Source organism: Silene latifolia, chromosome 7 (assembly GCF_048544455.1).
Source record: "Silene latifolia isolate original U9 population chromosome 7, ASM4854445v1, whole genome shotgun sequence".
Classification (NCBI taxonomy): Eukaryota; Viridiplantae; Streptophyta; class Magnoliopsida; order Caryophyllales; family Caryophyllaceae; genus Silene; species Silene latifolia.
Genome location: NC_133532.1, coordinates 123,747,718 through 123,819,650, shown reverse-complemented (window position 1 = coordinate 123,819,650; position 71,933 = coordinate 123,747,718). Strand labels below are relative to the sequence as shown.

The 71,933-nt window shown below is 36.4% G+C and overlaps 5 protein-coding genes across 7 annotated transcripts; 2 read left to right on the top strand and 3 right to left on the bottom strand.

Moving 5' to 3' along the window:
* The first annotated feature begins 24,353 nt into the window (after positions 1-24,353).
* LOC141592933 (uncharacterized) lies at positions 24,354-25,567 on the top strand. The gene has a single exon (XM_074413826.1). It carries the CDS (start codon positions 24,504-24,506, stop codon positions 24,969-24,971), a length of 468 nt encoding a protein of 155 aa, XP_074269927.1. The 5' UTR covers positions 24,354-24,503; the 3' UTR covers positions 24,972-25,567.
* An 885-nt stretch (positions 25,568-26,452) lies between these two features.
* On the bottom strand, positions 26,453-32,582 carry LOC141592932 (secretory carrier-associated membrane protein 3-like). Its single transcript, XM_074413825.1, has 13 exons — positions 32,239-32,582; positions 30,674-30,733; positions 30,258-30,371; positions 30,067-30,129; positions 29,788-29,821; positions 29,342-29,464; positions 28,707-28,769; positions 28,514-28,607; positions 28,383-28,428; positions 28,220-28,287; positions 27,955-28,003; positions 27,764-27,829; positions 26,453-26,795 (listed from the first exon to the last, which is right to left on the bottom strand). Exons 1-13 carry the CDS (start codon positions 32,296-32,298, stop codon positions 26,709-26,711), a joined length of 927 nt encoding a protein of 308 aa, XP_074269926.1. The 5' UTR covers positions 32,299-32,582; the 3' UTR covers positions 26,453-26,708.
* A 1,649-nt stretch (positions 32,583-34,231) lies between these two features.
* LOC141592928 (katanin p80 WD40 repeat-containing subunit B1 homolog KTN80.1-like) lies at positions 34,232-44,108 on the bottom strand. Of its 2 annotated transcripts, none has more exons than XM_074413818.1 (18): positions 43,723-44,108; positions 42,776-42,906; positions 41,399-41,516; positions 40,841-41,067; positions 40,636-40,738; positions 40,387-40,457; positions 39,808-39,882; positions 39,582-39,725; positions 39,303-39,489; positions 37,865-38,329; positions 37,669-37,722; positions 37,454-37,587; positions 37,084-37,209; positions 36,663-36,737; positions 36,429-36,541; positions 35,579-35,695; positions 35,398-35,466; positions 34,232-34,662 (listed from the first exon to the last, which is right to left on the bottom strand). In XM_074413818.1, exons 1-18 carry the CDS (start codon positions 43,745-43,747, stop codon positions 34,596-34,598), a joined length of 2,301 nt encoding a protein of 766 aa, XP_074269919.1. In that variant the 5' UTR covers positions 43,748-44,108; the 3' UTR covers positions 34,232-34,595. The 2 variants fall into 2 exon arrangements, with proteins under 2 accessions (XP_074269919.1, XP_074269920.1); XM_074413819.1 differs by having other exon boundaries at positions 37,454-37,584; positions 43,723-44,050.
* A 2,968-nt stretch (positions 44,109-47,076) lies between these two features.
* On the bottom strand, positions 47,077-54,400 carry LOC141592927 (protein STRUBBELIG-RECEPTOR FAMILY 3-like). Of its 2 annotated transcripts, none has more exons than XM_074413816.1 (17): positions 53,883-54,400; positions 53,148-53,301; positions 51,968-52,097; positions 51,790-51,861; positions 51,623-51,688; positions 51,434-51,502; positions 51,105-51,176; positions 50,939-51,010; positions 50,786-50,851; positions 50,645-50,710; positions 49,967-50,346; positions 49,298-49,668; positions 48,945-49,216; positions 48,682-48,817; positions 48,009-48,127; positions 47,762-47,918; positions 47,077-47,558 (listed from the first exon to the last, which is right to left on the bottom strand). In XM_074413816.1, exons 2-17 carry the CDS (start codon positions 53,257-53,259, stop codon positions 47,484-47,486), a joined length of 2,235 nt encoding a protein of 744 aa, XP_074269917.1. In that variant the 5' UTR covers positions 53,260-53,301; positions 53,883-54,400; the 3' UTR covers positions 47,077-47,483. The 2 variants fall into 2 exon arrangements, with proteins under 2 accessions (XP_074269917.1, XP_074269918.1); XM_074413817.1 differs by having other exon boundaries at positions 53,844-53,885.
* An 11,220-nt stretch (positions 54,401-65,620) lies between these two features.
* Positions 65,621-70,870, top strand: LOC141592931 (lipoyl synthase 2, mitochondrial). Its single transcript, XM_074413824.1, has 4 exons — positions 65,621-66,191; positions 68,339-68,550; positions 69,352-69,731; positions 70,600-70,870. Exons 1-4 carry the CDS (start codon positions 65,716-65,718, stop codon positions 70,729-70,731), a joined length of 1,200 nt encoding a protein of 399 aa, XP_074269925.1. The 5' UTR covers positions 65,621-65,715; the 3' UTR covers positions 70,732-70,870.
* The last annotated feature ends 1,063 nt before the right edge of the window (positions 70,871-71,933 follow it).

Here is a 71,933-nt window from a genome sequence, read left to right as displayed (position 1 = left end):
ACTTAAAGCACAGAATGCATTGAAGTACTGGTTGGAGCACTGACTGGACGGCTAGGTTGATTGGATCATTGGGAACCTTGTTTTATTTGCATTAATGTGAGATAATCTTATGTTTTAAAGGACCTATGGGAAGAGAGGGATTGCCCCCTATACACGGTTTTTCGGAATTCCAGTGTCCCGGAACAATATTCTCCGGAAATCACATAGAAAGTTCCTCGGGTCAGATAAAGCGGCCACTTAAAATTTGAGTAGCAACGAAAGACATTTGGGGGTGCCGGTATGCCATAAACCAGCATTCGTCGAACCTCGGATAACCGTGAAAAATGGATTAATGCTCGTTATTTGAGGCTGAATCGAATAGGTTAAAACTTGAAATGAGCTCGGACGCGTGATTTAAAAACTGGGAGAAAAAGAAACAGGGTCTGGTACGACCTCCCGAACGGCTCAAATTAAAGTGTGTAATACACGGTTTTTCGGGATTCCAGGTTCCCGGAACCAAATTCTCTGGAAATCACATAGAAAGTTCTTCGGGTCAGATAAAGCGGCCATGCTAAATTTGAGTAGCAACGGAAGACATTTGTGAGTGCCGGTATGTCATAAACCAACATTCGTCGAACCTCGGATAATCGTGAAAAATGGATTAATGCTCGTTTAATGCTAGTAATTTGAGGCTGAATCGAATAGCTTAACTCCTGAAATGACCTAGGACACGTGATTGAAAAATCGGGAGAAAAATAAACAGGGTCAGGTACGTCCTCCCGAACGACTCAAATTGAAGTGTATAATACACGGTTTTTTGGGATTCCGGGGTCCTGGAACAAAATTCTCCGGAAATCACATAGAAAGTTTCTCGGGTCAGATAAAGCGGTCACGCAAAATTTGAGTAGCAACGGAAGACATTTGGGGTGCCGGTATGCCATAAACCCCCATTTGTCGAACCTCGGATAATCGTGAAAAATGGATTAATGCTCGTTATTTGAGGCTGAATCGATAAGGTTACCTCTTGAAATGACCTCAGACGCGTGATTGAAAACTGGGAGAAAATTAAACAGGGTCCGGTACGATCTCCCGAACGGCTCAAATTGAAGTGTATAATACACGGATTTTCGGGATTCCAGGGTCCCGGAACAAAATTCTTCGCAAATCACATAAAAGCTCCTCGTGTAAGATAAATCGGCCACGCAAAATTTCGGTAGCAACGGAAGACATTTGGGGTTGCCGATATGCCATAAACCAGCATTCATCGAACCTCGGATAATCGTGAAAAAAAGGATTAATGCTCGTTTAATGCTGGCTTATTTGAGGCTGAATCGAATAGGTTAACTCCTGAAATGACCTCGGACGCGAGATTGAAAAACGAGGAGAAAAAGAAACAGGGTCTGGTACGACATCTCGAACGGCTCAAATTGAAGTGTATAATACACGGATTTTCGGGGTTCCAGGGTCCCGAAACAAAATTCTACGGAAATCACATAGAAATTCTCAGGTCAGATAAAGCGGCCACGCAAAATTTGAGAAGCAACGGAAGACATTTGGGGGTGCCGGTATGCCATAAACCAGCATTCGTCGAACCTCGGATAATCAAGAAAAATGGATTAATGCTCGTTTAATGCTCGTTATTTGAGGTTGAATCGAATAGGTTAACTCCTGAAATGACCTCGGACGCGTGATTGGAAAATCGGGAGAAAAAGAAACAGCGTTCGGTACAACCTCCCGAACGGCTCATGTTGAGGTGTATAACACACGGTTTTTCGGGATTCCAGGTTCCCGGAACAAAATTCTCCGGAAATCACATAGAAAGTTCCTCAGGTCAGATAAAGCAGCCATGCAAAATTTGAGTAGCAACGGAAGACATTTTGGGGTGTCGGTATGCCATAAACCAGCAATCGTCGAACCTCGGATAATCGTGAAAAATGGATTAATGCTCGTTATTTGAAGCTGAATCGAATAGGTTAACTCCTGAAATGACCTCGGACGCGTGATTGAAAACCCGGCAGAAAAAGAATCAGGGTCCGGTATGACCTCCCGAACGGCTCAAATTGAAGTGTACACGGATTTTTGGGATTCCAGGGTCCCGGAACAAAATTCTCCGGAAATCACATAGAAAGTTCCTCGGGTCAGATAAAGCGGCCACGCAAAATTTGAGCAGCAATGAAAGACAATTGGGGGTGCTGGTATGCCATAAACCAGCATTCATCGAACCTCGGATAATTGCAAAAAATGGATTAATGCTCGTTTAATGCGCGTTATTTGAGGCTGGATTGAATAAGTGAACTCGTGAAATGACTTCGGACGCATGATTGAAAAACCGGGACAAAAAGAAACAGGGTCCAGTACGACCTCCCGAACGGCTTAAATTGAAGTGTATAATACACGGTTTTTCGGAATTCCAGGGTCCCAGAACAATATTCTCCGGAAATCACATAGAAAGTTCCTCGAGTCAGATAAAGCGGCCACTTAAAATTTGAGTAGCAACGGAAGACATTTGGGGGTGCCGGTATGCCATAAACCAGCATTCGTCGAACCTCGGATAACCGTGAAAAATGGATTAATGCTCATTATTTGAGGCTGAATCGAATAGGTTAACTCCTGAAATGAGCTCGGACGCGTTATTTAAAATCCGGGAGAAAAAAAAACAGGGTCCAGTACGACCTCCCGAACGGCTCAAATTAAAGTATATAATACACGGTTTTTCGGGATTCCAGGTTCCCGGTGGGCCGGTAGCCGGCCTACCCAACCGGGTCCGGTACGACCTCCCGAGCGGCTCAAATTCAAGTATTCATCATATTAGAGAAGTATAAGATGATTGAAATTAAGATGGTTGAATTTGGAAGACTTTAGATGGTTGTTTGATGGATTTTTTGTGTACAATGAGTCCCTGCCGGTGGGCCGATAGCCGGCCTACCCAACCGGCAGCGCGTCATTATAATGTATTTCTGAGTTGGAAAAATTGGAAATTTAAGCCTTGTATGTCCCTGCCGGTGGGCCGGCAGTCGGTCCACCAACCGGCAGAGAGTTCCTTGTGATTTTACTAAGTTCATAAAGTAAGGTGTATGTCCCTGCGGTGGACCGGCAGCCGGCCTACCACAACCGGCAGCGAGTACACAACTTTTGGTGTCATTTTATTATAAGGTGTATTCCCTGCCGGTGGGCCGGCAGCCGGTCAACCGGCAGAGAACACACATTGAACAATGTTGACCTTGTTTACCTTGACATGTATCCTGTGCCTTTGGGCCGGCAGCCGGTCAACCGGCAGAGAATATACTTTCATCTATTTTAACCTTGTTTTATCATTGACATGTATCCTGTGCCGGTGGGCCGGCAGCCGGTGCCCACACCGGCAGGGAGTACCTGATTCTTATTTCATTCTCATACTCACACATGCTTCAAATGAATTGTTTACATTACGTTTATATAATCACTTTCACTCGTATTTGTGACTCAAGTGTGACGTTTTACATTGTGGGACTACTTGACATTCCTTATTTACCCCTTCGGACCTTTGGTTACGGATATGTATGCCATGTTTCCGGATTGGGTTATCCTTCCGCCTTTCTTCGGACCTTTGGTTACGGCTATGTATGCCATGTTTCCGATTTGAGGTTACTAGACCTTTGGTTACGGATATGTGTGCCATGTTTCGAGTCTTGGATACGATTGGTATATTGTTTGTCGAATCGGGTGTTGTCTATCCCAAGAGTCTGGATCCAGGTTTAGACTAGGACCGTATTATTATCGTCGTCCTACCAAGAGGTTGGAGTGTAGGAGGTTGTCTTGTGAGTTCATACTAAGTATATGTCTTACACTTGTTGAGTCGTGTCAATATGAGTTGGTTGACTTAGTTGTTCCATTTTCTTATATGCATATTTATCCTAAGGTATCATGCATATTCCATTATGAATGTATTATGCCTATCCCATCATGATTTTCATTTATATCCTCTCATTCCTTATCGTTCAAAAATGTTGTATTATCAATGTGTTTACTTAAGTGCATGTTTACTTGTATTTTGACATATTGTGGCTGGAAGAACCCTGAGTTACTCCCCACTGACTGTGGCTTTCATATTTATATAATTGACAGGTTTGTGATGAAACTTAATTGGGGGAGACCGTGTGAGCTAGCGAGTTCTTACCCTGGACCTTATCTACTTATCTATTAGACTCACCCTTTTATTTGTGCGTATTCGTGGGATATATTTTCCCCAAGACATTTCTTTGGATTGTAAAACTTAAATTTACACTTATCACACTTTATTTTATTTATGGCAAGTGAATCCCGTACTTTGAACTTAAAAAGTTTTTGAAAACCCGTATTTTCCGCCGTTATTTATTAACGTTATGTGGTCTTATCGCGGGGGTTCACAGTTGGTATCAGAGCATTAGTGCTCCCGACGCACACACGTGTACCCCAAATTAAAAGTTGAACTTGACCTTGAATAACAAATGAGAGAGGGGTAGATTTAAGGATTTATAATTGGTAGTCTTCTTGTGAATGCTCTATGTTAGGTTCTAACATAATGGAATCTTGTCGTTTTGAGAAGATGGTGCGACCAAACAATGTGGAGAATACTATATTGCAAGCCCTTACTCAAATCCTTCAAAATCAACAAGGTGTCAATGCTCAAGCCAATCCCGTTCCACCAATTGGAGATCGTCAAGGAAGTTTTGCTTGGATTGCAAGTCAACTAGCAAGGAACAAGGCAAGGACCTATGGTGGTGAAGTGGACCCTATTGAGCTCTCCGAGTGGTTCCGTGACATGGAAAAGAATTTCTCTCTTTATGATGTTCAAGAGCAAGACAAGGTGAAGCTTGCTTCTCATTTCTTGGTGAAGGAAGCCGATCGGTGGTGGACCATGACCGGACCATCCGTTGTCCAAGATCCTACCTTTGATTGGAACCGTTTCAAGGTGCTTGTGGAGACCTGGTTTTACCCTAAGGAACTCAAACAACAAAAGCTCAAGGAATTCATCGACTTCAAGCAAGGAGGACTATCCGTGCAGGCTTATACCGATAAGTTTAATGACCAAGCTCATTATGCTTCAAAGTTTGTGAGAGATGAAGATGAACGTGTCTACTTTTACAAGAGCAAGTTGAACCCTAAGTTGGAAAGCATGGTAAGGAGAGACTACACATCCTTTGTGGCGGTGTATGATGATGCTCTTTGGGCGGAAAGTTCCTTGAAGGCCATTGAAGAAGATGCTAGATCCCGCTCTTCCTCTACTTCTTATCGTCCCAACTTTCATGGCAAGAGACCATTTGTGCCTTCTACTCCAAATTATTCCAACAAGAGGAGGTTTGTGCCGAGAGTGCAAGGGCAAGGAGTGCAAGAACAAGAGTACAAGACCATGGAGGACAAGAACCAAGAGTTCAAGAGCCAAGAGGACAAGTCCCTACTTCTACTAATAGGCTTGAGAAGGACCGCAAGTTCTTCCATTGTAGACAAGCTCTACACCCCGGAGTTGGATGCTACAATAGGCCAATGGTTTGTTTTAATTGCAAGAATCCCGGACATCGTGCCATTGAATGCCCCGAGAAGAAGAATGTTACTACTCCAAATGCCAAGCCAAGAGGAACCATCTTTGTCATGAGTTGTGCCGAAGCCGCCGCTCATATGTTCTCAATTTTTGATCAACCTTGCCTTATTTTATTCGATATCGGCGCATCTCTATCTTTTATATCTTCCAAGTTTTCGGAAAAGTTAGCTCTTGAGCCTATACCTAGTGAGGAAACTTCTATATCCTTACCTTCCGCAGAAATGTTCTCTTGTTCCCTTTATTTCTTCGACATTCCTATCTTAATTTCGGGAACTATTTTCCCCGCTAACCTACTTCGTTTTCCCCATGAGGAATTTGATGTAATTTTGGGTATGGATTGGTTGTCCAAGTATGATACAAGATTCGAGTGTAGAGATCAAAAGATTCGCCTCAAAAGCCTGTTAGGCACCCGAGTATCTTACAAGGGAATTTGTTCCCAAGTAAGCGTGAAGTTGATTTCCGCCTTGAAGACGGTGAACTTGTTGCGGAAGGTTGCCAAGCCTTTCTTTGTGTGGTGACTTCTACCGAAGTTTTGTTGCCAAAGCTTGAAGAAGTGCCCGTTGTTTGCGAGTTTGCCGATGTTTTTCCCGATGAGCTGCCCGGAATACCCCCCGAGCATGATGTAGAGTTTTCTATCGACCTTGTACCCGGAACCGGACCGATTACTAAAGCTCCCTACCGTATGGCGCCGACCGAGTTGAAAGAGTTGAGATCGCAACTTGATGAGATGATTGAGAAAGGATTCATTCGACCTAGTGCCTCACCTTGGGGTGCTCCCGTTCTCTTCGTGAAGAAGAAAGATGGATCCATGAGACTTTGTATCGACTATCGTGAGCTTAACCGTGTCACCGTGAAGAACAAGTATCCTCTACCAAGGATTGAAGATTTGTTCGATCAACTCAAAGGTGCTTCTACTTTCTCCAAGATTGATTTGAGATTCGGTTACCATCAAATTCCCGTTCGTGAGTCTGATATCCCTAAGACTGCCTTTAGCACGAGATATGGACATTTCGAGTTTAAGGTGATGCCCTTTGGTTTAACCAATGCCCCTTCTATCTTCATGGACCAAATGAACCGAACCTTTAGTGAGTTCTTGGACAAATGTGTTGTGGTCTTCATCGACGATATTCTCATCTATTACAAGTCCGAAGAGGAGCATGCCGATCATCTTCACATCGTTTTAGAGATTCTTCGTCGTCAAAAATGGTTTGCCAAATTCTCCAAGTGTGAATTTTGGTTGTCTAAGGTGTCTTTTCTCGGCCATGTAATATCTAAGGATGGTGTTATGGTAGATCCTTCGAAGATTGAAGTCGTGGTTGAGTGGAAGAGTCCAACCGATGTTGGTGAGATCCGTAGTTTCTTGGGTTTGGCGGGTTATTATCGTCGCTTTGTGAAGGATTTTTCCAAGCTTGCTAGACCGATGACTCAACTTTTGAAGAAAGAGACCAAGTTTGTGTGGACCGAAGCGTGTGAGGGTGCATTCCAAGAGTTAAAGAAGAGGTTGACTACCGCTCCCGTGTTGACCTTACCCGAGGATGGAGTTGATTTTGACGTGTTCTGTGATGCTTCTAAGATGGGTTTGGGTTGTGTTCTGATGCAAAATAGGAGAGTTGTTGCCTATGCTTCGCGACAATTGAGAGTTCATGAGGTGAACTATCCCACTCATGATTTGGAGTTAGCCGCCATTGTTCATGCCTTAAAGTTGTGGAGACATTACCTCTTTGGAGTTCATTTCCGTATCTACACCGATCATAAGAGTTTGAAGTATACCTTCACCCAAAAGGATTTAAATATTAGACAACGACGATGGTTGGAATTGGTGAATGATTACGATGTAGAGTTGTTGTATCATGAAGGAAAGGCAAATGTGGTTGCCAATGGCCTTAGTATAAAGTCTACTCATTCTTTGAGTGTCATTCGTGTGCTTCCCGATGACCTTTGTGCCGAGTTTCGTAAGTTGAGTTTGCAATTTGTGGAAAGTGGTTTTGATTACCTTGGTGCCATGGTTGCCGAGCCCGTTCTTCACCGCGAGATTCTTGATAGCTTAGTGGATGATTCTACTTTCAAAGGTTTCCAAGCCAAGCTTCTTGAAAGAAAAGCTAGAGATTGCGAGATTGATGCTAGAGGTTTTCTTCGTTACCGTGGACGCATGTATGTACCCGATGCCGTTGAGTTGAGAAAGAGAATTCTAGATGAAGCTCATCTATCCCCTTATTCGATTCACCCCGGAGGAGACAAGATGTATAAATATTTTAAGCTTCAGTTTTGGTGGCCTAACATGAAGAATGACATTGTGTCATATGTTGGAAGATGTCTTACTTGTCAACAAGTGAAGATTGAGCATAAGAGACCCGATGGTTTGCTACAGCCGTTGGATGTTCCTTTATGGAAGTGGGAGTCCATTTCCATGGATTTTGTGATGGCTTTGCCTAAGACCGTTGGTGGAAAGGATGTCGTATGGGTGGTTGTGGATAGGTTGACCAAGTGTGCTAGGTTCATCCCTATCAAAGGGACTTAGCTTGGAGTTTAGACCGACTTGCTAGTGCTTATGTTGAGGAGATTGTTCGTTACCATGGTGTTCCTAAGGAGATCGTGTCGGATCGTGACCCGCGTTTTTGTTCGAGATTTTGGAAAGCTTTGCAAGATGCTATGGGTAGTAAGTTGTTAATGAGTACCGCTTTTCATGCCGCTACCGATGGACAATCCGAGAGGACGATTCAAACTCTAGAAGACTTGTTGCGTGCTTGTGCCCTTGATTTTCATTCTAGTTGGGAGAAGAGCTTACCTTTGGTGCAATTTTCTTACAACAATAGTTATCATGCTTCTATCAAGATGGCCCCTTATGAAGCCCTTTATGGAAAGAAATGTCGTAGTCCGATTTGTTGGGATCAAGCAAGTGATGTTCACGATCTAGGACCCGGCAAGCTAGCCGAGATGATTGATCAAGTGAAGCTCATCCGTGAAAGAATGAAAGCAGCCCAGGATCGTCAGAAGTCGTATGCCGATGTTCGTCGTATACCCTTGGAGTTTGAAGTCGGAGATAAGGTGTTCTTAAAAGTATCCCCGATGAAAGGAGTTAAGAGGTTTGGAGTTAAAGGGAAGTTGAGTCCAAAGTACATTGGACCGTACGATGTTGTGAAAAGGATTGGTGCCGTGACTTACAAATTGGATTTGCCCCCGAGTTTGGGTAAAGTTCATGATGTTTTCCATGTGTCTCAACTTAGGAAATTCATTAGCGACCCTAGTCATGTATTGCAAAATGAGATTCCCGAGCTTGAGCCTAGTCTTTGTTTTGAGGAGAGACCGATTAGGATCTTGGATAAGAAGGAGAAGAAGCTAAGGAGCAAAGTGGTGCCTTTGGTGAAAGTTTTGTGGAAGTGTGGCGATGTAGAAGAAGAGACTTGGGAGCCGGAGGCTTCCATGCGTGTCACGTACCCTAGTTTGTTTTCGTAAGGTAATGCCTTTCGCTTCAAGTTTCAAGGGCGAAACTTTTTAAAGGAGGGGTGGTTGTAACACCCGCGCTTTTCGTTATATTTTAAATAAATTTTTAAGTAATTTTATCCAATAATTATAATTTAACTTATTTTTATAAAATATCGCCGTAGTCGTATAACGGTAGTAATAGTGTAGATTTTAATAATTTAAATCTCCGTCTTGAGTTATAGTAGGCTTGAGATGAAAATCCTAGTGGAAACCGACTCATTTTGAGTTATTGGGCTTATTTTGACTCATAGGCCTTTTTCCTTCTCTTTTCTCTTCACAAACCCCACCTAAACCCTCACAACTTCATCCCCTTCACTTCTAATTTCTGAAATTCCCATACAAACACATCACCATTATTAAACCATCTCCTCTCAAACCTAAAATCACCATATCTCACTCAATTCTTCACCAATCTCGTTCCTTTTCGCGCCATTCTCTTCCTTTTCTCGTTCCCCTTCTTTCTAAGTAATAAAGTCACCATCTTTCCTCCTATTTCGAAATTCTCATCTTACAAGGATGTGGATTCTTGACTTAACCCTTTCATTTTTGTGTTTAGGGGAAAGCTTAGACGACCCGGAGGAAGATAGCTACATCATTGACGACTCAATAGAAGATTGAAGTGGAAAAAGGTAACGGTGATGGGTTACTCGACTTTTATGTTAAAATTGTGTGAATTATGTAGTATTAGACTCATATGAATGATAAAGTTGGTGTCTTTCATGACTTATAGTGATTTGGTGTTGAGTAGAATATTTGTATGATGTTTTTCACATGTTTAATGAGTAATTTTCATGCCTTGTGATAAGATGATGAAATATGAAATTTGTCTTAAAGGAATTCCCTCATAATTACATAGTTAAGCCTTATTTTAATGATTTATGACCAACCCCATATGTTAATGACATCTCGAATGTGGTAATTTTTCATGTATTCATCATATTAGAGAAGTATAAGATGATTGAAATTAAGATGGTTGAATTTGGAAGACTTTAGATGGTTGTTTGATGGATTTTTCGTGTACAGTGAGTCCCTGTCGGTGGGCCGGTAGCCGGCCTACCCAACCGGCAGCGCGTCATTATAATGTATTTCTGAGTTGGAAAAATTGGAAATTTAAGCCTTGTATGTCCCTGCCGGTGGGCCGGCAGTCGGTCCGCCAACCGGCAGAGAGTTCCTTGTGATTTTTCTAAGTTCATAAAGTAAGGTGTGTGTCCTCATGGCGGTGGGCGTGCACCGGCCTACCCAACCGGCAATGAGTACACAAATTTTGGTGTCATTTTATTATAAGGTGTATTCCCTGCCGGTGGGGTGCGGCTGGTCAACCTACAGAGAACACACACATTGAACAATGTTGACCTTGTTTACCTTGACATGTATCCTGTGCCGTTGGGCCGGCAGCCGGTCAACCGGCAGAGAATACACTTTCATCTATTTTAACCTTGTTTTATCATTGACATGTATCCTGTGCCGGTGGGCCGGCAGCCGGTGCCCACACCGGCAGGAAGTACCTGATTCTTATTTCATTCTCATACTCACACATGCTTCAAATGAATTGTTTACATTACGTTTATATAATCACTTTCACTCGTATTTGTGACTCAAGTGTGATGTTTTACATTGTGGGACTACTTGACATTCTTTATTTATCCCTCCGGACCTTTGGTTACGGATATGTGTGCCATGTTTCCGGATTGGGTTATCCTTCCGCCTTTCTTCGGACCTTTGGTTACGGCTATGTGTGCCATGTTTCCGATTTGAGGTTACTCGACCTTTGGTTACGGATATGTGTGCCATGTTTCGAGTCTTGGATACGATTGGTATATCGTTTGTCGAATCGGGTGACGTCTATCCCGAGAGTCTGGATCCAGGTCTAGACTAGGATCGTATTATTATCGTCGTCCTACCAAGAGGTTGGAGTCTAGGAGGTTGTCTTGTGAGTTCATACTAAGTATATGTCTTACACTTGTTGAGTCGTGTCAATATGAGTTGGTTGACTTAGTTGTTCCATTTTCTTGTATGCATATTTATCCTAAGGTATCATGCATATTCCATTATGAATGTATTATGCCTATCCCATCATGATTTTTATTTATATCCTCTCATTCCTTATCGTTCAAAAATGTTGTATTATCAATGTGTTTACTTAAGTGCATGTTTACTTGTATTTTAACATATTGTGGCTGGGAGAACCCTGAGTTACTCCCCACTGACTGTGGCATTCATATTTATATGATTGACAGGTTTGTGATGAAGCTTAATTGGGGGAGACCGTGTGAGCTAGCGAGTTCTTACCCTGGACCTTAACTACTTATCTATTAGACTCACCCTTTTATTTGTGCGTATTCGTGGGATATCTTTTCCCCAAGACATTTATTTGGATTGTAAAACTTAAATTTACACTTATCGCACTTTATTTTATTTATGGCAAGTGAATCCCGTACTTTGAACTTAAAAAGTTTTTGAGAACCCATATTTTCCGCCGTTTATTTATTAACGTTATGTGGTCTTATCGCGGGGTTCACAATTCAACTTCACTTTGCAAGTTTCTTTTATCACGTTTGTCAACACAACTTTTACACGATAAATATCGTTAGCTGCGTGTTTGCAAAAATTATAAAAGTTAGATATTCTTAATGTCTTTCTTAAAGCATTTAATCAAATAAGATCCACATGAATATATTTTCACTTATGTATCAAGAGAAAATTAAAGTTAAATGTCTGCTTGTAAATAATGCGCTAAAGAGAAACTTGCATAATGGAGTGAGTAGTAATGAAGGCCGACCTAAGTCGTCCCTATTTTCAACGCACACTCAAGTCAAGAGTAGTGACTCAAGTCAACTGCCCACACCCGATTAGTGGCAATTACCTCTCTCTTTCTTTCCGTCTCTTAAATGCTCTCTATCTTCCCATGTTTCCCCTTTAAATATCCTTCATAACTCACAACAAATTAAAAAAACACATCATGATGAACTTCACAAAATCACCAAAAACAACCCTAACCCTCCTAATCCTCACCCTCATCCTCATCCTCGCTTCCACCGACGCAACCCGGGCCGACCCGAAGAACTCCAAGCCCAAGGGCCCGGCCCAAAAACACGAATCGAACCCCGTCGGAGACGAACCGAGACCTATATACGACCAGACCTGGGGCCCGGGTGTGTCAGGTGGCGGATACGGGTACGGGCATGGTAGCCCTAGTGGAGAGCACTCTAAGGGTGGCTTTAGTGGAGGACACTCTAAGGGTGGCGGATAAAGTTGAATGAGATTAATTCGCTGAAATGGACAGATATTATTATAAAGAAGACACTTTTAATATATAGTGTATGGTATGAATGAATGTATGATTATCGTGTGTTTGATGTGTTGTTGCTTTATCAATAGTATCATCAATGTATTACGTGAGTACTACTTTATAATGTTTGGATGAGTTTAGTATTAGTATTGTGTGTTTTGGCTAGCATAGGTTTGGGAATTGGGTTTCAGTATCACCCTCTAAAATATACATTGTAATCTCTACATGTTTCTCTTTTTTATCGGGTAAGGTTTACATAATGTGTATGAGAAAATGATACTGAAACTCAGGGAACGCTCTGGCATTGGCATTGTTATTTGTCACTTCGTGACCGTGTTTCCCTACTTCGCTCTTTTACCTTAGTTTTATCTTATCATGCAAGGCTATAAAGAATGAATAAAGTGAGTTTTTTTCGTATTACTATTGTCTTTTTATGCTTTGCTTTAGCACAAAATATTGTTCTATTTGTGTATAGAGTTGTCTTTGAAAACAATAGTTACTCCACCGTCTCATTTATTTATTCACATTTTATTAAAATATCATCGTAAAGTATAAAAATGACAAGTCTGGCTCTTATCAATGGAATCTTATGATTGTGATAGAAAGTAACAATAAACGATTAATTGCTTATGTGCAATTCCATTATTCAGATAAATTAAGGTAGTGTTTGGAAACACGGAATTAATTTCATTTTCAATTGTAGAAATTCAAATGTTTGAATTCAATTCCAAATCTAATTCCAAAATTGCGTTTGGGAAACCCATGGAAATGGAAATGGAAATGGAAATGGAATTGGAATTGGACTTGGGCGAGACAGATATGGGTCGATGTCATTGGATGTTTTATATTTGAAAAAAAAAAAAATTTGTCTCGAAAATCGGAAAAAATATCATAAATAAAAATATTTTGATGAAATTTGCATCACAAAATAAAATATAAGAAGTGATGGAATTGAAATGACTACCATAAGGTAGGTATTCGAGAACCCCAAATTTTAACTAGCTTGGAATTGATGAGGAATTTAGTCAGTTCCAATTCCAAATTTTACGGGTTCCCAAACACTTAAAATGTCTCAATTATGGAATTCAATTTCAATTCAAGGTTCTCAAACAGGATATTAGAATAATTAGATGGGTCATGAAATTTGGCAATTGGGATCCTCTCACTTTATTCTTATCTTGTGGATATTATCTTGTGGATATTCAACATAACCTTATCTTGTGGATATTCTTATCTTCATTTTCAGCCATAGATAAGAAGTATTCATCAATTTTTAAGGAGAAAATGATTTTCGTTCGTGATTCGTTTATCGCGTATCGGCACCCTCAAATGTCTTTTGTTGTTTCTCAATTTTTTTGTGGCTGCTTTATCTGACCCGGGGAACCGTCCGTATGATTTACAAATATTTTGTTCCGGACCCTGAAATCTCAAACCATGTATTATACCCTTATTTTTTAGCCATTTGGGAGGTAGTACGGGTCATTTTTCTTTTCCTACCAATTTTTCTACCACGTGTCTGAGGTCGCGGCATGAGTTATCGTATTCGATTTTCAGCCCTAAATAAGAAGTATTCATCTGTTTTTAAGGAGTGCCTGATTTTCGTCTGAAACTCGTTTATCGCTTATCGGCACCCTTAAATGGCCTCTGTTGCTTTCTTAAAATTTATGTGGCTGCTTTATCTGACCCGAGGAACTGTCTTTATGAATTACAAACATTTATTTCTCTTTACATTGCCTCTTTCCTTTATTTTTGGGATAGAACCTGAATTGTTAGATTATCGGTGGACGAAATCTTGAGCGCTGAGATAAATAAACCTCTATTTCTTCTAGGAAATCGAAATACGCTAATAATTCTCATTTCAGGCGACAAATTTCGTCTGAGCCTTTAGACGGATTTTTGTGACTATTTTTATGGTAAAATGTGACCTCCTAAATTGGATCACATTTTGTAACATAAAAATATTACTACTTAAACAGAACCACATTTGAATGTGAAATTGTGAATGGGTTATATATAATCGTCTAAAACCTTCAGACGAAATGACTCGTCTGAAGAAACACCTTTCAATCGAGTTAATCTTTATTGTTGATGGTGACCCCAAATATCAACTAGGAATTTAGTTTAAATTAAGTGTCAACAATGTGAATGCGTATGTTTACATTACTTGGTGATTACTCTTAGACTCTTGACTCTTAAGACACTAGACCTTTTATTTGGTTAGGCAATAGAACCGTCGAAGATCAAGTATTTGACCTTTCTATAGTCAGAAAAAAGGTTCCTAATCTTCAATTTACTTGCCATTTTAGGCATAAATCTACTTTTGTTGAAAATTTAACCAACTAAGCGTGATGGATTCCTCTTCTCCGTTTATTAGGAAGGAATAAGAGAATGGTATATTAGAATATACCATATATCTTACCATATAAGTTATACGAGTATTATTATTGTCTTAGAGAATAAGATAGATACTAGTTACTAAAACCTTAACCCTAAACTCATAGATCTAGAAGCTTCTATCTTATTCTCTAAGACAATAATAATACTCGTATAACTTATATGGTAAGATATATGGTATATTCTAATATACCATTCTCTTATTCCTTCCTAATACCGTTCTAACTAATTTTAAATTTATACTCCCTCCTATTCAACATTTTCTTCCCTATTTCCTTATTCGGATTATTCGGGTTTTCTTCCCTATTTCCTTTTTTGGGTTGATTTGTGTGGTCCAAATTAAATTATATGTGGGGTAGTGTGTTTTGTGTGGTCCAAAATCCCTTTCTTATTTCTTGTGCAAAAAGGAAAGGGGAAGAATAAAGTGAATAGGAGGGAGTATGTTTTTTTTATGACGCAAGAATCCACAACTGTAATCTTTGGTGTGTACTTGGTAAACCTCCGGGTTGTTAGGGATTGATTATTACGAACAATGATTTGACAAACAAATACAGACCGAATCGACTCTTGCTTTCCTAATAGAATAATTCGACCCTTATACTTGTGCCTGGGTTATACCGAATTTTTCTACTGAGATAAGACGGTCCCCTCTGTCTTTGGCACTCAAAGATCAGAGACGCAATATAGAAATATTGTGTGTAGTTTTTTAAACGTTTGTTGATGTCAGAAGAAATTTCTATTTCTTTGCTTCTTCTCTTCCTCTTTGTTTATATAGAGAGGAAAACAGGGAAGGGAGGGAAGTTATTCTGAAGAGTTGCAACTCTTCAGAATCAGGGATACATTGAATTAGTTTCCCCTGAAATTAATTAATTATTTTTTCAGTATAGACACGGAATTAAGTTCCGTTTCCCGCGATATTGCGAGACCCCCGTCATAGTCATTCGTCCGAATGCTAAACCGTAATTCCGTAAATAATTATGCAAGTATACTCTCCGTATTTTCCCGAACTTGCAATTTATTATTCAGAAATTACCCACTAACGAACCAACCTTAATTACGCAAAATGAAACCGGTAACTACTCTTAAATCACCAACACGGGTATACGTGATAGCATGTAAAATTGCAAACCATGTATATTGGGTAAGCTACATAAGAGTGACGGATTCAAAATGTATAAAGCATAGCCACTCGGCCTTCGGGCCATTAACACTCCACAAGATTGTTCTTGAGGAGACTTGATCTGAGACCTTTGGAAATTTCACTCAAGTTTTACCCTTGGAGCCTAATTAACCTGGTCCAAACCCGACTCGATTAAGTAGTCGGGTCTACTAAAACGTAGACAAACTTAGATGAGATATTATACGATCAACCTATAGATCGAGTCATGATATATAGTCAAATCGTTAATTCTTGGGCTGGATCAGTTTTCCATGCATTGTGTGTTAACAAAAAGCCCACAAATTTGCAATTGAAGTTGTACGTAACAATTGTAGCATGTGTTAGTCAAGTTTGTGCTTTGTAAGAATGGCATGAAGTATTCATGATTAATTTACCTACTCGAGAAGCAGGGGCAAAGGCAGGATCTGAAGTATGGGTATAAAAAAAAGTTCTAGCGGAGCAAAATTCCTAAGTTGCAATTATTACCACATTGTACAAAGGGTATTTGGATTAGCAAATGTTGTAATTTTTTACTAACTTTTTTTTTTCTTTTATGTTTTGGGTAACGAGTGCTTCTCATTTTTACTAGCTAGCTACTCCACTAATAACACACAACCGTAATAAGCTAAATAGGGGAAGATTTTCAAGATTATTACATTAATTATGATAAATATGACTTTCAACTCTAATTTATCATGAAATATTCATAACAATATTTCCCTAATTAGATTATTATCATATGCCCTTAGGGCACATGTTATAAAATCCGATTTAAATATAATTATCGTATACTTTTTTTTGGCAGCAATAATTATCGTATACAAAATAGTAAAAAAACGAAGTGTTTGATTGCTCCGTATTAATTAAGACGGTAGGAGTATATATTTCCAAATGGGTGTTTGATTGCTTTTCGTGAGGATAGATTTTGTAAAATACGAAGTGTCGTTTAGGATATACTAGTTTGAATGCCCGTGCGTGACAACGGGGTAATTAAATTATTTATAATGCAAAAAAAAACATAAGGGTTTAATGTTTACATTCTATGTCTAATGATTTGTTTACATATTATTAAAATATCTCTTTCAAAAAAAAATAAAAGATTAATATATACGTGGGTTAACTCTTATTTATAATCATATAATCACCCCCACCTTATACTAATCTTTCAATGTGGGACAATTCTACTATTTATAAGTAATATATTCACTAAACTTAGATTATTTTTCTGATGTGGGACAATTCTACCATTTATACGTAGTATGTATATCATCAAACTTGCATTGTTTTTCAATGTGGGACAAATAACATACTCAGAATTACACCATCTTCTTTGCATTTAGTTCGACATTCACCAGATCCCGAATACCGAATACGGTTAATTGTTACTCATTATATCTAATAGTTGTATTTAAATTTAATAATATGATCAAGTATTCTCCATTAATATTTGTCGTTGTTTTTTTTTTTTTTTTTTTATCATAATTGAGATACGGAAATTTCTTGTGGTACCCCTTAATTTTGTCAGATTTTCTACCTTACCCCTACTTTTAAGAATCTGCCTATAGTATCCTTGAGGTTCCATTTTTTTGCCCATAGTACCCCCATATAAAGGCTGTTAAATGGACGTTAAGTTTGATGGCGTGACAATAAAATAACAATTAAAAAATAATACCTATTGTTTTATTGGTACGGATATCTCTCTCTTTTAAATGAAAATTTAGTTAACTATATCATTATAATATTGGAAATTTCTCATGGTAACCTTGAACTTTGATAGATTACACATGGTACCCCTAATTTTAAGTTTCTACAAATGGTACCCCATGTGTTCACCTTTTTCTTTCCTAGAATACCATTTGACAACTTCCGTCATAATGTCACTACTCTGATGACTTTTGACGCCTTTTTCTTTTGTTATCGTCTATTACACAAACACTTCATCATCTAATTCTTAAATCCATATTTTATTTAATAAACTAACATTTAATACCTAAATAACAAAACACAAATAGCATGGCATGCTCAATTACTCATCTAGTTACTCATAGGAGTAACAGCGTTATGAAAAAAAGTAAACACAAGGGTATTATATGTACAAACTTAAAATTAGGGATATTATGTGTAATCTAACAAAATTCGAGGGTAACATGAAAAATTTCCCCTATAATATTAACCATTTTATCGATCTTTCTCCCACCTAAAAAAATATTGCAACTTTAAAAATTAAACATTTAATTCAAGATTATGTTTAAAGTCTCTTATATAATAAGTATACTTTAAGAGATTTAATATATTTGGGGTGATACCTAAGTTCCAAGGGTAAATCCTATTTATAATCATGGGATCACCGCACCTATGATAATCTTATGGTGTGGGGCAATTCAACTATTTATACGTAATATATATTTATCACACCTACATTATTTTTCAATGTGGGATGAATAACATATTTAAAAGTACACCATATGTTTTGAACCTAATTCGACATCTAACCCGATTTAATAATAAGCAAATACATCTATTAATATTCATACGTTTTTTTATCATAGTTAAAATATGTGCAAATGATATGAACCTATACCCTAATGATAGAATTTTTTTAACACAATTTTAATTATACTCCCTCCTATTCTACATAACCTTCCTTATTTCCTTTTTCATCTATTCACAATATCTTCCCTCTTTTCTTATTTAGTAAAGTTTTATACTTATTTTAATCAACTCACCCCACAACAATACCCCACAATACCCATACTTTATCTTATTTTAATCACCTTACCCCACAACAATACTTATTTTAATCATCTCACCCCCACAATACCTTCCCTCTTTCCAATTATCTCACCCCACCACAATACTTTAACTTATTTAATTCAAACACCCTTAATTTTTGTGCCATCCATGAATAGGGAAGATTATCGGGAATAGGAGGGAGTATTATTTAAAGGGAGTATATTTATCACATCTACATTATTTTTTTTAACACAATTCTAATTATATTATTTAAACGTAGTATATTTACCACACCTACATTATTTTTCTATGTGAGACATATAAAATCTATAGGTAGAAAATATAATGATATAAAATTTTAAGAACTCTCCAAGACAATACTTAAGAGACTCAAAAGATTTTGGATTGATGCATAAGTTCCAAGTATGCCTCCTATTTATAATTATAGAATCACCTACCTTATACTAATCTTTCAATGTGGGACTATTCTACTATTTATATGTAGTATGTTCACCACACCTACTTATTTTCCAATGTGGGAGAAAACATACTAAAAAGTACACAATTTTACATACTAAAAAGTACATCATCTTTAATATGTGCAAATAATATGAAATTTATACTCTAATGATAGCATTTTTTACCACAAAGCTAATTATATTATTTTCATAATTTTTTTAACGATATTTTTTTTTGACAAATGAAATGTAAAACTTTGATATAAAATTGGAAATATCACTTGAATATAATTTAGGAAATATACATATTATAATAATTAAAAGATTTTCAACTTTATTTTTTACATCAAAAATTATACTTTCCTAAATTTATTTTTGGTGATGTGGACGCTCTCAGATCGCTCGAAAAAACTCTCTTTTATATATATATATATATATAGAATATAGAATAGATTTTACATATATATTTTCTCTAGCTTATACGTATTTTCTACGATGTATTTGTACCTTCGAAATCAATGATCAGAAAAGTACGAAATAATTTTTTGCATTTTCTTTAGCTTATACACACAACATCAAAAATTCTTTTGTTTTTATGGAGGATCGTCCTAAAGACAATCCATTAAATAAAATATTACAAATACTTAGGTGGAAGAAGTATAATCCTTACGGAGGGAACAAGAATTTTTCACGACATTTAGCTAACATCACCTCATTATCTTAGCTCGATCGGTAATAACATAGCTAATTAAGAGGCTATTAAACATAGGTTGTCATGACATATACTTATAACACACAAAGGTGGAAAATTGGATCTATCATGCTATTATTCCATCGACAAGTAGTGATATGTGAGTCATTTTGCTTTCTCATGCTTAATGATAATTATTGGTTTAAGTATTTGTGGAGTCAGAATTTGTAGTTAAGGACGAAAGAATTTTAGCTTGGGTGAACGAGCAATGCTATAGTACAAAAACTCAAAAATTGTTTACAAAATTGTAACTAATATTTCAAAATTTACAAATTTATGAGGAAGAGCGGCCCTGTTAGCACTACAAGAAAAACTAAAACAGGCGATAGATTTCAGTCGCTAAATTGAGTTTAGCGACTGATTTCAGTCGCCAAAATCGGTCGCCTGTTTTATTTCTTTTTGTAGTGTAGCTCCCTCGTAGTTCCACCACTGAGTTCGAGGACGATATGATATACATCGAACATATATGGTCAATCTGTTTTATTCCATCATATTAAATTTCTCACAAATAATTGTTTAAGGCTGACATATCCGTCTTAAGCTTTTAATGAATCAAATAGAATAGATCATGAAACAAAAGCAGAATGTTTAGAAACTAGTATAAAAAGCCGATGAGATCTATTCAAGTGAGTTGCTATTTAATCCTTTTTATTTTAAAGATGCGTATGTCCATTTTAAACTTAAAATTCGAGTGTCAAGTGCCAACCCTAGTTACCCACTTACCCTACCTTTGTGAAGGAAGGAAGAAAACCCTAGCTAGCTAGCACAACATGTGAAAAAATTGAAAATGTGAGTGTCATTAATACAATACACCGGTTTACTACTTAACTACTCGAAGTTTGACCAAAATGACAACAAGTGTACCCCAAAAGTCATTGATTTAGCTTTCCACTAAATATAGTGACAGTGAGCTGTGACATAACATTAGTTTATTTGTAGTGACTTTGCCTTTATATCCAAAATAGTTTGGACCCCCTCCACCATTATTATTATTATTATTATTATTATTATTATTATTATTATCCACCAATTTAATTCATATATTTGCCTATATAATTGCCATAATTCTATAACGTGAAAAGTGTTCGTTTCTAACTGATATAAACTAGTTTAGACCTCGTGTAATATATATAAGGTATTTATAGTTTTTTTTTTAGTAAATTATTTATATAAAATTGGTACCTTATTAATTATCTACATTTCTTATCATTGTATTTTGCATTGAGAAAAAAAGTTGAAACTTAAAATTAATCAAGAAAATTGAGTAATGTCTTGAAATTTATTTTAATGAAAATATTTTTAAACCATAAAGCTATCAATTTCAATTTACAGAAATTCTCAAACTTTTTTTGCCACGAAACTAATAATATTAGTGTACAGTTTTGTTAGTATGAGTCAAGTTTACAATTTTGTTAGTAGTGAAAATAGTATAATTGGATGAAAATATTAATCCCCCTACTACTAAGAGAATAAAAATTCTCTTAGTTTTCCCTCCAAAAGGCATCTAGCTAAATAAGGTAACAAGTAAAAAAAATTCATTACATTATTATCTTTTTAATTAATATATTCTTATAATTAAACTCTAATCTTTTTAATTAAAATTCATATTTATGACCTTTTCATTAAAATCCATAATTTATTATGCAATCATTTCCGTTTCCAAAGATATTATTCTTCATCAGTTTCACTCTAAAATTACGCAAATCTGCTTCTTATGCAATCTTTAACCGAAAAGGCTACAGTTACACTCAGTGTATAGAATCTTCTATACACTACGAGTAATTTGGCGACATGTGGTGGCGGTGGGCCTGTAATAGAATCTCATTTTAATATTTAAGTATTAGACTATATTTGAAATTTATATATTTACCCTTATTAGTTTATTTTCCAAAATAATATTACTCCTTATTAATTTCATTTCAGCTATTTTATATTTTGATAATATGGTCATCATATATTTAGAACTAATTAAATTATTTCCTAATAATTTTCTTATATATTGCTTATTACGTTTTTTTTCTCTCATAATTTTTAAATTTCACTTTGCTGTAATTAGTGTGTAATATTTAGAGGTTTTGATTTTTTTTTTCAATTACAAAATTTATTTTTAATCGAAGTTCAATTGATTTTAGTATTAATTGAAATAGAAAGCGGATTAAATTTATCATGAAAAAAAGGTGCGAAATATTATTGAATGAAGAAAAATAAAAAAAATAAAAAAAAATCACGTGTAAAAAAACAAACAACTTTTCATTATTTTTTCTAATTGGTAATTAAATATTACCGTAACTTTTAATTATAGTAAATAAATTTCCAAAAAAATTCCCCAAATCCTTTCCAAACTTTTCTCCCATTGAAATAATTACCTTCATGTTTACATAATTAGATTCTGGCACATGTTCAAATTCTATTGGTGGTGTATGGAAGATTCATACACCATGTGTAACCGTATCATCTTCCATCTTTAACATAGTTATTGATATCACTTACATCCTAAAATCACGTAAATCTGTTTCTTATATTATCCTCATCAGTTACACTCTAAATATGATGTATATTTTAAAGGACGTAGCCATTTTATGTATTTTTATAATTAAAAATAAAGAAAAAATATTAGTCTAATTATTCATAAATCGTCTTTTTAAGTGCATGCTATACTGTATTTGCCTGTTTTTGTTATAAGGTTTATATGCGTTTTAATTAGATTTTACATTCTTACATCATTTAATTGCAATTTAATGTCATAAATTAGTTTCATGCAATGATATAGCATTATAGAGTTAATTTTTATAGTAAAGTAAAAATGATTTACGACAAATATAACTTAACTTAAAGTGTCTTTTGATAATAATAAACTTTCCTTTTTCTACCTCTTACTAAGATTATATTAGTACATTATAATATTAAATGTACAGTTAATTTATGCAATTAATTTAATGAGAATGTCTCTTTGTAAAACAAAACAAAAAAATTCCGTGTTGTAGCACGGGGATCTACACTAGTTATAATGAAAAGAAAATGATGTGATGAAATTAATTATAAGGCGAATTTAACAAAAATAACTCAACCTTTGACCAGTCTTCTAAAAATAACCCGACCTTTTAACTTAAACAATAATAATCCAACCTTTGTATTTTTGTCACAAAAATATCCCGAAATCTCACCTAAACAAATTTGTACCAAATATTAATAAATGATATTTTGTAAAATAATTTCATAAATCTTTAAAGTCTATTTCGTGATATCATATATAAAAAAAATTTCATAACCAAAAAACTGAAAAAATTATAATTTCCTTAGTTTGTCAATGGAAAACTAATTAATAAAACAAATATAGGAGTATAATTTTTTGAAAGAAATAAGATAGGTTTTAAATTAGTGGAAGAAGTGATGAGAGATATACTTTTGATTTTTTAAATCTAGAATTTAAGGAAACAAACAATTTCTTAAACCATATAATTTATGCCTTTTAGGATTTTGAACAGTACTAGAAATTTTTTTCAATTTTTTTCTATGTTTTTAAATTGTTCGTAAATTATTTTTTTATAATTTTATATAATCATTTTTGCAAATATATGGCCAATAAGTTAATAGATTGATTAAATTATCATTTATGAAATATAAGTAAGATGTCGGGACATTTCTGTAACATAAAAGCAAACGTTGGATTATTCTTGTTAAAATCAAAAGGTTGGGTTATTTTCGGAATACTTAACAAACGTTGGGTTATTTTTGTTAAATTTGCCTTATTATAATCATTAGTTTCATTATTTAGTGAATGGACTTAATTGTTATAAGTTTCCTTATTTATGAAAATGCTTTTGGAGGAAAATATTTTGAGATCACCTATTCTTTTAGTAGATAAGAGATGTCTACGGATTGGAGGATATATGTGTATTATTGTTTGTAGTGATAGTAGATGAGAAAATTAATTACTCCGTACAATTAATTGATTAAATATGTAACCATAGTATAAAGCTCATGGGTACAATCGAAGCTTGATATGTTGAAATCAGGCAAGTCGTTATTTGTCTAGTTAAAAGGTCTCGCCAAAATAAATATCTCGTGTCATAGATAAGGGATGATGATCGATCGTCCCCCTTGTTCTACCATGTTACGTATATAAGTTTGAGCTTTAATAGGACACGTGGTACACGTCGCTCGGCTCCAAAATCCTCACATTCATAGTTTATACCGTATGAAACAGTCTCATATACTATAAATCAACCTATGATAACCGAATAAGAATGCATAAATACTCGAGTTCATAATTCACATGAAATCGTCTCATATCAGATTCACCATATGTATTCTGCCCTAAAGTTTTATTAAATCACTTAAATTCGAGCCGCTCGCAAACTTTTTAATCCAAGCCAACGACAAAAGCCTGAACTTAAACCGAGTTTATCCAAACGGAACTTAAACAGCTTTCAAGTTATCTCGTCTCATTAAAAATTAACCCTGCTCTATACGAGTAGTAATGAAGGTCGACCCAAGTCATATTTTCAACGCACACTGAAAGTGAGAGTAGTGACTCAACTGCCCACACCCAATCACCTCTCTCTTTCTTTCCGTCTCTTTAATGCTCTCTATCTTCCCATGTTTCCCCCTTAAATATCCTTCATAACTCCCACACAACACCTTACTAATCCTCATAACTCACACACAACAACAAAACAAAACACACAAAAAAAAAACACATGATGATGAACTTCACAAAATCACCAAAAACAACCCTAACCCTCCTAATCCTCGCCCTCATCCTCATCCTCACTTCCACCAACGCAACCCGGGCCGACCCGAAGAACTCCAAGCCCAAAGGCCCGGCCCAAAAACCCCAACCGAACCCTGTCGGAGGCGACCCGGGCGGGTTCTTTGGGCCGGGCGGCGGGTTTGGGATACCCGGGTTCGGCCAGGGTTGGGGCCCGGGTGTGACGGGTGGCGGATACGGGTACGGGTATGGTAGCCCTAGTGGAGGGCACTCTAAGGGTGGGACTATTAGACCTACTGTTGTGTGTAAAGACAAAGGTCCTTGTTATATGAAGAAGCTTAGGTGTCCGGCTAAGTGTTTTACGTCGTTCAGTCGGTCCGGCAAGGGTTATGGCTCGGGTGGCGGTGGTGGTGGGTGTACCATGGATTGCACCAAGAGTTGTACCGCTTATTGTTAAATGATATCTCGTATAATACTCCTTTCGTTCCAGTGAATTAGTCTCGTTTGACTTTTTTTTCTTGACGTGGAAAAAAGTTGAATGCGATTAATTCGCTGGAATGGACGGATATTATTATGAAGAAGACACTTTTAATATAGTGTATGGTATGAAACTATGAATGTATGATTATGGTGTGTTTGATATGTTGTTGCTTTATCATATGCAACAGCATTTAATAGTATCATCAATGTATTACGTGAGTACTACTTTATAATGTTTGGATGAGTTTAGTATTGTGTATTTTGGCTAGCATAGGTTTGGGTATTGTGACGGAAAATGAGATAGTGTCATTAGGTAGTACTGAGTTTCAGTATCACCCTCTAGAATATACATTGTAATCTCTACATGTTTCTCTTTTTATCGTGTAGGATTTACATAATATGTATGAGAGGATGATACTGAAACTCAGTATCACCTGCCTAATGACGCTCTGGCTCTGGCATTGGCATTGTTATTTGTCCCTCCGTCATCACCGTGTTTCCCTACTTTGCTCTTTTACCTTAGTTTCATCTTATCCTATAAGGCTATAAATAATGAATAAAGGGAGTTTTTTTCGTCTTGCTGTTGTCTTTTAAGCTTTGCTTTAGCACAAAATATTGTTCTATTTGTAAATTGTGAATTGAGTATTTATTTACATTTTATTAAAATATCCTTGTAAAGAAGAAAAATAACAAATGATTGTGATAGAAAGTAACAATAAATGATTATGCAAAACTCCATTGTTCAAATAAATTGAGGGATATTAGATGATCAAGAATTTCGGTAATACGATCCTCTCGATTCTTCTCTCCATCCTATCAATAATGGTCAAGATTTTGCTCCAAAACGATCTAATGGTCAGCTATTAAATATTTCAACATGACCCTATATGAAAATGATGGTTGCTTTTCTGATTTCAACATTTCGACTTTTTGCACTCTAAAAAGCATTTTTTTTTTGTCATTAAATATTTCAATATTTTTTGTCATTTTTTTTTTTTAGTTTTTTTGCACTCTAAAAAGCATTAAAACTTCTACACTTACATAGTTACATAATCAATCTTGTGGATGAAAACATCCACTCCATTTGCCTTTGTTTTCGTTTTCTGTTGTGTGCAAGAAAAATGAGATGACGCCACACGGTGGTACATTATGTAAAACTCAAAACTATAGCGATCATATCCATCACATTTTCTCTACAAGGATATTTATGGGTTTGAAGCCTTCAAGTATATATAGGCAGGTCTGAAAGACGCAAATCTAGCTAATTTCCGAAATCTCTCAACCTCCTTTTCCATATTCCGCTTCACTTTGCCTACATGTTGCGTATTCAACAAACTAACCGTCACTTGGCGACTTTAATTTATACCAAAAACACATGATTTTCACAAAATAACCGCGTATACACTCCAATCCCATATCACGCGCAACACTAGCAGTCGAGTTGGGAGTACAAATATGTCGAACTAATTAGCTTCACATAACAAATGTAAAAAGAAAGAACACGAGTATTGATTGAGCTATATAGTCAGGACTCGGGAGCTATAAATCCAACTATCGAAATGTAATAACAGGAAACTATACACCTAACCAGTGTCGATCATAAGAACTCTAATAGTGAAAAAAAGAACCATGATATACAGCATGTTATGAAAAATGTATGTCTGATCAGTTCTCTACCATGCACAAGAGTATATCGGACTGGTAACGGAATCTCTTAGAATGCAGCTCTCATTGCACCTCTTGCAGCCTCTTGTCTCATTTGTGTCGCCTTACCACTGCCTCGGAAATACATGTATACTTGCTGCAAATTTCAGGCAATGATGGTGCTTAGAGTAAGATTATATACAGGTTCATCGCGCGATTCAAGAAACCCTCATAAACATGATACATTCTGCATCTTATTGTCCATATTCGACTTGGATATTTCGTTTGTCAACCAATGTCAATTTTATCATTTATTATAGGGTTTTTTTGTCAAAAACTACCTAATATTTACCTCATTTTCATAAATACTACCTAAAGTTTTTAATTTTGTGAGAAACTACCTAATATTTTTTTTTACTTTTGTCAAAAACTACCAAATTGAAATTAGTGAGCAAATTCGACAATTTGTTTTCCAAATTAACTAAAATTCCGACAAATAAGTCAAAATGCCAACCAAATTAGTCATAATTTTGTCCAAATTAGCCACAATCCCGGCCAAACTAGTCAAAATTGTAGTAAAAAAAAATTGAAATAAATGTGTTAGTAGCTAATCAAAACAGTTGGCGGTGGTTAGGTATAGTAAATAATGTATGTTCAATGCCAAAAATAATGTTTTCGAGTTAGAATTTTGTCTAATTTAATCGGTTTTTTTCAATTTGGTAGTGTCCGACAAAAGTCAAGAAAATTTAGGTAGTTTCTCGCAAAGTTAAAAACTTTAGGTAGTATTTATGAAAATGAGGTAAATATTAGGTAGTTTTTGACAAAAAAACTCTATTAATTATTATAAGCTAATCTAGTAAAATATGTCGACAAATTTTTTCCTACTTTTGTATATCTGCGAATTTTTGAGAAAACATAACTCAAAATTTACATTAATAGACAAAAAGTCAAATAAAGACTAAATTGGATGGAGTTTTTAAATTTTAGTTCAGCCTTAATCGCGTAATTGGTCATCGCGACTAATTGTGGTCAATGTGCCATCTTGATGGTCAAGATGGGGTGTCATTTGCCGAATTTGAAATCAGGATTATAAGTACGCAAAAAGAAAACAAGGGATATATGTACCTGTATGACCCATATGCTCAGCACTGATTCGAGACAGAAGAGTCCAAATCCAACGAAGTAGAAGATCTAAGAGAAAAAGAAGTTGATTCAAAGAGAATGAGAATTCGAGAGTTCAAGTGATGGATCTTACTCAATATGCAGATGATGATTGATGAGAAGAAAAACAGCAAAAAAGAAATAATCAATCTTACCCCGACTAAGACATGTCCACTGATAAGATCAATTGCTGGAAGAATTCCACTGTGAAAAACGGAAGGAAGCGGAGGGTAAGCATTTCTCAAATAAATCCCTTTACGCAGAAATTTCTTTCAACATTATTAAGGGAAAGGGGCATTTTGCAGGAAGGAAGAATCCAATAAGCATTCTTCAAACATCGACATGCTTGTGACGAACTGACATGATTAAAGAGAAAGTTTGAAATAAGAAAAGGTATGCCCTTATCAGTTTATCACTTACGCAAGAGATTTTCCTTTAAAGACGATTGGAGGAGCAACGGCAGCAAAGACAACAAAGCCAATGTGAACCTGCAGGAGGAAAGGAGTAAAAATGTAAAACGAGATGCATCAGTGTGTCTTTTCAGTATATAGCACAGCAATCCAGGGACAGAAGTCTAAAATACCGCATAAAACAGGAAAAACCATCCAAAGTTCATAGCACTTTCAGTCCTACAAAAAAAGGGTTACAAAATATCATCAATGGATAACTAAAAGAACGCTATCTTTACTGTAGGAGTATGCAGAATCATCGTACCTGAAAGCTCGGTACAGTGGCCTGTACCACAAGACGTATGCACAAGGGATGCCTGATATGAAGTAGATGATAGCAAGGAACCAAATAGTAGCATCTGTGAAATGATCCATTAAATGAATTAGAATGCCAAATTCCATAGTCAATAAGACTGTATATGCAATAGAGAGGATAAGCATCTAAAGTATAAGCTTACCACCACCCTTTATCCAAGCTGTAGTAACTGCTACAATATTCCAAGTGAGACAAAGCGTCAAACCTGCACATAATCGAATAACTTCAAACCACCGAGTACAGAAAAGTTTCATGACTAATTGAAATGCAAGATGTCTACAAAATGTAATGCCGTAAAGAAAGTTTTTTGGTGTAATTAGAGCAACATGGCCCACAAGGGTAATTTTGATGCTGAACGATTTCAGGGTCATGAGTATCAGCCCTCAATGACTTCACAAAGAGCGAAATGTAATAGCATGATATTGACTTCAAAATATCCACCCAACATCCAAGTGTTCAATTTGTATATTGCTATAAAAACTCAAAAAAGTCATGGAAAAAACTGCTAAAGAGTTGCATGCCATAGATATACATTAAAGGATATATTGCCTATAGGTGTACATGAGAAGTCACTAACAAGCAAGCGTAATAAACACTTAACGTAGACTTTTTTTTTTCAAGATCTGAATAATACCGAGGTACGAGCCTATAGAACATGTCATGTTCATGTAAGGTCGTAACACAACCTCAATGTTAATAACCTGGGGAATATACCTCTTTATGAGGATCGCATTATAAGAAACAAGTAGAAGAGAGATTTCGAAGAAGATAACTTACCTAGTAGTGTCGCAAACGCTGTGTAACATAACTTCTGGAGATGAATAGGTATTTCATTGCCAATATCATGATGGATGATTGGAAAAAATGGAGGCCAATTCTTTTCCTCAATAACAATCCCAGCTGCACAAACCAAAAGAACATTGAATTGCAAATTCTCATATAAAGCACAAAAACCATGGAACTGATTCACAAGAGGGACGTAAAGCACAAAATCTAGACAACGTCCTTTAAAACCTATTCCCCTTTTCCCAATAATGTAGTCCCATTCGACTTGGTGTTCAAGTGACAACTTTGACCAATATTATTTCGAAAGACCCAATTTTACAACTTCGTTAAAATGAGACAGATATCCTATCCTATATTATGCACTTTACTAAAATGACACAGTAGCAAAATAATTATGTTATATCATACAAGATCTTACATAAGACCAACTAGTATACCTCGTGCAGCAGCATCTTCTTTTCGTTTGAGAGCCTGCACAGTATCAAGAAAATGTTTAGGTGGCAATAAAAAAGATGGTAAAAAAGTTAAAAAAGAATATGAAAGTATATGTATATTAAAATCATCGTCATTGCATGCCTCTACGCATATGTAAGTTGAAAGACCAACACGCAGTAACTTATGTTAGGACATAGGAGTAGAGCCATATGCCTATCAATCCAGTCACATCTAAAGCCTACACAAACATGTTGTCTAAGCAAGGTTGGCCTGCAAATTACCTCCTCTCTTTTTCTCAGTTCAGCCTCTTTTGCTTGAAGCTCTTTCTCTTTCTTCTTCAAATCCTACAAGTAAGGGATCGTGTTGTTACAAGATTCATCATGAGAGACGACTGAATAAAAATATCCTCTAGATATTTATTATAGATGTCAAATTGTCAAAACAATATTCAATGTAAAATCACAACGGCTACCTTTCCTGAATCAAGGGGAATATCGACAGTTGCAGTAGGATTATAAAAGTCAGCAGGCTCTGGTGGAAGGGGAGAAAGCCTTGAATTAGAGGCTGGCGGAACACTTCCAGGATTCTGTAAAATATTGTAGAAAATTGAATATCATACTATTTTCTTACAAAAATAATACAACTACTTTTGCAATTGCTTCAATTAAGGTGTCTTTACTTGCACTTGCTATTTATATTTACATGCAAAGTTGATACATGAGACCGTTAATGACTACATGAATGACACAAGTAACTAAATACAGTGGTAATGATTCAAATAACTGAAGTATCGATGACCGCTATGCATTTTGAAAATACAACATGAAAGCAGGTGCAGAAATCACTATGCACGAGGACAAATACATCTAGAAGAAATTCAACACTTACCGGCATGTAGAAGGCTCCACCATAGTTTGTTTGACTTGAAGGCTTGGCCTTCCCTCCCTGCTGTTTATTGGAAAATAAATAAATCACACAGATGAATTAGCCAACTATAGTTCCGAAAGGGTTGGTGCATACTTAGAAAGAGCAGAAACTAGAAAGCACGGATAAAGACTTTAAAAAGTTGTATTGCCATAACCTCAATGACTACAAGACCACAACTAGATTTGTCCCAATAAAATAGTTATATAGAATCTTGATATAACGGATAAATCATCCTACATCACTTGGCTAAACAGGATCGACTAACCAAGCACATCACGTGTATTAGAACATATGTAAGACGAAAAGGTGGATTAATTTGTAATAATAGTGCCAGATGGCTCCTTATCTCTCTCTTACTCACAAACATCAATATCTGTAAGCTTTTGCAACAAGCAGGTAATGGTGATCATCATGATTGAAATTTGAGAAACCCGAAAATCTAGCCATTTCTCAACGGAAATAGAAAAGCCGTACACTTAAAATTCAAAGTAGTCAGGGCAAGGAGGTTATATACCAACTAATACACTGCGTTGATTTAACACAGAGATGTTCTAGATAACCCATAATAGAAACTGCATCGACAATGACCTTTCAAATTCAAACATACAGCATAAGCAAATTCTCATTGTATCGGACACATTTCGAAAGGCTTTCGATATCCTAACCCAACTAATAGTCAATCCTGCATGTGGGACCTAAAACTGAACAGAATATTGTCACAGCAATCATACTAAGACGATCGTTGGCCTCCCACAAAAGAATAAGGATCGAGCAAGGTGTTGATCTCATCATCAAACCCAGGCATCACATACTGCCTCCATTTATGCTCCTATCTAAAGCACCAAATTTCATAACCTACCACCATCCCAAAATTTCAACCTCTTCCACTAGCTTCAACATGAAAACAATGAACAACACTCCCATCATCACCAAAACCAAGATTCACAAACTCAATCACCCATCTTTCAAGCACCTTTACCAGATCACAAATTATCGAATAACACCATCTCACAGCATGAGACGGTCCTTTTAGAAGCAGATAAGTGTGTTTATATATAAATTATAAAAGAACCGTCTTACAAGTCTTACACAATAATTACCCTTATTATTAGATTATACACCAAAGTTTCAATCTTTTTGAGAAATCCACACTCATTCCAACACTTTCACAAATCACACACCAAAAGTTACAATATTTCCTCAATAAATCAACAAACCAATCATCCACTTCACTAAATTCAACTCAACTAAAACCATACTCCCTCCTTCTCAATATATTCTTTGCGAGGGGTATTTTAATCAAACGTAAACAAATGATCGGGACGGCGGCAGTAATAAACTAATCCCAGATCTACTTAATCACACCAATAAAGATCTAAACCCCACTAATCCCAAAAATTAAACAAATAACAAATAACAACTAAACATAAATAATACATGAATTATACATATAATTCAATAACAAAAAGATGAAAACTTTGAAAGAATTAAACTAAATAATTAAAAGGGTTTATAAAAATACTTACAGCGAATGGATTAACTTCTTCTTCCTCCTCAAAAGGGTTTGGATCATACCGTCCTGCCATTTTTAAGATCTTCTAAATAAAACCCAATTACTGTAATAATTTTGCAATGATTAATAAATATGATTACCCCGCCAATATAAAAACCTTAAAAGTATCAAAAAATGATACCAAAGAGATAGATTAATGAAGAAGCAAAGAAAATTGATTAAAAAAAATGGTAAAGAAGTAGGCAAAAATTGAAGTAGGAAAATTCTATATAGGAGGAGTTGAGATTTTGGGAAGAGTCGTTGGTCAACGAATTGCGTCTTACAAAGTTAGGAATCCGGTGACTTTAATTTTGTTTACTTTTAACGGAGAAAAAGGAACATACATCGGATGTATTACCTCTAATTTTTTTGTTTTTGAACATATATGTATTTTTTTGAGCTTATTATCTCCACTTTATTTGTTTTTGAGCATATGTATATTTTTTTGAGCTTATCAAAGTTTATAAATTATATTTTAATTTTTTTTTCCGTGAAAACTCAAATTTTACTAAATTTCTATGTAATGTTTTTGAGTTTTATTGTAATTTTTTAGATCTTAATGTTTGAGTGAATATACTCAAAAACTTTATAATAATACTCATAATTTATAAAACAAAACTCAAAAATTTTATTATAATGCTCAAAAACTATAGAATCTGTGGTAGTACATCAGATGTATAATCCACTTACTGCTTTTAACGTGGTGTATCTATGTGAAATGAATTTCGTTTCGTTTGTTTATGAGACGGTATTATGATAAGCTTATCGTTAGGCTTTTTATTTGTGTGAAAATAGATGGTTACTTTTATTTTCTCTATTTTTGTTTCGAGTGTATTGTAGATTTGAAAGTTATGTTTCAGGTTATCTGAACTTAAAATGGAATCTTGATAGTTTATCTATTTATTGCCTTATAGTATTTTTTTTATACTCTGTAGACTGTAGTGTACGGTGTACCATTCATAATTTAATACCCTACTTGGTCATGAGATACCGATGAGGTCTTAGCCTACGCCTTAGTGGTTAAGGATTTAAGGCTGACCTAATGTGATAATAGGTCTTGGGTTCGAATCCTCATCCTCATATATTGTACTGATCGTGCGCCTCGTTTGAGATCTTTTAGAGTTTATTTTTGATAGAGTTGTTAGAGTTTACCATCCATTATTCCGTTTAATGAAAATTTGGTTGTAAAAAAATCCGTTTGCAAACATGGGTATGACTTATATATCGCAGTTAGAAAACTTTATCAAGTAGAGTTATTTTATAACTTTAGAGGATCCTCTACCACGACATCATTCGACTCTCCGTCAAGTATCTCCCACTTCCAATAGACAACCACCGTGATTCAACCATAGCCCTGAAATCTGCAGATGTCAACTAATTTACTTGGTAAAATCATGAGATGTGGTAATTGTAACCTGGTTTCGAATCCTGTTGGCATCAAAATCCTCTTTGTAACTCCATAAATTACAAAGACAATTCAGGGCTGTCCCTGTATGTATTCTACGCTTCAATTTGTGTGTACTTTTTTTTTAAGGGTTATGATAAATACAACCCAGTGGGTTGTATTTAAGCAACTAAAAGGAAAAATAAATAGTTAATATATGCATTAATTGTATTGATTTGTGTGTAATTTTCTCTCTAATTTCTAAGCTAATGCCAAATATACAAGGGTATTAAATGTTTAAATACAACACAGCGAATTATATTTATCATTTCCCTTTTTTTAATCATTCTAGAAGAAAAAACAAATCCAAATTGCTAAATGTCCCTGGTCAACATTTTGTTTCCTTCTTAAAATACTTTTTTATCCGTCAACGCCCCGTCCTCTACTCCTCTTCACGCATTCGCTTCGAAATGGCATGAACAAGAGTATATTTTCTACATACTGAATGACGAATGTATTTACGAGAAAGAACTCAGGTCATGAATATCACAGTCGACCATTTTCCCCTTGTTGCTAGAGATTGTTTGACAAATTTAGAAACGTTGGTCGATAATCGACATTGAGGACTATGTTTCATTATTATACAGCCCTGTAACAGTTGGAGAAAATGTTACATCAATGTAGGCTTCTTTTTTTTTTCATTGGTATACAAGCTAAAATAGATAATTATACAAAATAAATTATAAGAATACATTCATCGATTACAGGTATATCTCGGCATTCTTGGGATCATTTTAGGGCTGCGGTGTCATGGCGTTGGGTATTTTGCACAAATTAACAGGATGAGGTGAAAAGGCAGAAAGCAGCACTCCAAAATCATCATGAATCTTCAACTCTTCTACCTAAAGAGGCGAATTGCTTTGTCGAGAAAAAAAACGCGGGCAAAATTACATGTTATGGTCTTGTAGAACAAGATTAAGTTCCAGAGCGGATTTAGCAAGTGATCCACCCCTCCTGTATTACAGTAAACATTGACATAAATTTCAGAACTTAAGCTATAGATTTGGATTATCAGAATGATGATTATAAACTTATGTTTGTCACGATAAATTAAATTAAGCTAGATTACTTTAAATTATGCCTCTATATATTTGGAGAAAGTAATGGTCAAAGTTGAACAACATAGAATCAAAGCCGACCGTTCCAGCATGAGCTCGTGTTTTTAAAAAAAAAAAAAAAAAAAAAGGATATTCTCTCGTGTATCCCAACTTTTTCATTTTCTAAGATGTACCACTCTTTTCTTGCAAAAAAACTTTGACCGTCAATAACTCTTGGCTACAAATTCAGAATACGATAAAGTTTTTTTTTTTTTTTTTCCAATTGACCGTCTTGAATAGGTCTTCGGTTTGAAAAAAGAATTCATGGACGTCTCAACTCGTAGTCGGGAATTATGGTCGGTCAAAGTTTATTTGTTAAAAAAGCTTTGACCAACCATAAGTACCTGCTACGAGTTCAAAAAGCGGTGATTTTTTTTTTTTTCAAATTCAAGGCCTTGACGAATAATTGGTTTGAAAAAAAAAATTACCGTTTTGAACTCGTAACAGAGAATTATTGTCGGTCAAAGTGTTTTTGTGAAAACGAGGGGTACACCTTAGAAAACGAAAAAGTTCAGGTACACGAAAGAATATCCCAAAAAAAAAAGTATTCTATTAAAACCTATAATCGGTAAAACAGGTAAACTAAAAATACCTTGCAAGTGCGGGAAGAAATCCTCGGATCTGATGCAACTGAGAAAAGCACTGCTTGGATCGCTCGATCCTGTTAAAATTTTAAGAATATTTGCAGTGTTAAAATTCATGAACACCTGAAAGTGATGGTCCAATCACCAATAGGCGGGAAGACACAGGCTAGCAAGAGATAAGAGGTATACCGTTCTTCTTGATGAAGATCAACACCCGCCGAAGGAGGTGTTGAGATTGTTGAGCTGATTGTTGGCCCAAATAGTGCAACTTGTTTGAGTAACATCTCCATAGACAGTTTTGCATGCCTGCAGAGTATGCATGGAGAGTATTACTTATGTATGAAAGATAGTCACAGAACAAGTGATGCGCTCATATAGGAGAAGGCAGTTTGACACCTAGGCAGGGGTCGAAGCAAATTGTAGCGCCGATGGTTCAGACACACTCAAAAGCTAAAATTATATCTCATTTCATGCAAAAAAAAGATGAAAAATACTCCCCCCGTCCCGGTCAATTGTTGTCCTTTGGTTTTAGCACAAAGACCAAGGAAAGAGGAAGGGGCCAATTACTAAATGACAAGTGGAACAAATTGAATGCAAATGATCAAATTGTTCATCAAGTTCATTCTTAAAATAGAAAAGACAACTCCTCATTGAGACACCCCAATATGGAAAAGGACAACAAATGACCGGGACAGAGGGAGTATGTAGTTTTGTATAATAAATTAATAATACACTTCAAATACCAAGTTATCATTCAAGTGGAATTAAGACCCGCTATTCTTAGTTTCTAGATTATGATGAAATGAAGCTAGAAAACTAACTAGACTACTTGTGCTTCTTTGTGTCGTGAGTTGTGACATACTCATCATATGTTAATAGTTCAGGTGTAAGCGACTACGTACATCTAACTCCCTTTATCCCGCCATTTACGGAAGTCTTTTAGGCATTGAGGTAATGTTAATGTATACTTGGAATATTTGGACCCATAAAGAAAACTGATCCGTCACTAGAGCCAGAAGACGACATAATTAGTAATTACCTCTCCATCTTGCTATCGAGGAGTCCCACCAGTATTGGTAGCATACATGAGAACAAATCAAGTGTAATCATTTCCATCTTTTCCGTAAGCACACTAATGACATCCGCATGGACCTGAACCCAAAAGAAAGTAAGTTCTGCAACCGCTCACTTTTGACAAATCCTCATCATAACTGTATGAAAAGCAAAACAAATAAACTAAGGCACAGAGCAAAATCAACAGCTAAGCACTTACAGACTGATCAGGTAATTTCCTCAAAGCGGTAATTGCTCCTTTCACGTCATTGCGTTCCCATAAATGTCTTATCATCTGAAAGTACAAATTAAATTTGTCAATAGTCTTGTATGAGACGGTCTCGTCTCACATGTGATCAACCTAAATATTTACATCTTCCTTTTTTAATAATACAGTTAATGGGTTGGTCACTTGGTCTCACATGTAACACCGTCTCATAGAAACTTTTCTGCAAATGTAACCAGAGACATTGTTCCAATTGGGGTTTTCAAAAGACTGTCAGATCTGAAATTCCATATTCTCAAGTAAGAGGGGCATTCAGGAGCTGAAAAGGAAATAAAATGGAAAAAAGAAAAAAACATTTGCAAGTCCAAGAGTAATAGACAAGAGTTTTGACCCCAGAACACAAACTAGTTATTACCTGCAACTTTGTTAGGCGAGAACGGAGACCACTTAGTAGAACATCATGATTTTGCATCAGATCCTCAATAACATTCGTGTCACTCACTGATGTCATCTTTCTACCAGAAACTTGAGGCTCTTCCTCCTGTAAGTACAAGCATCCCATTTATTACAAAACTTTCATTGATTTTTAACAAGGCCAAATAAAGGATAGACAGCATGAAATTTTAAGGAAATGGGATTATTAGAATGCCATTCCAAAATCTTCCGGGAAAGCTTCAAAAAGTTATACTCAGGGTCCATGACAAAAAGCTATAACAATTTAAGTTCCAAACTTAACACAGGTAACATCTACAGATTCCTGAATAATTAAGGAATAAGTCTACTACCATGGTGGAGCTCTGAAGCCCATCAGCAACCACTTCAGGAGTCGCACTGACCATTGGATCTTCACTGCTACTAGACAGTCTCACCTTTTCAAATTTCTCGACAAGAGACCGCGTCCTCCCATGAGCCACAGCTGCTGCAAACAAATTTAATTTTACAATCAGTTCCGCATTATTTACAAAAATCACCCGTCTAAATTCCTAGGATGAATCGTTACCTCCATTTATGACTTTTACAGTTGGTATTTCTTTATGATCAAGAGGATTGTTCCCTACAGTGATCCAAACGAGTTATAAGTAAGAACTATATATCAAAACAGAAAGTAAAGCAAACTAGCGGCTTCAGAAGAGGCACTTTTCCAGTTTTCCATATGCATGCATAATATGGTAATATGACAAGAGGCGATATCTTACTGGTTTGTAGATTAGAGGATAATACAGGAGATGGCTTTTCTTGAACGTCCTCAACTTTTTCCAAAGTAGGACATGCATCTTCAACCAAATCTTTGAATCCAACATCTGCTAAAGGCCTATCAGAAGACTTTTGATCTGCTACATGTACATCAAATCTGCTGTTTGATTTACTACTTGTGTTAGTCGCCTTGACTGATCCCCCAGTTCCAGCTCTAGCAGTAGCGGGTGTCAATGACTCTCTTCTCAAATTGGCAGAACTCTTGCCACTAGAGCTTTCTCTAGGAATGAAGCTTGGGACATAGAAAGATCTACCGCCAGGTGGACCATTTGGTTTTCCAGAGGTTGCGATAGGAGTACTTTGCTTTCCAGCAGATGCCTTGCTGGTTTCCCTAGTGTGTGGTGGTGATGATACTGTCTTTGATCTATTCGCTAAGCCTGTTCTACGAGATCTGATAGGTTTCTCATCTGTAATTCAAAAATATTTCAAATTACAAGCGAGAAAAGAACACAAAAACAACAAAATTACCTCAGTGCCTCAAAGGCTCCTGTTTGTAGGAGGTAACGGGGTTTAGATGTACTCATATACACATCGGTTGTTTCAAGATGACCAATAACAAAAATTACGCTTAGAAATGCACCAAAACTATTCTACAAACAACTATACAGGAAGCACAGAGGTGTCAGTGAACCATTCTGCTTATTCTATCATAATCCTACGCCAAAAAAAACCGAGCCTTTGGCCTCAATAAAAAATGGAAACCAGCAAGAGTAACAAATTGTTCAAAAAAAAAAACCTACAGATGTGTAACAAAAGCCTGTAAGCATGAAGCCAGTATTCTGTAACCACATGCCATATTATTTTAAAAAAAAAAAAAAAAAAAAAAAAAGGGAGGGTATAAATCCACGGGGTGGATAAAATAGGGCACGGATCTCTAAGAGTGGTGCATATATTATAATCCTAAGCCGAAAAAAAAAAAAAAACAAGCCATTGGCCTCGATAAAAAATGGAAACCAGGAAGAGTAACAAAAGTAACAAATTGTTAAAAAAAACCTACAGATGTGTAACAAAAACCTGTAAGCATGAAGCCAGTATTCTGTAACCACTGCCATATTAAAAAAAGGAAGGGTATAAATCCACGGGGTGGATAAAATAGGGCACGGATCTTTAAGAGAGTGGTGCATTAAAATATTATTGTGTAGCTTAGACTAAATGCCCGTGGGTTAGGACATTTGGCCCGTGGCAATAGCATCAGCCTAATAAAAAGTAGCACAGACTATACTAATGGCTACAATTTGTCCATTACTGTTTCAGTTCCGCCATTGTACATGAACTTACTTTAATAAATGTGATTATACTAAGAGAAAGTCTTGCTATTTATGTAACTTTGAATAAATTTGCAACTTTTGCCTCAGTATCAGTAAGAAAAATATGACTTACAATCCACATAGATATTCTTTATCTCTGTTGCATCAGTATGAGGCGAAGTAGAGCGCGAGACAGAAGGGGAGTCAGCAGCCTGGCCAACTTTTTCTGCAGACTGACTTCCTTGGATATCAAACTTCAGTTTGACAGCGCTACTATCTTGGGGTGAACAAGAATCCCGGGTCCCGTAAGGCTTAACACACTACAAGCCGGAAAGAATGAATAATTATTGCTGAGAAAAAGGCGGTACAAATGAGTGCATACATACATGCATGCAATGAATGAGTTACATACAGAGAGATCAGCGACCCAAACTCCAATAGAATTACGGTAGTAAGAGCAACCAATTAAATTCCCTTCTTTAATGCAGAGATCACCAAATGTTGACCATCCCATGTCAACAGCGTCATGGCATAGAACAGGCTCCCATGAATAGACCTGTGGAAGGACGCAGAAACGCTAGTTAGCTATCCTTTTCGTCGCAGTTCCATAAAAGAGTTCGTTCAAGCAATATTTATACCTTCAAGTTATTGTCATATCCACAAAATAGGGTCCTCCCATCAGGATGAAATGTCATTGCTCGCACTCCTGTCGCCTATATGACAAACATACCATAGCAGCAATAAGGCAAACGATATAGGCAAAGTAAATATGACATCATCAAGAAATGTAGACGATGTACTACTACTATTAATGAGTTCTACACAAGGCAGATCCTTCATTTTTCTTCATAACCAGCGGCATAGACCATGGTGTTAAAGCTTGATGTGACACTTGATCTAAGAATTAATCGTCACGGTCTAATCTCGGTTGCATTGCCATAACCATGGCCGATACCACCATGAACTTCAGTCATGGTATCCTCTAAAACCTTAAATAAATTGGTCGTAATTCAGTGTGGCGGGCTGGCGGCCAAAATTTTAAACGATGATTGAAATGCAAGCAATAAAGAAAGTGAGACTCGTTCGAGGCAAGCCATTCCAAGAATTTCTGCAATCTACAGTCTAGCTTTCTGCAGGCTATTATCTGAAGATCACTAGACCACTAGTACTCTTTAACATCTATTAAAAAAGCTTTGGGCTACGAAAAGATCCAGTACCTCAGCGTTAGCAGATCCAATCATCTCAAATGTTTCCAAATCCCAAAATTTGACAGTTCTATCTGCTGAACCTGGAAAAGGTTCATATAATAGGAGGCAAACAGTTGTATCAGCACAAGGAAACATTTAAGCTTAATTGCATCAGAAAACATTACAACAAGTATGGTCGTATGGAGCTAATGCAAGCACCCTAAGGCTGGAGAGAGGGTGAAAATAACGAAGTTAAACGTATGATAATGAGCAGAGTACCTGTAGCCAAAAGAAATTCTTGAGGGTGAAAATCTAAGGATCTGATATGACCGTTATGGAACTTAAGATCATGCAACAATTTTCCAGCTGTCAAATCCCATACCTATTATAAGAAATAATAAGCACTTTCAGTAACTAAAGCCAGGATTCTCCAAGCCAACTCAGCTAGGTAAGACAGACGAGCGAGACCTGGCAGTTATCTTACCTTTACAACGTTATCAAATCCACCTGAAACAACCCATCGACCATCGGGCGTAAACTTAATAGTATTTATCCCGAGGTTGTGGCCCTTATATGTGTGAATGCACCCTTTCTTTCTTATATCCCATATCTTTAGGTCAGTGTCCGCTGAACCAGAAGCAAAAAATTCTCCAAACGGGTGGAATTCAACAGATGTGCAGTTGGATCTGTGACCAGTAAGAGTTCGGACCACTGCGCTTAAAAAAAATAAAAGAAAAGGGAAAGTAAACACCAGATCAGGAGATGCAGTATCTCTCATTTGATGCATTAAATGTGAACACCAGAAGTAAATCATCAAAAATACCCCATTCATTCAGAACCAGTAGATTCTCCTTTTAGGGACATTCGAGCGATTAACTACATTACCTTCCTGGAAAAGATATAACTACTAAAACATTACCTTGTGAGTGTGAATCCCGGTTTTCCATCACATTTTTCATGCCCTAAACATTTTTCTAAAAGAAAATGTAGTAAATTTAAGGGAATGGAAGGAGTAACAGATAACTGGAGATCGAAGACTCACTTTTTGCCTCTTGCAGGTCCCACAACTTTACAGTACCAGAAGCAGCTCCGCCAAGAACCAACACCTCTGTCGAATCAAAGGCCAAACTTTCGACTGGAGTTGTGTGACCACATAAGCTCTGGGATCTCAAGAGCAACATTAATCATACATCAGACATTGAGTGACATCATACCACAACAGCAAAATAATTTAAGAAGGAATGTTTTTCAATGGCAAAGTTAACTTAAAATAATGAACAACTTAAAGTGACCGCAATGTGACAAAGCATTAAGTTAGAACTATAACATACCTGTTATGTTCAATATGTTTCTTTACTATAAATGGCTTAGATTTGTTAGCTAGCAAAAAGTGGTGACCATTGTAGATTATTTTAGGGAGTAATAAATGAACATGTATAACCTTCGTAACAAGACACCTAACCATGTTGAGTAGTTGTACAGACTAAGCTCAATTTAATTATCCTTACTAAGAACTAACAGCATTACAAGATGATGATCCAACTGAATAACTAGCCTAAGAGTTCTCATTTTGCATTAATGCCCTTCGCATTGGTTAACAGTCTTACTAGCAGTTACTACATTAAGAAAGCAAATTCCAAACAGCAACTGAAATCAGTCGTTCAGGGTCCTGCTAGTACAAGAGCAAAAGAGGAAAAATCAAACTGTATCTACCATCAATTTTTAGCAAGACTGACAGGTGACAATTATTACGTAACTATAATAGATATCTAACAACTGAGTCTTGTATGAAGTGGTCTAACGCTTGAGATCATCCCATATTTTTGCGTGTTATCATATACTATAGCGCAAATGGAATGATCTAATATTATGATTAATGACACCGTCTCATATAATTTTTTTGTGGAAACTCATACTTCTGCCACATTCCACAACGGCGCAAAAGCGCATTTTGATTAACGTAGTATGAGGAATTAAACTCGACAACGCACAGGTCACAACAAATTAATCATACACCAATCATCAAATTCTTGCACTTCAGGTTATTTACAGTCACCAAGACTGCTAATTGACTCAATTTATATACACAACGCAATCACAATTCTGTAGCATTCCCCAATCCATACGAACTCAGTCGTTGTCTAGCTCTTTAACACTGGAGTACGTGTTAAGGTTTTAGTATACTTTTAGCCTCAAAACTTACAAAATTTACTAGAAATACTTAAATACTTGCATCATCACACTGCCAAACCGTCTCACCCAAGACTCCTACTTTCCAATCATATCAAACATAGTAAATGGCTAAATGCTGTGTTTGCCCAAAATGTCCGAAACTACAACACATTCTCAAAAAGGGTAAAACTATACATGAACATATCCTACAACTTCAAAACTTGTAATAGAATGATGATCAACTGACCATCAAAGAAGTGGGTTTGCCAATAGACCACAAATTAGCTTTATGATCATCTCCACCCGTCAGAAGAAGGCGGCATGCTTTCTTCCCTATCCTTAGGCAGTTAACATTTCCGGAATGCGCCACAAATTCCTCTTTGCATTCAAACTTTGGTCAAGAAAAACCCCATATACATAGAACATGTACTCCCTCCGTCCCAATCATTTGTTTCCATTTGACTAAAATGCCCCTCACAAAAGAATAGAAAGGTAAACAAATGACTGAGACGAACGGAGTACAATTTCAATCATCCATATATAAAATTCACCCTCACTATTCATAGATCAATTAACACCACACCAAAAAAATCATCATAATTTAACAAAACAAATACCAATTTAATGATTATAATTATAGGTAGTAACTCCCTTTAGTTTAAACTTTAAGCAAGAAACAACATTTACAATTACAACACATAATTTCATTCACCTAAAATAATACTCCCACTATCTCAACATCGATTAAAATACTCCTTACAAAGAATAAAAAAAACAAAACGTAAAGAATCAGTTGAGACGGAGCCAGTATTTAAATGAGAAATCAATTACAAACCAAATACAATGAACTACACACACATGATTTAGTCGGTGGAAAACAACAGAAAACAACAAAATGAAACATTATTACTAGTATTCTTTTTTACAGAAAAATTAAAACAAAGAGGAAATGTACTCCGTCACTCGTTATATAACAGTATTATTTTAATACCCGTAATTGTGGCCGACTACATTTTCGAGTGACGTTATGACCATCCTAAATAAAAACATAAGCAATCAAAACAACTACATTTTAGCTCAATCTTAATTCCTAACAATTTCAACAAATTCAAGATTAACCCACTAAAAAACAAAGCATAAAAACATGAATTAAGCTAAATTGAAGATAAAAAATAAACTAAAAATAAAGGATACGGAGTTTATATCCATGTTTAGCCATTAAAGAAAACTTAATCTATCAAAAGAATTGCTTAGATTTTGTGGGTAATTGGGATTTGGTAAGTTTTAATAATTTTATATAATATTAATGTAGAAAGATTGATACTTTGCTTAATTAGAGTGTATTAGAGGAAAGAAGAAATTATGGGTTTTGAAGATTTTGGAGAAATGTTGGATTTTTTTTCAGTTTTTTATGGTGATTTTGAAGGATTTAAGGAATGATGAAGGATTGAAGTGTGAAAATTTTTGAGTATATGTAAGAGAGGGAGTGAAGAGAGAAGTTTGTAGTGATTTAAATATTAAAATAAATGGGGGCTAGGACTCTTGGAGGCTAGGAGCCATGAGAAATTGAGAATGCCCTTGGAAAAAGGTAAAATAGGAGCCATGTCAAGTGTTAGAGGCCAGAAATGAGATTTGTAGTTGGGCCCTCCGGGTTCGAACTTGTGATCTACTCCCTTCATACCAGATCAATGGTAACACTTACATAATACGGCCGTACCACACCAATGGTAACATTTCTTATTTGGCCCACAAAATTACCAAGTTATCCTTATACCTTTTTGATATTTACACAAAATGCCATTACATACCTCACCTATCAACCCACAATTACATACCCCACCTATTTTTTTCCCTCTTTACCCCCGTTTTTACTCTCTTTTCTTAAAAATCCCATTTTTTACCATGTTACCATTTGTCTGGTATGCAAGGAGTATTATTTATAAGTGATGTTAGAGTTGGATGTTGGACATATATACGGGGCAGTTCGGCCCAAACGAACCCAACCCGCTAACTGGGCCCACTTCTCCCTCAGCCCGCCGACTTGCTCCCCTAGCCCACACAAACTGCTCCTCAACCGGGCCGGGCTTGGACTCACAAATTCCCAGCCCACACCGACCAACTCGTCTGGACCACTGCCCTTTTCGCCCAACCGGGCCGGTTCAGGGCCACCAAATCCACAGCCCGGCTCGCCTTAGCCTGCTCACTATCAACCCGTGGTTTGGGCTCAGGTTCACTGTCCAGTCTCCACCAACCCAACCCGCTCCCGGGTGGCCCGCACAAGACTGGCCGCTGGCCAGCTCTATGTGTTGGTAAATTTGGTAAAACTAAATGACCTGATTTAATAAGATTATGTAATTCGAAAGTGACCTGAATTTGTCTTATTCGAAACCCAAGTCGACCTGCCCCGACTCAACTACCCCTCGGTCTGTGATAAACCAGATTCAAAACGATCTGAAGTAGCCCAAATGACCCGAAATTACTCGAATTAAATCATATTAATACTGAGTATTATATACATCAAAATAAATGGTTTTTTAGTTTCAATGCTGCAATAACTAATTAGTTTTGTAAAATTCTCCTTGTTAGTCAAATTAGTACTAATTAAAAATTCTAACCACTAACCCGAAAATGAGCATATATACCCAAAATGACCCGACCTAAAGTGACTCAAACCAAATGACCCGACAACTGGAGACATGAAATCGACCTAAAACCTGAAATAATGACCGACCCGAAACAAAATATGTTGCAAAATCTGAAATGGCCCGATCTAAGCCTGAAATATGGTTGTCGGTATTATACTACTCTCTCCTTTAAAATGAATTCTATATAGAGTATTTGATTAATATATCACCATCTATTATACTCTCTTTCACCTTTAAAAAAATTGCAACTTACAACAACAAATCAAACAAAGGATGGGGACAAGACATTGCCAAATCAAGCAGGATATGTTTGGTGGATGATTTAAATTTTGTGAAATTATAACATTGGAGAAAATCTAAGCATGATGAAGACTTCCTATTCTTTTGGACTGAAACTTATAGGATTCGAATCGAATCGAACTTATAAGATCTAAATCGAATCGAATCAACTTATAGGATTCGAATCAACTTATAGGATCGAACTTAATCGAACTTATAGGATTCGAACTTAACTTATAAGATCTCGAATCGAATCGAATCAACTTATAAGATCTCGAATCGAACTTAAATTAAGTGACGTATAGGATCTCGAATCGAACTTATAGGATCGAAGTGAATCGAATCGAACTTATAGGATCGAATCGAATCGAACTTATAGGATTCGAATCGAATTTATAGGATCGAATCGAACTTATAGGATCGATCTCGAATCGAATCGAACTTATGGGATCTAAAGTGAACTTAAATTAAGTGACTTTAAGTCCAAAAGAACAGGGCCTTAGAAATCATAGTGTAATTACAAGTTTTAAGAGTTCTTAAAAATACATTCCAACCATTTAAGCAATTAGTAACTATACCACCAGTTATAATCCGAACTCTGTACTAAAATTTTCAAGTTTTTTTTTAAAGAATCTGAGTTATGCTGTAAAGTTTATAAACTCGCACACTTAAGTATAAAAAAAAAGCCTTTTAAAAAAATCAGAAAAATTATACATAAGCTCGGATAAATGTATATCGGTTGTACAATGTTTGTTATACAACTGGAGGGTATTGTTGTATTTTTGCCATTTAAGAATTTCTTAAAGACTATAGTCCTTTGTTTAGTGTCTTAGTAAATGCAATTGGTTGTGCTTAGCAGCTCAAACGTAATTATCAGACCTAATCTTTTACTTTTATTTAATGGTGGCTCTTTGCAAATCTTAGACATTGTCATTTCTCAACTGTGTTCCCTTGTTTTATTTGGTTTGCACTCTTCTAATTATTAGCCATCATTAAGCTTTTGGGGACATAAAATGAGAATTTGTGATTGTATATTGTATATTTGTATGCATATTGATTCTTAGAAAAAATGAATTTGCATGAGAATGTAATGCGGAAATTACAAATAATATGTTAAATCGAAAACAAATATAAGAAAAAACATCGAATAATGTCTTCTTGTAGAATAGAAGCTCTTACACTCGTGTAGCACAAGGAGAAAAGGCAAACACGAAAGAAATCAACACTCAATTACAATAATCTACTTAGTACTTAATGATAGTGGAAAATAAAACTCGGTACCACCCGACGCCCTAACATTGTCCCCAAACAATTAATTGGTCCCCCCTCCCTCTTCCCCCCTCATTCACGAATTGTGGTGCATGAGCTATCGATAATAAATGGTTAATGTCCGAAGTAGGGATGATTTCCCAAAAAATCAAAAACAATTACTACATGACCTATGAGTCAAGACCAATTCAAATATTGTCTTCCACAATTATCAATCTTACAACTTTACATAACAGAAGATCTCACTTGTGACGCCTCAGAACACTTTTCCCACTTGCAATTCCACTTGATCTCCCACTTGCAACTTGTGAGACGTCACAAGCTTGTAACGAAAAGTGCCCGTCACAAATAAAAATTTTGTGTTTACATAAAGATTGAGGCACTCTTTAATTTCTTTCTCAAAAACAATAATATTACAACACACCACTCAAACTGAGAGAAAGCATCACAAAACCCTAAAATGCCCATCACTTTGATGGGAAAGCAACACTAATAATGCTAGCAATGGCCTATACATAGACAAATTCTAGTTTAAGACTATATCTGCCTTAAACATAAAACGGGTTTCTCTGAAGATCACTCTACATATTCCCAATATTACATACCACTAGTAATACAATAAGTTAGACTACAATGTTAGATGATATCAGGGGGACCATGCCTAACTACCTGATTCAGCTTGTTGTAAATCAGTGTCGCTTTGCTCGACAGGGTGTCGGAAAATGTGAATTCATCATCGCTTTCACTGTCTGATACTTTAGGTCAGGATTCTCTCTTAATCATGTTTAAGAGGTCTTGGACGATTTCCGACATTGGAGGCCTAAATTCAGGCTCAGCCTGAAATAAATCATGGACATCATGAGAGCTTATGTTAAAAGAAAGAACCATTTGCATGTCTTTCTCCGAAGAGAGTGTGACATGTTAAATTCGTCTGAGAAAATCCAGATTTTGTTTTTCCTATTTGCGCTGACAGTCAGTCATGAAATTCTCGAAACAATATTCATTAGGAGCTTGGATCCACCAGAAAAGAAAAAAATTACCTGAACGCAAAGGGAAATTATATCTGCAAAACGAGACAAGGATTTGGAGGGGTATGACCCGTTCAACGAAGGATCTACCATGTTTGATAACGCGTCAATGTCATGCAGCTGAGGAATCGCCCATCGAACTAGAAATTGTTCTCCTCTAGGCCGTGCACTACAAATTTCGAAAAGACAGGTTTATGCATCACTGAAATCAGTAGTACATGAACTTTGTTGGGACTGCAAGTCTGCAACTGTAACTAACCTGTCATAGGATTTTCTGCCTGTAAGAAGCTCTAGCATGACAACCCCGAAACTGAAAACATCACTCTTAAGAGTATATGTTCCTAGCTCAAGCTCTGGAGCACCATAACCGCCCAATGACTGCAAGATGATAGCATAAGTTTGCTCGGTCAGCTTAACAGTTAACACAAAAATCATATAGGCATATAATTGTCTCATCATGTGACAATCCGTAAGGCCGTAACTGTTGATTGTTTATTGCACATGGGGAAAATTAAGCATCCCTTTTTTTCTTCAACGAAAAAATTTTGGGACGCGTATATGTTAATGGTTCATCTATCATGGTATCAGAGTCAGGTTGACCAAGAGGTCACGGGTTCAAATCCTGGTAGCCTCCAATAACTCACGAAGTGGAAATTCAGCACATGGTATGAGGGGACCTGTGCAGTGTGCACTAACCACTCTTCGAGGCCAATGGGCACTCGAGTGAGGGGGCGTAATAGGAATAAGTATAATAGTTGGGCCTCAACCATCACCTTAAGATTTTGGTTGAGATGGTTCATCTAACAGCATGTTGCAAGAAAAAATACAACCTTTATGCCGAAGGTCTAATAGAAAAATCAAATAATTCAATTTTGATTCGAGAATATGTTACATCACAAGAGCTGAGCGAGGACTTTTGGTGGAAGGAATACCTGAATTGTAAGAGAATCAAGTAGATGAGCCAACCCACAGTCCGAGATTAAAGGCTTAAGCTTATCATCAAGAAGGATATTGATGGATTTGAAGTTCTTATGTACAATGGCAGGCTGAGAGGTCTCATGCAAATACCTTCCGAAACAAAGTGAAGAACAAAGTTAACACCTTTGCATAGACAAGTAGCTATAGATAACGCGAAACCTTTAGCTTAATGGTTTAGATTTGCTAAAGATTCAACGTGATTGTAAGAGAGACTTACTCGAGGGCTTTAGCAGCTCCAAGGGCTATTCTAACACGTGCAGTCCACGAGAGTTTTTTATGGATCTCATCATCGAGATGCAATGCATCATATAGAGTCGAGTTGTTGCAGTATGCATAGACAATTAATTTCTGCTCATATTCAGAACAGTATCCAATAAGCTTAACGATATTTTCATGTTGTATTTTAGAGATGAGAGAAACCATCTGAGCGAAATCATCTTCGCTTTGCTGTCTCGAAGCAGCATTATTGAGCTTCTTCACTGCCACAACCTGCAAAGATAGATTAAGGACAGAGTAGTTAGCTATCTGTCCGTCATAATGAAAGGCTGGTTGAAACTCGAGAATTTTTACCTTTCCATCAGGAAGGTCAGCCCTATAAACACTGCCTAGCGTGCCATCCCCTATAAGATTATCTTGGGAAAAGCTATTAGTATATTGTTGAAGTGAAGCAACGGTGAATGACTTCACAGAACTCGGAAATGATGATGTTTGTGTCATAGCTGGAACTGTTGGCGCCAATGGTATCAAAGTAATGTTTTCATTGGAGTAATGACGAGGAGGTGGCACAGGCTGGATTGACACAGAACTGTTATTGATTCCTGTCATGTCTATGGAATGAGTGTCCTTAGTCACAGCAACCGGAGCAATTTGTTTTACATCAGTCCCCCTTTTCTGCTCCGCGTTGCTAATATTAGCGGTTTTTGTAGACGTCTCTTGAGATGCTGAACAAAAAATTATATACAAAATAATATCATGTCAGACAGGTTTCTATTTTCAATGGAGCGAAAGACTTGTTATCATTCAGTGCAATTTTCAACCCAATTTTTATTCAGTGATTCGGAGAAAGCCTCCCTATGTTGTTCCCACGGGGTTAAGGTTGCATACATCTGAACCCCCTTACGCCATCACAGTCAGGAGTCGTTGAGGTATTGTCGTGATGTTTTTACAGTCATGTCAAAAAAAGGCTACGAAATGAGAAACAGGTAATTAAACAAAATTTTACTATCATGTAAGTCTCACCTATAATGCCTTGATTCTGTGTTTGAGGTAACGGATCACCGTGTTTTGGCTTCCTTCCTGTCTCTTCATATGAATTTTTTACATCCCCCTGAGTTACATTGTTAACTGCTTTTCTTCTTTTGCACCATCTTACAATACCAAACCACAATCCCAACACAGCAAGAAGAAGTATAAAGACCGCCAGCGCAGCAACTATTACCGTCTTTTTGGATTTTACTTTATCTGAGGACTTTGAAGGGCTTGATATATCTGAAGCCGAAGGCGCGTTTCTAGGCTGCTTAGATGGCATATCTCCGGGTAGAGATGCCTCTGGTGCTCCTGCTGGGGATGCAGATGGAGGTGATGGAAGAACGCTGGTATTGAACGGATTTCCAGAGCCTCTGAGATATCAACAAGCATTGCTATTACACATGAACTTACATATGACTGTAATTCTGTAAGTCTGTAAACATGCACGGCCGCGCCCTTCCTACATGCGTTAATAACACGGATTTTTTTGGAAAACCCATATTTTAAATTGCGTGAAGAATTGTATCAAATGACATTACATCACGATAAGAAGAGCATTGAATTTAGTGAGATTATTTTATCGGATCATAAACAGAAATGAAGAACATTGAGTTTTTGCTTCATTTGATGCTCCTATTAATTAATTATCAGTTGCTTTAGAGGTCGCACCTGAAATCGGGAAGGGAGAGCAATTTAGGAGGTATAGGTCCTGAGAATTGGTTGTTCATAACATTTCTGCACAGAAGACGGCAATTATAATTTGATTCACCGGACTTTGAATTAAATAGGGCGACATTCTCAACATCTTACAGGTTTATCAGAGGAAGGTTTTGTAAGACATCAAGTACTCCTGTAAGTTTATTATCCTGCAGAAGCCTGCAATCGAAGACCTAGATAAGTCCTCAAGACAGAAGGAAACTGGAATGCGGAAACTAGGTGCAACCGTGCAAGACCAACACTCACAGTGTTCCTAGAGAAGATAAATTCCCCATCGATGGTGGCAAAGGACCGCTTAAGTTGTTTCCTGAGAGATCCCTGAACCAATGGAAAGACGTGATAAGCAATAGCGCAAAAGAACAATACAACATAAATATTGAAGGAAGCTTGTCCGTATAAGACGGTTCCTTACAAATTTATCAGTCCACTGACTTGTTGAAAGCTATCAGGTATCTGTCCTGTTAAATTATTCTTGTTTAAGGACCTGAGAATGTAGCAGCCAGATTTAGAGAAGTTCAGTAAACTAATTTCCTCATCATCGCCTTCGACAAAAGTAGGGATTTTCTAAGATAAAACCAAGTCTTTTTTAATATCATGGCTTTCAATACTAGCATGTACCCTCGATTTTAGTACATAAAACTATTCATGAAGTTTCGAGGTATAATAAACAAATTTAACAAAAAGGGGCATATTATAGAAACTGAAGAAAAAAGTGCCAACGAAAAATTCAGTGAAGCTTACAGGTCTGTCAACTGGGTCAAAGCAGACAAGTCGGGAATGCTTCCAGTAAACTGGTTGGCAGATAGGAAGCTAGAACAAAGGATAACGATAATAACGTCAAAGACTTAGTAAGCACTATGAAGATAAAGCTCGGGTATCATAAAAGTGTTGCATTGCAAACATAACAACCAGAAGGAAAGATGTACATACAAACTTCTCATTGTCGGAGGCAGATTTGCTGGGATGGTACCTCCAATATGATTGCCGCTGAGGTCTCTGATTTATGAAATTAGCTTGACATTAGTAACTGTCAACTCAATATTCATTTAGACTTCTCGAGTAATTAATATGCTGATGCCCAAGGAAATAGAACTCACATTGATATGATTGAGGTAAAAGAATTCAAAGTAGTGCCTAATTGTCCTCCCAAATTGGCAGTAGTTAACGATCTGTATCAATCAACCGAACTCAGATACATTCTAGAGTTGAGTACTTACAAGTTACACCTATGTTACATCTTTATATCTATTTTTAATAAATAATAACTAGACTTACATTCCAGTAATATTTGTGTTGACACAAAGTACGCCTTGCCAACCTTCCGTACATGGGTCTCCTCCCAATGGAACCCACCCAGGGAGCGGAGGACTTCCAAGTGCAGCATATAAATTATTTATAGCCGATACTGTGGCACCAAAAATCCCAAAGTTAAAGAAACAACAGCATTGTAAGCTCCTAAGCACTACAAATTAACAGATGTATGGAGACTTATTGCCCTTAACTAGTAAAAACCATCGACAACAAGACAATAACCAGGCTAAAATCCCACCAATGGAGGGTCGCAAACGGTCAAGATGAATGCCTAACCAGTTTGACAAGCGAAAGAACAATAACAACATTGCATAACCATGTGCAAATTAACAAATGTAGCTTGTTTCACCTCCAATATTCCCAGAGTTAAACAAACAGCAACACTGATAATCCTAAGCACTACAAGTCTACAAATCACCAAATATATACAGACTTAAGGTCGAAACAAATGCGATGCTAAATGATACGGAGTAGTTCCAAAAATGAAAGAAAAACAACATTGGACAAACAAGTGAAGATTAACACATGTATCATGTATGTAGTCTTATCCCTAACTAGCTAGTCATAAAAATTACTCAAGTAGGCACCGATAGAGTGTCTCAGAAGGTCTATATGCAGTGGCAGCACAAGGGAGCTAGCAGTCACCACCAGCGCAACGGAAAAACTAAAGAAATTGATACTTTTTTCCTAGTTTACCTTATTTCATAACCAGTTCACCTTCCTAACTTCAAATTATGGCTCCGTCACTAATAATATGTACATAGGTTTACCAATAACAAGGACCATACATTTTTTTGGAGCATGAGGGCACTTTTAAGTTCTAATACTGACGGAATTCAAACCGAGATCATGTTTACCAATAACAAGTATGAAAAAGATTTCCAAAGACTTGCTTTTTTTTTTGGTCTAAACCATCCGGTAATGCGAACCACATTGGGCCGACTAATCCGGATTTCGGGGCGTGTCCAAGGATTACGGTATTTAAACCCCTCCCAATCGCAGTTGTGGGGGATCGATCCGCAGACCTCCCTACCAAGCGCAGCCCCATGCTACCACTGCGCCAACCAACGATTGGTCTAAAGACTTGCTTAACAACCAATAACACCATATTTATGAAAAACAAGGAAAAAAAGCAGAGATTTACCATCACTGGGGTCTGTTTCTCCGGAACAATACGACATTGTTATCGACATTATTATCACCATCATCAACCAAAATGTCCATTTTTTATGAACCTTCAAATTCAAAGACTCCATTTTTTACCTTCTCTTTTTCTATCCTAAGTTTTGCTCATACCACTGCAATGAACTCCACACAAACATATCAATCAGTGAAGAAATAATTTAAAGAAACAAAAAACAGCAATAAAAAAACACAAAATTGCATTGTATCTGACATTGAACATTCAATAAAGTAGAATAGTAAAGCAAAAAGCCAAAAAGTAAGCAGAACCCAGAAACATATTCATGTTGAATCAACATAAAGTTAATAAAAAAGTAAAACTTGGTAAAATCAAATAATAACATGAAATCACAATCAAGTTCAAATCTTTCACAAATTACAGAATGACTGTTCATTCACAGTAATAAACGAGTGCTTAACCAAATTTTAAAAGACCGTCTCACACTGTAAGACGATGTTACACCAATAATTATAGTAAAGCTTTAGTCTTGGGAAAGTTGCAAAAGAATGAACAAAAAATAATCAAATTTTAATTACAATCAAGTTCAAATCTTTCACAAATTATAGAATGACTGTTCATTCACGCTTCACAGTAATAAACGAGTGTTTAACCAATAAAAATACCGTCTGTAAGTGATATGTAACAAGACGGTCTTACACGATAATTATTGGGAAGTTTTGGACAAGGGAAACTTACAGAGAAATTAGAAGCATGCACAAGTTATGAAGACTGAAGAGCAAGTAAATGAATAAGTGTAGAAGAAACTTAAGAGAATTTCTCAAAGTTGTTCCCAAAATTCTTGAGAATTTAGTAACAACTTAACAAGGCACAGATCAAAAGGTGTAAATTAAAGAAAATGGGCCAAAAAATATGTCAGAAAAACTCTGAAATAACCCAAAAAAGTTGGGATTGTATACGCTCTTCTTGAGAATTGAGACTTAAGAATGCTTTGTTTCTTTTGTTTTTTGTTCCCCAAAACACTTTCCACTTCTATTTGTCTCTCTGTTTAGAAGGGTCTACAAATTACAAACGGCTAACTTCATTATTGTACTATTTGGTACTGTACTAATTTGATTAGGACGGGTTTAATCTTTGAACGATCTAATGGTCGAAATTTTAAGTAATGAACGATGAGGCGGAGATAAAATAATACTCTGTATATTATTAGATCAATTTATTAGACGAAATTGACCAAAAAAAAAATGTTAATTTGGTTTTATCGTTTAGGATATAGTATAAGGAGGGTGTTCAAATTCTACTCCGAATCTCACATGGTTTTATCGTTTAGGATATAGTATAAGGAGGGTGTTCATGAACTATTGAAGATGACATAGGATAATACACAATTCTCGTTTAACCGAGAAATATCCATCTTAAATAATAAAACGGGTTAAATAGATAGATGGATGAGAAAAAAAAAAAAAAAAACATAATGTATAGGAATTAACAAACTCTTATCTCATCTTTCTCTATATGGGGGATATTTGACCCGTTTTATAATCAACTACTTAAAACGAATATAGCATGCAAACTACGTACATCAGATAAGCTACCCTAGGCAGGAGACTAACCAAGGATAATATGAGTACAAACTATACATGAGTAACATGAGACATGACTATGCATGGTGATTGGTGGGTGGTCTTGTTATAAAAGCAAAAGAAACCTTAAATTACGGTAGCGTTATCTTGTAGTTTTGGGTCTTCAATCTTCATTCTTCAAGTGATAATAATAACTTGTCCTGGATACTTTATGACCTGTAGGCCTGTAGTTAACAAATGGGGTGTTTCAAATAATTGCGCTTTTGCATGGCTTTAAATAGGGTAGAGCAAAAAATCCGATTATTCAAATTGATCTGATATTCGATCCGAATCTGATCCGAATGTTTGGATATCTGATCCGAAAGCTAAGTTTGGTTTGGATATCTGATCCGAAATCTTTGGTTTTGGTTTGGATATGGATATTAGAATTAAAACATTTGCATATCCGATCCGATCCGAAACTATAATTTTCTAGTATAATTTCGAGAAAATAAGATTTTATTTGATACAACAACTTAATTAATGTTTAAAATATTAGAGAAATATTTAGGTGGTACTTAAATTTTATGTCGAGAACATTGGAATAAGAATACTAAAGAAAATCATCATGTAAGACTATGAATATAATCGTGTTTCAAACTTAATTTTAAAGTAAATTCTAAAGTATGGATATCCGATGGATATCCGTATCCGATCCGATTGTTTTGGATACCCGAACATTGGATATCCGAAACATTTGGTTTGGATATTGGATATCTAACTTCAGGATTTCTAATATGGATATCCGATCCGAACTAGCACTTTGGATCAAATACCCGATCCGTACTCTGCCCTAGCTTTAAATTAGCACAAATTTTCGTTAGAAGACGGGAACTATCCGTCACAAGTTGAAGTTGAAGATGGATAGTGCTCTTTCACAATAAGCAACTAACAAGTGCACTATTTATAGGGTGCGCCCTCCTCCCTCCCCCTCCCCCTCCCACTTGCCTTATTGTGAGGTTGACCTTATCCATCTTTAGCTTATAACGGATAATATCCGTTACCAGCAAAATACGCTTTGTTTAATTAGTTAGTTGCTCTTCCAAAAGTTCATAACTTGATAGCTTAACATGATCAAAATTCCCTACAAGATCTTAGGTAGATTTAGGGTGATAATGAGTGGAGATAGCTCACGATCAACTTGAGATCGGCTCGGTTAAAGCTCGGTCAAAGCTTGGCTCGAGCTCGAGAGTTTAACGAGTCAAGTCGAGCAAGCGTTGGCTCGAAACGAAAAGTTCGTGAGTGACTCGAACTTGTGTGATAAGATAAGATATATTGCTTATAATTTGTTAAAAAAAAAAAAAAAATTATCATGATCATATATTTGTATCACACATATCAAATGTCTCACTCATTTGCCAAATATTTTTACATATAAGTTTTGAGTCTTGTTATTGAAAATATCGGGAAAAAAAAAATCAAAAAATTTACAATTATATATAGTCTCGATTTGAACTCGCGTTAAAGCTCGCAAGCTTGATAATGAGCTTTTTTTTTTTCAAGCTCGAGCTCGAGTTTTGGTTCTTGAGCACAAGCCGAGTAAGGCCAAGCTTGGGCTCAGCTCAGCTCGGCTCGTTAACATCCTAGCTAGATTACATTACTTAATTAATTACAAGTTTATCTCTTGCCCAAAAACTAACGCACGATCAAAGTGGTCACTATTTATTATAAAATGGTCACTATTTATCATAAAATAGTCTTTTTTTTTTTCAAAAAGACACGACCACGTGAGAATTTGTAAATATAATAAGCATTGTCTTAAGTGTAAAATGAATTGAAAAAACAATTTATCTTTTGTACTAATAAATGATTTTACCAATCGGGTATATGAGACCACTTCACATCTACAACAACCGTCTTGAATAAGTATTTGTATTTTACGGGTATATTAAAATACATTTAGCAACGAAATATCCCTACAAAATAAATGTAACCTTTATTATTTTTCGAGGAACTAAACACTATCCGCTACATCTAGAGTAAAGTATTAACTTAACGACCTAATTAAGATCTCTACTTTAAAAATAATATTGTTCATTATCATATACTTGTATGTGAGTATGATGTTCAAAGCATAAATTTCGAGTTTACGTTACGAAAATCTTTTATCTTCTTCCCAACTGCAAATTCGAACTTCGCCATTAATTAGATATAATTTGGTATTTTATTTGTATTAGATTATCAATTTGTATATATTATTGTTTTTGTAATATTGTAATATCCGGCCTTTGTGAGACACGTACTTAGACCTTGGGAGTCGTAAGAAGAGGTTTAGACCGATAAGAGAGCACTCAGAAGGGAAGGATAGCCTTACACTAGACCTGAGCCTAGACCGAATGGTGTTGCAGCGGATCGAGTGGGTCTACTCGGTCGACCGAGTGAGTCCACTCGGCCGAGTGGAGTGCTATTCGGCCGAGTGAGTCCATTTCTCCCCTAACCCTAAAATCATTTTCACCTTCCTCCTTATCCCCCCTAATTCCCCCCCCCCCCCCCCCCCCTCTCTAAAACCCTCACAAACACCTTCAACTTGGGATTCAGGCTTGGATTAGAAGATCTACCACCTTCCTCTTCATCTCCTTCACCTAGTAAGTAAAGATCTCTCATTTTCTACTCTTTAAACCCTAACTTTTGGGGAAATTCGTCATGGGTAATTAATTAGTGTTTAGTAGGTGTATTTGGAGTAATTAAGAGGTGATAATAAGGCGCTTTGTAGTGTATATTAGTATATAGGATGTATTGTGATAGTTATCATGTGATTTGTATAGGATAAGACGGTTTCGTTCCGTATTCGAGTAGCTTGAGGAGATTGCTAAAAGTTAGGCTAATCCTACTCGGGTTCAATGATGTGAAGTTATTTATATTGATGTTGTAGTTAGTCTTGCATAATTAGGACAATTGCATTATAACATGTTTAGTGGTAATCACATCATTAAGAGGATGATTATAATATGTTGGTTGTGGTTCATGTATTGGTCGTCATCACATATGTTGGAGGAATTGTTGTTAGTTGTTGTTGTTGTATTGTTGTTGTTGTTTTGGAGACGTAAGACGGTTGATGACCGTCTTACGCTTGGGTCGCCTCTTGGAGCTTCCCACTGCAAGAGGGATGTGCATATTGATGGCTAGAGTTTGGAGGGACGCGTGTGGTTGAGACACGACGTCTGGCAGGTGTTCCGGTTGGCTTCCGAACCCGGTACGTCTGGGCGTGACCCGGTACTTGTTTGTGGTTATCAGTACGTCTGGGCGTGTCCCTGTACTAGTGTGATTGTCGGTATGCCTTGGTGTGTCCCGGTACCATGGTGGTGGTCTTTTAGTACTATGTCATTCACATTGGTAGTCATATTGCATGTTCATACTTTAGTTGTGTTGTCTTTTATTTGTCCATTGAAACTGACGTTTGTTGTGTCCGTGTGTTTGTCACCTGTCTCTTTTTGGGTGGCCTGTGTTGATCCATATGATGTTCTTTGGTCATATGGGGAGCAGGTTAGGTACAGGTTGTTGGATAGTACGCGGGAGACGGGACGAGCTTGATGAGTCACGAGATGAGTATCACTATTTAGATGAGTATAGTAGCCATGAGTTGTAATTTATTCATTAGTTATGATTTGTAATCACTAAACTTGTCCTTTATAATAAATGTTTCTTTATCGTATCTCCGATTTGCTGCCTCGGGAAACCGAGAAGGTAACATCTCCCAATTACCTTGGCCGGGTAAGAAGGGGGTGTTACAAATATTTTTATGTTCCTATTGATAATAATAACAAAGACTTTGTAGAGACGGTTTCTCAATAACTTATTAAAAGTGTAGTTGAAACCTTAAAAGGTATCTGAAACCTAAAAAGGTAGCTGAAAATGATCAGCTGATAAGGTAATTGATTTTTTTATTAAAAGTGTTTGGAAATTAGCTGAAAGGTAACTGATATGTGATCAAATGACGTAAAAGGGCATGGCTATTATTGTTATCGTTTATGCTTTTGCTATTATTCTTGTGTTACTATCATTGACGTTGTTAGTAATAAAGTCATAATGTAGTTTTTTCAATATATTTGCGCAAGTTTTTAACATGTTTCAAAGAGTGGAAACAATCATTAATATATCACGATTAGGTAAAAGAAAAAAAAATCAAACAATATATCATCGGAAAATGTATTCTATGGATACAAAATTAGTTCTCTATTAAACTTATACACACACAAAAAAATCGTTTTTTTCCTGTTAAGTGTATTGAAGAAATTTGTTTAACGGCTTTTTGTGTTATTTGAGAGAAGTATTGAATGAGGTGTCAATTGACAACATTAAAAAAAACAAGGGTAAAATAGGTAGACAAAAAAGAATCAGGTACCTGATTTTCCAAATATTACATGAGATAGCATTTCATTTCTCCTTTTTTGGTCAAAAAAGGTAGTTTCAAAGAACTTAATTTTCTTAGGAACATACAATTCATGAGAATTAAGTTCCCTCATCCAATTCAAGTGAATTTCGGAAAGGTGTTTGGTTGCTCATGTAGGAATAAAATTCCACAGAAACTTCCAATGACCACGAGGGGAGTAGGTAAGCAACTTCCCACATCATGTAGGCATTGGAAGTTCGTGGGAAATTTTAATTCCTACATTTTCTAAAATTTATGGCAACCAAACAACTCATGTTTTTCAAAATCATGGGATTTTCCAATGCCTGTGTTTTCTAAGTGGCAACCAAACGACCCCTAAAATAAATAAGGTACCTTATTTTTTTGACAAAAAAGCTACTTGAGGCAAATCAGGTACCTAAAGTGTACTGCCAAACAGAGGCCGAGTGACCACTTCTTCGTACTCTTTTATACAGTATTCGTAACCGTTTTATTCTTAATTGTATTTGTATATCAATCTGGTTTTTCATTTAAGTACATATTTTCTTAACAATCGTACCAAATTTATCATAAATTATTATAACCATTTTTATTACAATACATTATACATTAGGTATAGCTTGTACTTATTATATTATTTTTGTACCATTTTTATCTCAAATTATAATATATCTCTCAATAAACTTATTAAACCGTCTCTTAAATAACTTATTGGATGATAGTAGAGATATTCTCTTGCCGACTATGGAGCAACATTTTATGCTCTATCTGCACAATTCTTATTTGTGACCGACAAAATCCGTCACAAACTTGTAACGTGAGACAAAAGTGCAAGCGGGAGGGCAAGTGAAAGAGAGTTGCGAGAGGTCACAAGTTTGCATTGTGACCGTCACAAGCAAAATGAGTTGGGTAATCGTCACAAGCAAATTAAGCTGTGTAATTAGAGTCTTAGAAAGTGTATTATTTCACAGAACTAAAAAATAAAAAATAAAAAGGAAAATTTTCATTAAGAATCCCACGTTTGGCATGTCGTGAATTCGTGATGTCGACCATAAATTATCCAAGGTTTTTTCAAAACAATTCCACGTTTGGCATGTCGTGAATTCGTGATGTCGACCATAAAAAGAAAAAGAAAAAGGGGAGATAATGAGACGAGACAACTCGCAGTAACTCGAGCTCGGCTTGGTTAAAGCTCGTCTCGTGTGAGCTTGGCTCGAGAGCTTAACGAGTCAAGCCGAGTTAACGCAGGCTCGGCTTGAAAAGCTCGCGATCAGCTCGAACTTGTGTAATTAGATAATATATTGCTCATATTTAAAAAAAAAAATTGTCGTGATTATATATTTATATCACACTTATCAAATGTCTCATTTAATTTCCAAATATTCGTATATATAACCTTCGAGCCCTATTACTGAAAATATCGAAAGAGAAAAAAAAAACGAAAATTCAACAATTATATATATGCTAGATTTGGCTTTAGCTCGCGTTAAAACTCACAAGCTTAATAATGAGCACAATTTTTTAAAATTCGGATAAACTCAAGCTCGATTTCTTTTTTTACGAGTACAAGCCGAGCAATGTCAAACTCGGGCTTGACTCTGCTCGTTATTACCCTTATAAATAAGAAGAAAAAGATACACAAATGTGCATGCTATTTCGGATCTTGGTGAGCCTATGTGACACATTTTATAGTTTATCTTCAAACTTGTACAGTAATTTACGAGTAGTTTTTTAATGTTTTTTTTTTTTTTGGTAATAATGAATTTTAGATAGCCATCACTTAGCTTGTCATTTTCATCATTTGAGAAAGTCGTGTATAAGTAATAATAATGCTTCTTACTTTATGTATGCAACTAGTTATTATCACTAAAAAAGCCACCCGACTTCTTACCAAATACTTGATCTCTAAGTAAAATGGATGATTATAACGTTTAAGAAATAATTCACAACTAACTCGATTAGCAATTTCATCAAGAAATTGTCATTAGGGAGGTGAATTATTGCGGTTTTAATTGAACCTTGTTGTATTAAGTACGTGTATAAGCTTGATTCGCACTTATTGAAAGAGAGTCTCTGTTTGACATGATACGAATATGCGATTTAAACCCTTACTATACATTAATCGACAGTAGTAGGACTGATTCATTGATTTATTAGGAGTAAGGATCCTCTCCATTTATCAAAAAGAAATGGAGGTCCATTACTTCTCAATGGTCCAGATTAATTCTTGGCTCGATCGGATGGTTGTAGATTTATTTGAGAAAGAAAAGGTAAATGGGTGGAGTGGAATATATAATAGAATAATCCTTGTGAGGAAAAATGGACCAAAATATAATGGAGAGAATCCTTGTCCATTTATTAGGCATTCAGTTTCATCATAATTTTTCGACCAAAGTCATCTCCACATCGACCACATGTAGACCTGTACTCGGGCCGGGCTGGCCAGGGAGCGGACCGGGCTCTCCTGATAAGACCCGGGCCAGGCCAGGGGGAGGGGCGGGCTTGGCCGGGCCCGGGCCGGGCTGGGATATGCTTGACCTGGGCTAGGACACGAGGCGGGCTGGCGGGCCTTACCATTTTATTTTTTTTATTTTTGCTAAAGTGGAGGGCCATGGATGGGCCGGGCTGGAATTTCAAGACCCAGGCCAGGCCAGGGTTAACGCCGGGCTAAGGCTGGGCCGGGCCGGGTCAGCCTGTGCTGATGGCTAGCTCTAACCACATGTAGTCTAATGGAAGAGAGTCAATGGAAGAGAGTCAATGCAAGAGAGTAGAAGGCCGTGGTCATCACATAGTCTGTTGGGTTTGTGCCTTGATTCTGTTAGGCGCCGCTTCGAACGACTATGCGGGGTATGTTTTGGACCTTTATTAGGTCATTCTGTATTAGGTCTTTGAGAGTACTTCCTCCATTCAACTCGACTCTACCACTTTGCTTTTTCACGTTCGCCAACGCGTGTTTTACGCGGTAAATATCGTTAGCTACGTATTTGCAAAAATTATAAAAGTTAAAATATTTTTAATGTACTCGTAAAGACGAATCAAACAAGATCCCACATGAATATATTTTCACTTATATATTGAGAGGAAATCGAGATTGAATGTGTATTTGTGAATAGTGTAAAAAATAGAAATAGGTAGAGTGGAGTTGAATGGAGGAAGTATTATATAAACTCTCTAAGCCTCTACCTAGCAGTTATGCTTATCATACCGACAGACTCTGTAATTTGAAAACTCCTCACATATCAATAAAACTCTTTCTGTTCTGCCCTATGGACGTAGCTAACACACCGTTAGTGAACCACGTAAATCTGTGCGTTTGTCTCTTTATTGTTCTTTATTTGTTTTTTCTTGCTTCCGTTATAACATAGTCCACTGTCCACTGTCCACCAAAGTTGGTTGGTGTAAGTTATAAGGCTCTCATCTTAAATAAGTGATAAGAAGTTCAATTTTTGCCTTTTGTAAATGAAAAAAGTCAAATTCGAGAGCTGTCTACCCATTAAATTACCTTCCATATCCCAAAGAAAATTGTCCCAACTGTCGATAGAAGATACTCCTGATCAACACCAAAAAAAAACCATAGTCCACTGTCCAACATGAACTATGATTTCATAGAATTTTGGTTGGACATAGGCCAAACCAAATTTTGGGCCAAGATTCGTAGGTCCATGCCCAAGGGGAAAAAAGATTACGCATCTGATGTATTACCTCAGACCTTGTAATTTTTGAGCATATACACATTTTTTCTGAGCATATTATCATTTATAAATATAGTTTTTGAGCAATATTATATTTTTTTTAGTGTAATGTTTTAGTAAATGTGCTCAAAAACTTTATCTTAAAGCAAAACTCAAAAACTTTAAAATAAAACTCAGAAAATAAACAATAAGAGGTACTACCTCAGATGTATAGTCTACGAACTGATGCCCAAGAGATGTCCGTTCAGTCACGCTAGTTTCCTTGCCTTCTTTATGTATTTGAGTAAGTCTTTTGTAAAATAGTTTTACAATATGACATTGTAAAATCGCTATAGTAAAACATCACTAATTGTTTAATAGGACGGTCTTTTAGTATAAGACCAGTCCATTAATAAACAAGCCCAATAGTTAAATAAGCAAAAAATAAAAAAAAACACCACAGTACCAAAAAAAAATAGAGAAACCCAACTGGCAACTCCATCCCATGACCTTCATCGCACCTATTCATCTCTCTTAGCCATTGATGTCTCTTATAAATGGCAACCTCTACTCCAATTTCATAAATATTTATCATTCATATCAAAATTTTATCAAACGCCCATGATCTTGTAAATAAAACACTTGGTTTTTAATCTGAAATTGGTAGTCATTAATGTAAAAACTAACCTTATTGTAAATAATAAGCAATATTCTAAACATGAAGTTTTCAAGATAAGATTGTGAATTTGAAGCTAAATTTATTAGAAGTTTAACTCTGCATATGAGTAAGTTAAAATTGAGAGTTAACTATGTAAAGATTTTAGGATCCAAGATTTTGTGTTAAACCCATAATTTTCAACTTAAAATTCAAAATTTTCAATCTAAAAAAACAAGTATTTAACTTAAAAAAACAATTAGTCAAAATCTAAAAACATGAGTATTTAACTTAAAATTGAAAGTTTTTAATTTAAAATTGAAGGTATTGACTTTTAGTTTCAAACCTGAGATTTACAAAATCAAGTTCCACATCTAGGTAGTTGGCATAGACACCATTCTTCAACTTTAGTCTTAAAAAATGGAGGAATGAGAGAAAGGTCGAAAAATAATGATGAAACAACAATTGTGAACGTGGAGGAGCAAATTATAGAGGAGGTAGAGTAGGCGGCCATGGTCAGAACGCGGGCTGTAGATGTGGTGGACGAGTTGGTGACTTGGCGGCATATGGATGTGGGTTGTAGTTGACAGTTGTGGGAGACTGACGGAGAGTATATGTATAACAGTAAGTGTATAGAGGAAACGAGGGGTTTTCATTTTTTTCCCTCTTATTTTGTGTTCTATTGGGCCATTCTCTTCTATTGGACTCGTCCTATGATATAGGACGGTCCTAGGGGTGTTAATGAGACGAGACAGCTCGCGAGTTACTCGAGATCGGCTCGGTCAAAGCTCGGTCAAAGCTCGGCTCGTGTGAGCTCGGCTCGGGCTCGGGCTCGGCTCGAAAGCTTAACGAGTCAAGCCGAGCAAAGGCTGACTCGACTCGAAAAGCTCGCGAGCGGCTCGAACTTGTGTGATTACCTAAGATATTACTCATATTTTATAAAAATATTTTATCATGATTATATTTTTGTATCACACATATCAAATGTCTCGCTGATTTGCCAAATCTTTTCACATATAACCTTCGAGCCTTGTTATTGAAAATATCGAAAGGAAAAAAAATAAAAAAATAGACAATTTTATATAGGCTCGATTTGGGCTCGAGTTTGGCTCGAGCTCGGTTAATAGCTCGCAAGCTTTATAACGAGCGCATTTTTATCAAGCTCGGGTAAGCTCGAGATCGGCTCGAGCTCGAGTTTTGGTACTTGAGCACAAGCCGAGCAAGGCCAAGCTCGGGCTTGGCTCGGCTCGTTAGCACCCCTAGACGGTCCTATAGGAGAGTTGCTGGTAAAACATATTACTCCGTATTGGACTAATGGGAGAAAGTTATTGTCATTAGAATTATTTAAGTGTACTTAAATGAATCATATGTCTTGTTTTCATGGATAACAACAATGTGAATTCAGCTGAATTTATAGCATTTTAGACATCATGTATATATATTGATAAGAGACTATATAAAACGTGCTTAATTTATCAAGTTCTAATTCTTGAAAAAAAAATGTAATGTAAAAATATTAAATAAAGCAAATTATTTTCATAAATTTTTAAACTTACTCTAGATGTCTCTTATATCCGTTTTAAGAATAAAACAGGTCAACTAATACATCACTTATGTGTGGATGAGACAGATTTTGTTTTTCCTTATGTATTTTGCCTTTGTCTTATTCATCTCATATGAGCATACTTAACCTGTCTTAAACTCACAACAGATAAATGAGAATTTGTGTTACGGTCAATGAAATCAACCTGTATTATTGAGTTTTCGCCTAGGTAACACACTAACGCCAAAACGGACACGGATATGAACACGACACGAACATGTGACACAACATCTCACGAAATTTATAACACGAGACATATAATTTAATTTAATAAAATATATTTATAGTTATAATTAACGTACCTTTTTATTTTTGTAAATATATTTGATATTAAATTTAAATAATTGATGGTAAATTTAACTTTGACTATAGCTTAATCTCATTCCCCAGTCCCACATAAACCCGTCTTCTAATAAATATGTTTCAGTTTTTCGACACCTCATCCCTCATTAATAAGTATCTGACCCATTTATTAGTCGTGTCCGACGAGCGTTATATCGGACACGGGACGACTCGTTAGAAAGAGTGTCCGTACTACCTCACATAAGAAAATCCTTTTTTTTTTTTTTTTTTTTTTTATCCAAGAAAAGATTCTTAAAAAAAACATAAAAAAGTTTGTTGAAGATAATAGGGAGTTTGTTCAAACTCCCCAGCCCGCACCACCCAATAGAAATGCATACACCACGACTAACCCCTCTCCTCCGCCACCTCAACAACCACCATCACCGCACCACCACCGCAACAACCACCACAACACTCTCTCTCCTACACCACTACCGCCATGAATCAACCACCACAACATCGCCCCCTCCGCCGCCACCATCACCACAAACCCTAGAATCTCTCCGCCGCCGCCTCGCTGCCGATGCTCCAACCCTAACCGACTTCATCCGCGGTGGCGATTCACCGTACTCCGTCGAAGTCGGTACGAAGAAGAATCCATTACCGAAACCTAAGTGGATGAAGGAAGCGATTCCTGGAGGAGAGAAGTATACGAAGATTAAGAAGAAACTTAGGGATTTGAAATTACATACTGTTTGTGAAGAAGCGAAATGTCCGAATTTAGGTGAGTGTTGGTCTGGTGGTGAAACTGGTACTGCTACTGCTACGATTATGATTCTCGGTGATACTTGTACTCGCGGTTGTAGGTATGATCTTATGATTTGCTGAATTTTGATTTTTGATTGTTTGAGATTCGGATTTTTACTTGCATTTTTGTTAAGATCGATTCGTAGTCTAAATTTGAGAGTTTGACTTTTGATTTGTGCTAAATTATGATTTTTGATGCGGAATAGTAAGAATATGGTGATTTGAATCAAGAGAATTGGACATGGAGATTTTCTGCTGAAGTTTTGAGCTATTTTAGTTGATTTTACGTATACTCAGTGACATTGTTTACTGTTTGTGAGGAGGCAGAGTGGCTGAATTTAGTCGGAGTGCTGGTCAGGTAGTGAAAGTGGTAATGATACATTATGATTATTGGTGATACTTGCACTCGCGGTTGTAGGTATGATCGAATTTTTATTTGCGATTTTGTTTTAGGCTGTAGAAGTTTACTGAGCTGGATTTGTAAGGATTATTGGCGTGAATATGAGTGCTTGAGGTTTAATTTGTGTAGAATTATGATTTATGACGTGAATTTGAGTATTTGAGGTTTGATTTGTGTTGAATTATGATTTACGCCGTGAATTTGAGAGTTTGAGCTCTGATTAGTGGTGTGGACTTTGGTGATTTGAGTTAAGAAGATTGTAGAAGATTTTCGGCTGAGGTTTTGAGCTAGTTTATTTGATTTTGGTGAAATTGTATACAGTTTGTAACGAAGCTAAGTGTCCGGATTTAGGCGAGTGTTTGAGGTTCGGATTTTAGTTTGCGTTTTTGTTATGAGCTGGATTTGGAATGATTTGTCGCGAATTTGAGAGTTTAACATGTGATTTGTGTTGCATTCTGATTTATGGTGTGAAATTTAGTGAGTTGAAATTGAGTTGAGAGGATTGATTCAAGGAAAATTTCAGTGGAGATTTGATGGTAATTTACCTGATTCTTGATTCCTCGACGTTACTTGCACTAGTAGGTTGTAGGTATGATCTTGTTGTTAGCTTAGATTGATAGTCTGAGCTGTGATGAAACCTTGGTTGATCTTCCCGAGCAGATTGGATAAATCCGCTACTTATACGTTATAAGCCTATTGGTGCTAAAATTATGAAATTCAGCTTTTACAGGTAGCTCAGATTTTACAGGTAGGTTAACACTGTTAAGTTAAGATCTTCGGAGGCATTGGGTAATTAGTCTCATACTGTGTGTTATTTGGTAACTATCTTAGTCAAGGCTTGATCTATGGGTGCCTTCGGTTGAATAATTGAAGTTCGATTACAACTTTAGCATTTTATGTGGATTTCTTTCAAGGTTGAACTTGATTAGAACCAATTTCCATCACCAATTAAAGCCTTGTCTAATCGAACCTCTGAGTATTTTAATCTTTTAATTTAATGGACAAGCTGAAAGGGCTATACAATCTCATTTTGCTAGTGAATGATTTGCAGCAGGCAATGAGAAAACATGTGTGTTATGTAATGTACAGGCATAGTTTTGCAGCATATAGTATGAAAACTCATTTGGCCTTTATTTGTTTACTGTACTGAGTTGGTTACTGAAGGGCGTCGGTTGTGAAATCTGTATAATCAATTGGTGTGTGTTGCTTGAAGGATTTAGCTTGTAGCAGTAAGTCTGAACTCTGAATATCTGTTACTGCGTTTGATATTGATAGATGAACCACCTTAAGGTGATGGTTGAGGCCCAACTATTATAAATATTCCTATTACGCTCCCTCACTCAAATGCCTGTTGGGCTTGAAGAGTGGTTAGTTGTGCACCGGCTACCGTGTGCTGGGTTTCCACTTCGAGTTTTTGAGGAGTTTTGAGGTTGCCAGGATTTGAACCCGTGACCTTCGGTCACACTGGCTCTGATACCATGATAGATGAACCAACTCAATCAAAACCTTAAGGTGATGGTTGAGGCCCAACTATTATAAATATTCCTATTAGATATATTAAGTTTGAAGCCATTAGTTATCAGTCGGTACATTCTGAAGATATAATTTACTGGTGGCGTGGGAGCTATGCTATGGTAAAGTTGTGATGAGAATGTCTTTCCATTTCACAAAATGGGATAATATGTCATTTTCTGAGAAGTTCAGTAAAATGAGTAACATCTATCATTTGGATTGACTTGGTGTTTTTTTTTTTTTCAAAATTTTAATAATGTTTATCCTGCTTTCCTGAAATGTGTTACTTCTCAGGTTTTGTAATGTCAAGACATCCAGAACTCCTCCCCCACCTGATCCAGACGAGCCTAAGAATGTGGCAGAGGCCATTGCATCATGGGGCCTTGAATATGTGGTGATTACAAGTGTTGACAGGGATGATTTACCTGACCAGGGTAGTGGTCATTTTGCTGAAACTGTGCAGAAATTAAAGATCTTGAAGCCAACTATGCTGATAGAAGCCCTTGGTAATGGGAACTTTTGAGCCGTTATTTTTGAATCGTGCTGTGTAGTTTCACTGATACTGCTATTTGTCAACATGCTGTCTTATTAATTAAACTTAAAGCATACTCCCTCCATTCAACTCCACTTTGCAACTTTGGTTTTTACACGGATATTAAGGAGCGAATTAAAAAAAGTATTAAAAGTACATGGGTAAAGAGAAAGAAGAGGTTAAAAATATTAAAAAAACATGAAGGTGGGGTTTTATGGTGGGTTAGTGTGGGGTATGGGTGACATTTTTTGTAAATAAAGATTTTCAATAAGGATAGAATTGTCATTTTTTTAGCCAAATAAGGAAACCTGTAAAGTGGAGTTGAATGGACGGAAATGGAATACATGTAAAATGGAGTTGAATGGAGGGAGTATGCTACTGTGTGTCCCAAATATACAACTCAAGACTTGAGTATCACGCTTTAACGGCATTTGTGTTCATGTATTATATGATTCCTTATTCCTTGATAATCGTTGTAGAAAAGAGTCAGAGTACCTTTTATTGTCCTCAATTCATGTCTGAAAAATATTAAACACAAGAGTAGTTTAATTGCATTTCTTAATGATGCTAATTATTGTTTAGCTTTGTATAACTCATCTATTACGCTTAATGCTTTTTGTAGTACGAAGTACTACATTATTCACAGCAACCAGCCTGTTTTACATTTGCAGATTTTCTATAATTTTCCTTCTTGATCTCTTTCTTTTCCCCTTGTTCTCATTACTCCTTTAGTCCTATGCTTCTATTGTTCTATAATGTTTTCCTACTTCTGCAGTTCCTGATTTTCGTGGAGACCCTGCTTGTGTCGAGATAGTTTCCGTTTCTGGGCTTGATGTTTTTGCCCACAACATTGAGACAGTTGAAGAGCTTCAGAGTGTAGTTAGAGACCGCCGTGCTAATTTTAAGCAGTCTATTGATGTTTTAAAATTGGCAAAAGAATATGCTCCTGCTGGTACCCTAACAAAGACATCAATCATGTTGGGCTGTGGTGAAACACCTGAGCAAGTGGTGAGCACTATGGAAAAGGTGAGAGCTGCTGGTGTTGATGTAATGACCTTTGGTCAGTATATGAGACCTACAAAGCGCCACATGCCAGTGTCCGAGTACATCACTCCTGAGGCTTTTGAAAACTATAGAGTTCTTGGAATGGAAATGGTATGATCTCGCTCTTCTGAATTTGTTAGCCTCTTGAGATTGAAAAATTGCAGTATGTTTAACTGTTTAAGCAAGATTCACTGTTATTAAGTGCTGTTTAAGATTGTTTTTAGATACTTTGGTATGAAGCTAGGTCCCAAACCAAGTGACTCGTAGTTCCCAGTTTGTGAACGAATAAAATGATCTCAAGCCAGAACCTCAATACTTTTTAGCACCCGAAGGTTCTTGAGTCAGTAGCGGAGGAAGAGCCTGGAAGTCTTTTCGAAGCTTGGTTCGCGGCTTTAGAAAGCTTGTTTTTTACTTTTAGCTGCGAGGTTTTGGACGAGATCTAGAACTACCCTCAACGGCTTGAGCTTTTGAGGAACATAAGCCAACACCCAGCTCTCATGAGCGGGAGAGTTTGTAACCTAGTTTAGGTTTGTTTCGTTTCACCAAATTTTCGGTTTGATTAGACTGGATTGGTTTTGTTTCATCACATTTTTGGTTCTATTGGTTCTAGATTCGGTGGTTCTGGCCGGGTTTCTCCAGTAGGGTGGCCTTTTGCCTGCTCTAACACCTACTGGTTTGAGTGCGTGTGTGGTTGACAATTAAATCACCAAATTTGCAGTGCTGGTATTGAAAGTATTAGCTGTCTGAAAGAATCTGCATTCATTTTCCGAAAAGAACAGAATATCGGGTTGAGTTCGTAACCAAATTTGTTTTAGGTCAATTAATGCCCGGGATCCTTTCTCCCAAGGATGGCAAGGATACTAGTAGATATTTACATTTACGATGTGTACCCCTCTTAAATTGATATATTTCTCATATTATTATTTTTTTTTTGTGAAAGTGTAGCTGTCGAGCTCATTGTCAATTGATTGTCATGCAGGGATTCCGGTATGTGGCTTCTGGTCCCATGGTACGATCATCATACAAAGCAGGTGAATTCTATATCAAGTCAATGATAGATGCAGATCGAGGAACCTCATCCTCTGCTGCTAACAAGGTTTCAAGTGTCTGACATCTGACAGGTTATACTATTAATTGAATATTTATGATTTTGTGATTTCATATCAATTGATTATCCTTTTTTTTTTGTTTCATGTTGATAACCTTAAAACTGTATACAAGAAATAAATCAGCGCATTATTTTTCCTGTATACTCAAGCTGTGAAACAGGTTTTCCCCCCCTTCCCTTCCTTATCTGTTGTCTGTCAAAGTAGACTACATCTTAGTTCTCATCTACTCACCTCCCGTTCCACGCACGTTAGGGCCCTTTTAGATCTTGATGGTAAATGTTGAAGAACTGGAATTGAGAACTATAGTAGAATTTTGCTGTTGTAGATTTGATTATTATTTTGTTTGTAATTTTCCGTCTCCAGTTTGCTGGTCGAAATGATAAATAACCCCTTTTTATCCCGACAGTTTTGCATCCAGTAAACAATCCCTCCACTATTATTTGTTATTTCTAATAAAATTTCATCGGTTTTAACACTTCAATCATAGTTCTGCACCTTAAGAATATTTTACTTGATGAAATGAGTGCAAAATCAAGATATTCCAATACTCCTTTCTTACCTTCATCTTTGGTTCTTGTTTATTATGGGGTCATCCAGAGAGAGTCTTGGTGTTTTCATGACAGCATTATATATATATATAGACGTTTTTTTATGAAGCAGTAGAGATATGTGTCATATGTCATTGTTTACAGGCCAGAAAGTTTGCAAAGTTAACTGTTTAGAGCAAATATTATGTGCACAGGTCTCCTTAAAAATTGAGAGGCGAGATTCACTTTAGGTTGTTGGTAATAACAGCATCATGCTCTCCCTAGTGTATGTCTAACCCGAACCATGAACGGGTTAAGCTCGAGCAGTAATTCTAGCTAGTCTGAGCTTCACTTGGTATCATCTGTGTAGGGAAGATTGATCTGTACTTGTTTACTGTTAGCATGTCATTATACTGCATATTAACTTCTTGTGTGTATGTTTAGCTTAGAGAAGTGGTCCTAACTCAATTTCCGGTCCCGGCTTAAGAATTGGCCATCTTTATCTCTGAAGGGTTCACTTGGATTAAGGGTATTGCTAGGAAAATACGCGGTGCCGGTGATTAAGGATAGTAGTGGAAAGGAGATTAAGATAGGCTAATAACAACCGACACCGTAGACTGTAATCGGCTAATCGTTACCCAACTCTCCTTATGGTGACAAGGTATCCACCCGTCACC

Bases quoted from the DNA above. Each gene is read 5' to 3' on its own strand.
- LOC141592933 (XM_074413826.1), top strand. From the start codon at position 24,504: ATGATGATGAACTTCACAAAATCACCAAAAACAACCCTAACCCTCCTA.
- LOC141592932 (XM_074413825.1), bottom strand. From the start codon at position 32,298: ATGGCAGGACGGTATGATCCAAACCCTTTTGAGGAGGAAGAAGAAGTT. The intron at 28,429-28,513 runs GTACGATGATTC...CTTTTTTTGTAG, and splicing joins CCACTGTACCGAGCTTTCAG to GACTGAAAGTGCTATGAACT. The intron at 28,288-28,382 runs GTATTTTAGACT...TTCCTCCTGCAG, and splicing joins GGTTTTTCCTGTTTTATGCG to GTTCACATTGGCTTTGTTGT.
- LOC141592928 (XM_074413818.1), bottom strand. From the start codon at position 43,747: ATGGCTAAACATGGATATAAACTCC. The intron at 40,458-40,635 runs GTACTCTGCTCA...AACCTTTTCCAG, and splicing joins AGAATTTCTTTTGGCTACAG to GTTCAGCAGATAGAACTGTC. The intron at 34,663-35,397 runs GTATTTTTAGTT...ACTGTAATACAG, and splicing joins TTTCTTCCCGCACTTGCAAG to GAGGGGTGGATCACTTGCTA.
- LOC141592927 (XM_074413816.1), bottom strand. From the start codon at position 53,259: ATGGAGTCTTTGAATTTGAAGGTTCATAAAAAATGGACATTTTGGTTG. The intron at 50,852-50,938 runs GTGAGTGTTGGT...CTTCGATTGCAG, and splicing joins TTATCTTCTCTAGGAACACT to GCTTCTGCAGGATAATAAAC. The intron at 47,919-48,008 runs GTTAGTTACAGT...CGAAATTTGTAG, and splicing joins GGCAGAAAATCCTATGACAG to TGCACGGCCTAGAGGAGAAC.
- LOC141592931 (XM_074413824.1), top strand. From the start codon at position 65,716: ATGCATACACCACGACTAACCCCTCTCCTCCGCCACCTCAACAACCAC. The intron at 68,551-69,351 runs GTAATGGGAACT...CTACTTCTGCAG, and splicing joins TATGCTGATAGAAGCCCTTG to TTCCTGATTTTCGTGGAGAC. The intron at 69,732-70,599 runs GTATGATCTCGC...ATTGTCATGCAG, and splicing joins GAGTTCTTGGAATGGAAATG to GGATTCCGGTATGTGGCTTC.